At 38.5% G+C, this 71,315-nt stretch overlaps 5 protein-coding genes across 8 annotated transcripts; all 5 read left to right on the top strand.

Moving 5' to 3' along the window:
• Positions 1-23,340: 23,340 nt before the first annotated feature.
• LOC138897948 (uncharacterized) lies at positions 23,341-25,149 on the top strand. The gene is made up of 3 exons (XM_070183975.1): positions 23,341-23,413; positions 23,689-24,002; positions 24,727-25,149. Exons 1-3 carry the CDS (start codon positions 23,341-23,343, stop codon positions 25,147-25,149), a joined length of 810 nt encoding a protein of 269 aa, XP_070040076.1.
• A 12,032-nt stretch (positions 25,150-37,181) lies between these two features.
• Positions 37,182-40,158, top strand: LOC104113360 (uncharacterized). 3 transcript variants are annotated; one of them, XR_690204.4, is made up of 6 exons: positions 37,186-37,348; positions 37,435-37,493; positions 37,645-37,694; positions 38,909-39,051; positions 39,142-39,505; positions 39,833-40,158. XR_690204.4 is itself a non-coding variant. In XM_009623493.3 (5 exons), the coding sequence occupies exons 1-5, from the start codon at positions 37,329-37,331 to the stop codon at positions 39,341-39,343; spliced, it is 471 nt and encodes a 156-aa protein (XP_009621788.1). In that variant the 5' UTR covers positions 37,182-37,328; the 3' UTR covers positions 39,344-39,751. The 3 variants fall into 3 exon arrangements, 2 of the variants coding, with proteins under 2 accessions (XP_009621788.1, XP_009621787.1); XM_009623493.3 differs by lacking the exon at positions 39,833-40,158 and having other exon boundaries at positions 37,182-37,348; positions 38,912-39,051; positions 39,142-39,751; XM_009623492.4 differs by lacking the exon at positions 39,833-40,158 and having other exon boundaries at positions 39,142-39,751.
• Positions 40,159-40,952: 794 nt separating this feature from the next.
• On the top strand, positions 40,953-45,246 carry LOC104113359 (uncharacterized). The gene is made up of 3 exons (XM_009623491.4): positions 40,953-41,812; positions 42,974-43,333; positions 44,208-45,246. Exons 1-3 carry the CDS (start codon positions 41,297-41,299, stop codon positions 45,168-45,170), a joined length of 1,839 nt encoding a protein of 612 aa, XP_009621786.1. The 5' UTR covers positions 40,953-41,296; the 3' UTR covers positions 45,171-45,246.
• Positions 45,247-47,605: 2,359 nt separating this feature from the next.
• LOC104113358 (dicarboxylate transporter 2.1, chloroplastic-like) lies at positions 47,606-52,283 on the top strand. Of its 2 annotated transcripts, none has more exons than XM_009623490.4 (7): positions 47,606-47,795; positions 47,901-48,684; positions 49,671-49,984; positions 50,327-50,775; positions 51,231-51,357; positions 51,595-51,685; positions 51,773-52,283. In XM_009623490.4, the coding sequence occupies exons 2-5, from the start codon at positions 48,055-48,057 to the stop codon at positions 51,350-51,352; spliced, it is 1,515 nt and encodes a 504-aa protein (XP_009621785.1). In that variant the 5' UTR covers positions 47,606-47,795; positions 47,901-48,054; the 3' UTR covers positions 51,353-51,357; positions 51,595-51,685; positions 51,773-52,283. The 2 variants fall into 2 exon arrangements, with proteins under 2 accessions (XP_009621785.1, XP_009621784.1); XM_009623489.4 differs by having other exon boundaries at positions 51,834-52,283.
• Positions 52,284-63,386: 11,103 nt separating this feature from the next.
• On the top strand, positions 63,387-68,521 carry LOC138897949 (uncharacterized). Its single transcript, XM_070183976.1, has 4 exons — positions 63,387-64,876; positions 65,320-66,082; positions 66,491-66,564; positions 67,375-68,521. The coding sequence occupies exons 1-4, from the start codon at positions 63,387-63,389 to the stop codon at positions 68,519-68,521; spliced, it is 3,474 nt and encodes a 1,157-aa protein (XP_070040077.1).
• The last annotated feature ends 2,794 nt before the right edge of the window (positions 68,522-71,315 follow it).

Here is a 71,315-nt window from a genome sequence, read left to right on the forward strand (position 1 = left end):
TGCACAATAGGTGCCATACCCGGCCAACTATAGCGCGGCTCGGTAGAGTAAAATAGATACATATATATGATGCATGCTGGACTCATTGGAATCACATTTTGAACCTTTCGGAGTGACGTAAGGTCGGTATCCTTCGTACACGTTATTAGGATTAACTCTTCATCAAGAATCTTATAAGAATCAGGAACTACCAACAACATTGATAATATAAGAATAAGAGAAGTAACATCAATATCAATCGTTTCATAAGAAGGGCAGCAATGTAAGTACTGCTAGCTTCTAAGAGTAGAGTATCTTTGGGAGCTCGTTCATTACATTATGTACAATTGGAGTCGTGCAAAAGAATGAAGGGGATAGACTCACATACCTTGTATATACTGCCCAACCTCAAGCTATGCAAATGTCACGACTCCTTAGTCTACAATAAGAGAAATGACACTATCATTATCGTTTAAGCGTCGTAACTATTATGTATCGACCGCAACCTATTTTACGATAAAACGGACAGTACCTCCCCTATTTATATGACTTCCCACAAGTCAATACAATCACCAAACAGCCCAAACAACATCATTAATAATCATATTGAGCCTCCAAAACAGTCCACCAACTAACAACATTACTATCAAGCCTTTCGATATATATTTCACAAGTTCTAGCATCAACGACTTAGCCACAACTTGGATAATCTTAAATATATATTGAGAAAGAGGTTCCTTACCTTTAAACATAAAGAAAAACTCCAATTTGACCTTAATTTTCCACGAAATATCCCTTCAATTCTGCCACAAGAACAAGGAAGCGAAACTAGCAATTAATTCGGGTTTTTCGGCACTAAAATTACTTTAGAAGACTTGAAATCACCTAGGGTTGATATTAAAAACTTGAAGGTGTATTTACAGAACATAAAACACTTAAAACAACCTCCCACACGAGCTGGAACAACACAAAAATCAGCAACAACAAGAAGAACAAGAAACTTACTAGCGCCACGGGATTCCCGACATTTGATTTGTGTTGTTTGCCCTTTGTTTGGGTCTTGGATCATGAGAGAACCTTGAGAGACTGTTTTTAGGGTTATAAGGTCTGAATATACTGAAAAATAATGACTTAAAATGGGGTTGAGGTATCTTATATATGTCCATATGTCTTAAACCGCCTTTGTGGGCCCCATAGAGAGCAGCTTGGCGCACTCTCGCGAAAACGCGAATATCTCTCTATTCCAAGATCGTATCGACGAACGGTTTAATGAGTTGGAAACTAGACTCATTGATATTCAATTTGATAGGTAGATCACCCCATAATTCCAAGCACATTAGGAGAAAAATGCAGTAACATTTAACCTAAAGTTTAAGTAAAATTATAAACCTAAGTTGCGACAACTTTTATCGACTTTTGTTTCATAACTCGCTTGACTTCAAGACTTATGATACGGATATTATATTATTCAAATACATTAAAACAAGACCTCTTGGGACAGTTAATCACCTCTAGTGTTACCCGAAAATACGGGTTACAACATCCTTGATTCGTTTAACTTCTAATACTTGTTAACCACTCTTATACACCCTTGTATCGTTTAAGACCAATAGGATTAAATTCTTATCATCTCAAAGATAATCTCTTCTTGGATTTACGTCGACTAACTAACGGCGTGATCTATGGTATGCAAATTTGGGTTGTAACACTGTAGTCCATGTCTTCCTCATCCAGAAACAGCTTCCTCATACCGGCTAAAATCTCATCTTCTTCGGTTCCCCACATCATGTCAGCTTGACGAAATGTCCGGTACAGCGGTGGTACGGGTTGTTCCAGTGGATAATAAGGGGCACGCCATGGCGATATCCAATCCTGATGCTCTTGCACTATGTATTCATATCCGAGTCCAAAGGTTGTGCCATGGTACTGTGGTTGTACAGGTTTAGTGATCCCCTGAAGCTTTTTGCCAAGACCCTTTCCAGGTTCATATCCCATCCACAACAATATGCTTTCTATATTCTTGCTCCACTATCGATCTTTTTCAATTGCATTCACCTGCTCAATGCGGTGATATATTTCTCCACCCAACTTCCTCCTGTTTTCGATGACTGGAACGGTCTGGATGGTGTAGATAGGGTTGCTTCCGTCGCCATGAATGATCACCTCCTGATGATTCCATTCGAACTTCACAGCTTGGTGAAGAGTAGAAGCCACTGCCCCAGTTGTATGTATCCACGGTCGTCCCAACAATAGGTTGTAAGTAACAGATATATCTAACGCTTGGAACTGAACATCAAACCAAGTCGAACTCATCTGTAGATCAAGGTTGATTTCTCCGATAGTGGCTCTTTGAGATCCTTCGAACGCCTTCACATTCATGCTGCCCATTCGTATCTCATACAGGCCATTACCTAATCTCTTTAGAGTGGTCAGTGGACATATGTTCAGACTCGGACCTCCATCTATCAGGACCCTGGCAATGAGCTTGTCCTCGAATTGCACTATGATGTGCAACGCCTTATTATGACTTAGTCCTTCTGGTGGTAACTCATCTTCGTGGAAAGAGATTTTATGGCTCTCTAATACCTTTCCATTCATGTTAGCCATCTCTCCACTAGTGATGCTGGTGGGTACATAAGCTTTACTCAACACTTTTATCAAAGCATTCTTGTGCATGTCTGAGTTTTGCAACAGTGATAAGATGGATATCTGAGCAGGGGTCTTGTTCAGGTGATCAACAATAGAGTATTCTCTTGCTTGTATCTTCCTCCAAAAATCGTCAGTGCCGGTCTCAACAACAAGCGGTTTAGGTGCAGCTTCCTTGCTTGTTCTTCCCAGATTCTCAGGTGTGTAAACTCTGCTAGTTCTAGTCATACCTTGCACGACACCTGTTTCTTCCATTTTGGCTTTTCCCTTTCTTTCTGCTTCCGCAACATAATCCCATGGGACGGTATCAGGCTCGTAAGATGGTGTGGGAGCTACCATTACAGTGAATGATGTAGCTATCTCAACTTCAAATGGCGCCTGGATTTGTACCACAACTCGCGTGAGGGTGACCAGAGATGTTTTAGGAGAGTCTCCCTCTCGAATGAGTCCAATGAACCCTTCCTAGTCCCACTCTTCATCAGTTTCAATCGCATTCACTCCCTCACCTCTGTGATCTGGGAGAGGGTTATTGTAGACGTTCGGTACAACTTCCTTTGCCTATATAACCTTAGTGTCGATCATCGTCTGAATCTTGTCTTTCAACGTGCAGAATTTCTCAATGGTATGACCCTTCATGCCTGAATGATAAGCACGTGTTTTGTTAAGATTGATCCATTGGGAAGGATTTTCCATAACAATAACAGGAATAGGGGTGACGTAACCAACGACCTTCAGTCTTTCATATAGTTGGGCTATGGGTTCAGCAATTGGGGTATATTGTCTAGGAGGTCTGCGGTCGAAATTTGAACGTGGCTTTGGGTAGCTTTGGCGAGCGGGTAGAGGTGAATGGTAATATGCAGGTTGAGTGTTATAGGTATGGTAGGTAGTGGCAGGGTATTGGTATTTTGGGGGCGAGGGTTGAGGTGTTTGGTATGTGAGGGGAGACTTAGGGCACTGGGATACCATCACGGCACCCACTTCTTTCTTCTTTGAAATACCTCCTGATTGTAAGGCTTTATTTATGGCTTGCAGCGCCTCGAAATTAGTCACCATCTCACACTCTTGATTCCTAATTCTATCCTCTCTCCTAGCTAGATGATGTCTGAGAAGTCGTGATTCTCGATGACCATCATCAACAATAACAACAACAACCCAGTAGAATCCCACTAATGGGGTTTAGGGAGGGTAGTGTGTACACAGACCTTACCCCTACCCCAAAGGAGTAGAGAGGTTATTTCTGAAAGACCCTCGGATCAAGAAAACAAAAGGACAAAACGACAAGAGGAGACAACATTAGTATTACCACAACAATCATAGAAAAAAGAGGAACACCATGAAATGCAGAAGAAAGATGCAAAGCAAAGAAATTGTTCATAATACTGTGGATCTTGAGCTCTAATAAAGAACTTGTTCATTTGTTCTTCTTAAAGTGCTGGCCTTACCTTTGCGGCCTCTGATCTCCAATGAGTAGCATACTCGCGGAAGGTTTTTGTCGGTTTTTTCTTGAGGTTTTAAATTTACAAAACATCTGGCGCGTTCTCTGTGTTGAACCTGAATCTATCCATGAAGTCTGATGCCATACTTATCCAATTTTCTCACTTCTTCGGGTTTTGACTAATATACCAAGCCAAAGCGTCTCCTGTAAGGCTTCGCATGAACAATTTTATGTGAATTTGTTCATTCTTACCCACTCCGACAAGCTTGTCGCAATATGTTCTTAGATGCACCTTCGGATCACCAGTACCATCGAACATTTCGAACTTTGGAGGTTTGTAACCCTCTGGCAGTTCCACATCTGCCTGAATACACAGATCTTCGTAATTCAGACCTTCAATGCCTTTACCGCCTTCAACACTTTGTACCCTCCCTTGAGTTTCTTAAGTTCTTCTGCCATATTTCTAATGAGCATGTACTTCTCAGTTGATTCAGGCATGTACGGGGTTTTGTGGGGTATAGGGTAAGGTTTCTACATATATCGGATTGCTTTGATGCACTCCGATATGCACCTTTAGATCACCAGTGCCATCGAACATTTCGAACTTTGGAGGTTTGTAACCCTCTGGCAGTTCCACATCTGGCTAAATACATAGATTTTTGTAATTCAGACCTTCAACACCTTTCCCACCTTCAACACTCGGTACCCTCCCTGTGAGTTTCTTAAGTTCTTTCGCTGTGTTTCTAATGAGCATGTCCTTCTCAGTCGATTCGGGTATGTATGGGGTTTGTTATGGGGTATGGGGTAAGGTTTCTACATATATCATTTTTCTTTGATGAGTCCCTAGAACTTGGGTATATGGGTGATCGTTGGTCAAGTTTTGTGGATCGGGAGTATGTTGTGATGCATTTTGGGGGTGTGATATGTAGTAGTTTGCAAGTATTGAGCTGGATGATGGTGATGTTGTTGAGGGATCTGCATTGGTGATGGGTTAAAGTTCTGGGGAGGGGCAGGATTATGATACTGGTGTGGAGGATTTCGAGCCATGGGTGGTGGGTTCTGATTATGTGTGTTTTGTGGTGGTGTTTGGTTTTGGATAGTCGGTTTTGCTGGTTGATGTCGAGAATATTGAGAGTAAGGGAAAGTTTTGCCAGATTTCGGACCAGCTCAAGCTCACCCTGTAGTTCCAGAATTTTCTGCTCCAAGCGTAAGACCAACTCGTTCTGTCCCGAAGTACTTCTACCATCTGAAGTTTCAACATTTTTCTCCACAACAACATTGTCTTTCCGGATACCACTTAAATCATCCATTTTCCCTTTGCCCTTGCTTTTGCTTTTCGGATCACTGGGTGGAGGAGGAGGTGGCAGACCTCTGGATCTGGTGTGGTATGCTGACGTTGCCAGTATGCACGAACCAACCTTTGGGAATGGGAATAATCAGAAAGAAAGAAAAAACAAAAGGTAACCAAGTCAGTAAGGTGAAATAAAAGAGTGTTTGCAATATTTAAATAAATTTCACAAAGTCATGTAATAGTTCGCGTCCTCATTTGGGGACCTCATTGTGCCTGAGGTAGGCTTAAGCGACACATATACTTGGAGAAAACTGGTACCCACGTTTGCTTCATTTCATTAATGCGAAAGTGAACCAAAACAATCTTTGACTAAATCGACAATAAAATAATAAAGTTACTAATGGCATTTAGCCTTATTACATCGAAACCTAATCTAAGCTAGAAAGCAGTAAAGAACATCATTTTCTAATTTACTTGGTCCCTGAAGGACCTTCTCCATGCTTGGCTCTTTTGACCTCATCAATCATGTTTCCCAGATCGCGCATATCCAGCAAGAAATAAGTTTTTGCCAACTTTCCTCCTTCATCATCGTCCATGCCTTGATAATCCGAAAGTCTCTTTCTCATCTTCCCTTCTAGCTCCATTAGTCCTTGTTCCAGGTATTCCAATCTTTCCGTTGACTTAGTGGCAATCTCCTTCCATTCCCTTATCGCCTCCATGTTCACTTTGTGCTATTCGAGATGTTTAGCTTCGGACTCGAACACCCTTTTGCGTAATCCCTTGTACTTTACATGTGCCTCAGCCACTTTATCTATGATCATATCTTTCATATTGACTCCTGGTTTGACGTCCCCAGCTACGTCGTCTTCTAACCATGGTGGATAGTAGTACATATGCCCGACGTGATACCTGTCTGGCTAAATAGTTTCCCCTTCTACAATGATCTTTTGGTTCCACATATGTTGCACTTCTAACTTGAACGGGATGACATCTCCCTTGAAATATGCCTTGTATTGGACCATGTTGGAAACCCGATGTATGACATATTTTCTTCCAGCTTGCCTCATTACCCTTATAGGAGTTTAAGGATAGATGCCTCACATCCCGATCAGTACCAAATGAGTAATCCCCCTTGACCTGATGATGAACTCACTACTAGGAAACTATTCAAACATCCAATGCACTTGCTCGTCTGTCAGATTACTGAAGAAATATACCCAACTTACAGTATTTCCAAGCTTTGCAAACTTGTTTAGAATAAACCTCATTTTCTTTGGGTGATGGTTGGCTATGTAGTCATTTAGTGTCCTTCGCAGAAGCTATTGACGATACTCACCCCTCTGAAAGTATTCCAACAACTAGACTTGTAGTAATAGATTGCAACCCTCAAAGTGGCCAAACCCACACTTGCACCAATCTAGAGCACGACACATCTCAGCTAAGATCATTGGAATGATAGTATAGGCTTGTCCTTCGATACCATCCATTAAGGTCCTGGCGACCATGGCTAATCGAGTATGAAACCTTCCTCCATTCATTGGAAAGATTAACAACCCCAGAAAGCAGATAATGAAAACATAAAACTGGCGATGCACCCATCCCAAAGAAGTAATAGCTAGTTCATCATGATGAAAACAATATGATTTTATATGCCCATAACGTTCATAAAGAAACTCAAAAGGAATGTACGATTTCTTTAGACAGAGCAATTCATCATTCTTCTTAAAACACAATATTTTCAGAAAATCGCAGGGAGTGCGATTCTCTGGTACTAGCAGTACCGGACTATCCCATGGTAACTTGGCAAACCCCCCCCCCTATTTCTTCTAGAAGAGGAGTCATTTCTATATTGCCAAATCGAAAAACAGCTCGTTTCTCATCCCAAAACATGGTAGAGGCCTCGATCAATTCCCTATTTGGTCGAATGTTCAGCAAAGACGGCAGGTTACCAAGTACCATCCTCACATGATTTCTGTCACAAGGCGCGAGGTCTTTCTATCAGTCAAGTAGCAAAGGCGAGATATTTTGGACCATACCGAACCTTGGGATTTCATGCTTCATTTCTGCAAACAAATAAAGTTAATCCTTCTCTCACTCTAAATTTGGATACTTACGCAATAATGATCAACATATTGTCATATTTTCTCCAAGTAATGCACGTAACATGACCGTGACCTTTGGGATTATGGAAATTCCGTCGGACTTTGGACAAGGTTTATCTAAGCGGGTTGTTACGTCAATAACGCTTCAACCCGTACTAGGTTTAACATGATGCATGTACATTTAAAAAATTGGAGTGGGATTTCTAGAATGGTCTAGACTGGTACTCCCAAGTGGACAATTTGAGAGGGAAAGGCACGGGACCGTCGACTACACCGCTGATCGACTAGTCTACCGCAAATAAGCCTTTCTGATTTAAAAAGGGTAATTTCAGGAAAGCGCGGACACTCATCAAGTGCCGCTATGTTGATAATTGGCACGAGTGGAGTATGATGCGGAGCATGCTTTATGCAGGAATAATAACACATTGCCAAGTATTTGCATGATAAAGGTATGTAAAAGTAGTATCATAGCAAAAATGATCATGAAAAGAAGAGGAAAGAAAGACAAAAGAGAGAAGTCAGTTTAGCTCATGAAAACGTGCGAGAACATAATAAAGCAGATAGGGGAATAGGGATGGGAGAGTCATAATATAGCAGTCTTAGGCAATATGAAAGAGATGGAGAGAGGTCATACATGTCATAGAAAATAAAGGAGAACAAGGGAAGGGATGTGCATGTTATAGCAGTTTAAAACAAATAAAGGTGAATAAAGAAAGGGATGTGCATGTCATAGCAGTTTAAAATAAATAAAGGTGAATAAGAAAAGTGATTTGTATGTCATAGCAGTTTAAAACAAATAAGGAAAGTAATCCTCATAAATCAAGTACGTCATGGTAAGAGCCTAAGCCTCATCCGTAGCAGAGTCGCCATGCTGTCGCGCCCCATTTTCTCGCAAAACGGGAAGAGAAGAGTCGCCACTTAACGATATTTTAAAGTGCGTTAGGGCGCCTATTTGCAGATAATTCTGTTTGGCTAGTCCGCGTCACCAAAGATCGGGTAAGGGCTCAAATTACCTTGAAGAGAAGATGTTAGGCACTCTTTGAGGTTCACAAATGTGGGTCTCAGCCGAACTTTAAACTATGTGGATTATATGATTCGGCTAGGTGATAGAATAAATAAAGGAAAATGTAGAAGTCGAAGAGTCTTATCATAACACCTGAGAGTCGGTACAAATGATTACAAGGTTACAGCTACATTAATCTGTGTTAGATGACTAAGTGAGAATAACAAGTAGATAAATAAAAGGGGGGAGGAGGGGGGGGGGGGGACGGGTCCTAAATCTTTTAGCCTAAAGGATCACCCCGTGCAACATAAATAATACTTCGCAACTCCCTTAAGGTAAGGAGTTACTCATATTATTCAGTAGGCACAGACTATCATCTCATGCTACCCAATTACTATGTTGAAGTCGTTACCTAAAGACGCTCTAATTCAATTCTAAATTGTATCCTATGTGTGTACTACCTGTACCGTACCTGTGGTCCAGGAGGCTTTGGACCTCTATTTGGATGATTCTAGACTTTACCTAGGTTGCTCAAAATGATAAAACTAATCGCGCATTCAAAACAAGTAGGATTGCACGTAATCAACACCACAAGCTCAAATTCACCTCCTCATATAGACACGAATGCACGTTGTCAATTAGGCAGACAATTATAGCTACACTAGTGATGTTCAGATTATTTAAACGGACAGCTATAGATAAGCAGGTTTGGTATGTTAAATTATTCCAGACCTATAGGCATAGTTTCTATGTGATTTGAACTACTCAGCAATCAACGTAAAATTCTTATAGGTAGGATTTCTAGCTGACTGACTTCAGGTGTCACACAGGCAGTGGCGTTGTTCCAAGTTAACTAGCTTGCAGGTTACAGATATTACAAACCTATAGACATGATTTCTAAGTTGTTTACGCAATGGGCGGTGAAGGCTATTAGAAACTAGGAGTTACCAGTGTTTGATTTTATGGGTATGCCTTCCAGACGGATAACAGTAGACGATATTTCTAATAGGGCATTTGAGTTCACTTTTATCATACTTATTCCTATACGCATGCTATCTATGTGGAAGTGTAATAAAATAGTGGGAGCAGTTGATTAAGAAATTAGTGTCCTATAATCACGATATCTAGATGGACAGAACACAGCAATTTGATTAACCATCTGAAGTCATATAGGCATGAGAGCTAGAAAAAACATATACATCCTATAGGCATGTTGTCTAAACACAAGTATGTCGAATAATAGCAGGTTTAAGATAGTGTGCAAGTATTAGGCAAATTAGGTGAGGTGTGTGCAATTCCTAAAGACATGACTTCTATTAGTGCACGAAATAACAAATAAGACATGTTAAATAAAATAACGAATAGAACACACAGACCCTATAGGCATGTTTTCTACCCTTTATGCAAGAACAGAACACATCCATGCCCAATTTCGCTATATCCCCAATTATTCATTATTATAAGTTATTACAGCCCAAATGAAATAATGCAAGCCAAATATGATAGAAATACATGCTGAAACAAGTACGGGCCTCCATCAGACAGTACAGGCCCACTATAAAATAACCCAGCAAATATTTGGGCCTTCAGCAGCCTTACCAACCAACAGACCCAAATCTCAGGCTCATAAGGACAGTAGAATCTTCCTGAATCCAGTACCCATGTCCAATAACACAAATGGCCCAACATCAGGCCCAACGAATAACTTACTTAGCCAAATGGATGCCAAACTTAACCATGCAGATGACAGACCACTCGCGGGATTAATTTAAACAACTTGTCACACTTAACTCCTAAAGTTGTAACTAACAACAGTTCTAGCCAAAGCATATAGACAAGATCACATGAAATACTGACAAGTCTACAAGGCAGGTTCATGCTTGTATTCTCATAAACAAAGCTAAAGGGTCATTATTTCAAAGAGTTTCAAAAGTAAAATGATTCGGAATTAGCCTAAAGAACTTTAGACATATGAAAATCTAATAGAGTGAAATAGAGCATAGCGTTCACATGAAAGTTTTAACATGAAGGTCTAGTGAAAAAAACATAACAGAATAGGTTCATGATCGAGCAATTACTTAGCAAAAGAAAGTTATCATGCTGAACATTAATCACAATACAAGAGACAACATCAAACTTCAACATTAGGAGAAGCAAGCATCAATTCCAATATTATTTGGCCATGTGTAGTGAAAGAAGGTCAGTTGTAAGATTATTCCTAAGGTCTTGACTGGTACTAAGGAATGCAAGATTGAGCAAGTTAGCAAACACACAATAGAATCACAAATGTATAATAACAGGTCATCATAGACAGCAGGACCTGAAGAGTAACAAGTTAAACATGAACTAAATTACTTCCTAAGCATGAGTTTGGTTGACATAACAATCTAGGACAGGGTAGGAAAGCAAACTCTGCATTGACAACAAACATCGGCATAACGTAACAGGCTAAACATGTTTAGTAGAGCCAGAATTCTCAATAGGCAAAGACACATTAAGAACTAGATTGTCACATAAAGGTTGGATATTTCATTTCACCTTATAGACTATAAGTATATTTAAGCAACACAGGATTGAACTAAGCATGGAACACACAGTAAAGCTCATAATTGGCTGACATCACAGTTAAGAATTGGTCACAGTAGAGTATCAGATACATTAAAACACATAAGTTAGTCTATCATAAGGATGCAGAACAAAGTAGGGGATAATCTCAGGGAGAGTAGTAGGTAATAAGCATTCTAACACACACATTAAGGTAAACATGCTTAAGAGAGTCAAAAATCATTCATATTGAACACATGTAATAGACAGATGTCAGAGTTGGGAATTGTAGGCAAGTTCAAATGCGAGAAAAGAGTTCAGAATCACAAAACAGCTTTAGAGCCAATAAGGTTGCAAACATATATGGCATAGGAACATATTGATTTGCAAAAGTCTCAGTAGCATTAATATACTGAATATGAACACAAACGAAAGAGGATGAACTGCTAAGGTCAAAGAACTTACCAACTATCAATTAGCAAATAAATAAACAAGTAGAACAACCTCAGCGGTACTTCAAACGTCAATAGAGAGCATCAGAACCCAAAATAATCTTAGTGCGTCAGAGTTTCTAAGGGTTTCAGATGAACCCCGGGCAGTGCTCGTACTAAGAAAGGTCAACTAATCAAATTCTGGTGGCCTTGGTTTTAAGTCGGCCAAGAGCCAAAGTTCATAACAATATAGAATGAGAGAATAAGAGAATAATAGTGGTAAATTTCAGTGACCAAGTCCTCTCTAAAGGGAATTAGGGAGGGGGTTTATATAGTGTTCAAATTAAGCAGACAAGCATGGAAAATTATCAATCAAACACAAATAAGAAAAGAATATATTGCATGCAATCAAAATCGGCAAAGGAGAAGGAGATTCTCAAACCCTAGTTGGGTCCAGCCATATGAGAACCGAACCAAGAATCAAGGATCCTTCCTTGTATGATGTATACATACGAGACATCGTCCAAATCTCCAAAGCATCAAAGTCGACCAAACCAAATCTTGGAAGATAGTTATTGCCAAAAATTATGGCAAGAACTCTAAGTAACGCCACAAGCGTGTATACACCATCATAGTACCTCAAAATAGGTAAGTAAATCATGGATTGATTCCATGTTTAGGTTGGAATCGGAGAGAATTAGAGGCGGCTGCTAGGGTTTCTTTCAGAGACGAGAGAACATTCGAGAGTAGAGGGGATTTAGGGGCGGCGGAGATGGGGAATGGGTCTTCAGGGTTTGGGTTTGTTTAATTAAAGAGGAGAGGGCATTTGTGGGCCGTTGATCTCTGATATCAACGGGTAAGATAGAAGAAGAAGTGGGGCGGGTTATTTAAAATGGATCGTGACCGGGTTAAATGAAAAGGTTGTTTGGTTTGGGCTGCTGAGGGGTTTATGGGCCAGCTGTTTTGGGCCTGGTTTTGGTCCAAAATTAGCCCTATATTGGGCTATACAATTAAATACATGAAAATTATTTAAAATAATTTATAAAAAATAATTTATTGATAATAAAAATATTAATTATGTGGTAAAATAATAGCTTAACATTATAAAAACATAAAATACTATTTTGGTGAAAATAATGTAGTTATGTATAGAATATAGGCTATTATTGCAAAATTGCGTAAGTAGTTCAAAAATGTAGATGTAATTATATAAAATGAAGTGAAATATTGTAAGGCACATATATAGGTGTAAAAAATAAATTTGGATAATTAAGTCATCGCAAAATAATTTGAAGGAGTAATTAGTAAATATTTGAGTAATTTAAATGCAAGAAAAATCAATTTTAAAAACTCAAAAATTATGAGAAATTGCAGAAAATACTTATATGACTCTTGTAAATTGATGATGATGCAGAAATGATATTTTGAAAGTATATAGAATATTTATAAAAATATGAGGGTAAAATTGAATATCAACATACTTTAGTGAAGGGAATGTTCACATAAAGTTGCTTGGGCATATCCAAGAACTACCCAAAGCACTTGTCAAGTTTTTCCCGATTCATCTTTTGAATGAATGGTAGGGTTGGCATGTGTTTACTTTCTTCATTCTCCTTTTGTGCCCCACTACTCTGGCATTTCTTCTCTTTACTCTTTTTCTCTTACATTGTCTCAATCTACTTGTTTACTGCCTCTAGTCTAGGTTTCACAACAGGGTAAACCAACGTTTTGCCGCTTCTCAGAGATACAACTTTAATTATTTCCTTTGGGTTCTTTTCAGTGTCAGAGGGTAGAGTCCCAGGAGCTCTCTCAGATAACAAATTTGGAATGTATCCCATTTGTTTTTCTAAATTACGGATGGTCATGCCCTGCTCTCGGATGGCTGTGCCCTGAGCCTTAAATTTTTCATCTGATTTGTTGATGAGTGCCTTCAGGAGATCTTCCATACTGGACTAATTTGACTGCTATGGATGGTATTGCTGCCTCTGCTGATTATGAAAACCTAGTGGTCCTTGACCCTGGGTCTAGGATTATTTTGTTGCCATGAGTTCAAACTCCCACTAGGTGAACTCCACAAAAAACCTGGATGTCTTTTCCCCATAGCATTATAGTTGTTCCCACATTGATAGTTTCCTCTATTAAAGTTCCCTACCACATTTACTTTCTCAGCTGAAGCTTGACACTCATATGTAGGGTGTCTCATTCCAAAAAAGTCACATGCTCCTTGCGGTTCACTCTATATCTTGGCCAATGTCCACTTTCTTATCTCTTTGGCCATGGTGTCTAGTTGGGCTTGCACCGATGTGTTAGAGTCCACTTGGTGAACTCCAACAGATATTCTCTTGTCATTATCCCCAACAAGCCACTAGTTAGAGTCCTCAGACAATTCCTCAAGAATTAAGACGACCTCCTCCAGAGTTTTCTTCATTAATGGACCTCCACATGTGGTACTCAAAGTTCATCGTGAGGAGGGTGTCAGTCCATCCCAGAAGTCCTGAAGTTTCATCCACAATTCAATTCTATTATGTTGACACCTTCTCACTATCTCCTTGAATCTTTCCTAAGCTTCGAAAACCGTTTCAGTGTCCTTCTAGCAGAAGTTGTGGATTTCCCTTCTAAATTTCCCTATTTTTGCAGCTGAGAAGCACTTGTCAAGAAACTTTTAGTCATGTATTCCCATGTCCTGATCAACCCGATCGGTAAGCTACAAAGCCAGTGTTCGCGTCATCCTTCAGTGAAAAGGGGAATGCCCTTAAATAGACTGCATCTTTTGATACTCCATTATACTGGAAGGTGTTCATGATTTCATCAAAGTCCATCAAGTGAGTGTTCGAATCTTCATTCATATTCCCTCTGAAGACACTGTTGTTATGGATGGTTTGAAGAAAGCCTTGCTTCAACTCAAAATTGTTTGCTGCTCTGGGTGGAGGTCTGACGCTTGATGGTCCCTGATTGTAGACTAGTCTCGCATAATCATCTAATGATCTCCCAGGCCTGGGGTGCTGCATTCCCAAACTGATCTTCAACCAAGGGTCGGTTTATATTGAATCTTTGATGGTGTCCTTAGTAGCTCTAAGGTCTGCCTCAGCTGCTATCCATGCAACTTCTTGTTGTGCTGCCTCTCTTACAGCTAAGTCTACTCCATCAATCTCTTTGTTTGCCGTGTTATCTTGAATCGAAGTATGAACCAAGAAATTTTCTGTTAATTCTCTTTCTTTTCTTAGTTGTTGCAGGTGTTGCTCCAACTCTGGTTTGTAGGGTATCACTTCCTTTGAAGAAGATCAAGCCATACACCATAGAAATTAAACATGTATCCTGCACATAAGTGAGAGAACGTGAATACAAAAAAGTAAAATTGGTTCCTAAATTAGTACAAAAAACTATTTTAAACACTATTGATTGTCAATCCCTGGCAAAGGCGCCAAAATTTGACGAGCGCAAAATACAACACAAAATTATTGCTCGCTGGTCAAGGATAGTAGAGTTAATTATCGTCTCCACAAGGATTGAATTTAAATAGTGTTCGAATAATCTTCAGTTGATTACTATACAGGAAAATTAATACTTGATTTGATGATTATCAACTACGATTAACTACTAAAAATTAAGCAATTAACAATTAATTACAAAATATAGCAGATGAGCAACAAAGAGATATCAATGAGAGAAATAAGGGTAATTGACTAAATAGGTGCAAGATAATTGATCCGGGATCCAATTCTTGAGTTAGTTCACTCTATAATACTGTTGATTCTCAGGAATTCAACAGATAAGTAGATTACACTTGAAGTTAATGTTCCTCTCTCAATTAAATTTTAATTTCAGTAATTAATCTAATTGAAGTATGGTAAACAATTGCAACGAATAAAATGATGGTTATGGTCTAAAGGGTAACTTCTCACGAATATTTTCCTATTTTCTAGTTTGATTAACAATTCAAGAGGCTCTTTCCATTACCTATTTGAATCATGAATTTAAACTAGAACATAAGATGTAAAGAAGTTCAATATCAAGATCTTCTTTCGATTAAGCAAAATAAGAAATAACTCCACAATACGAATTAAAACTACATCAATTAATTCCAATAATTAGAAAAAATCGAATCCCTAATCAAGTTATCAAAACACTGTATCTGTCAACAACTAATGAAAATTACTCCATAGCAATGGAAAAAGTCATCTCAATAAGGTTTAAAAACATAAAAAACATCAATGTTAATGATTCGATACAAACTCCCGTATTGCACCGATTGTTGGTTGAAATCTTGATTAATTCTTGTGTCTTCTTGCTTTAGTTGCTTCTCAATTCTTTTGTAGGTCAAAAAGTGTCTTCAAAAGCGTAATTTTGGTGTATTTATACCTTGTAGGAACGATCCCGGACCAAACTACCATTTCCTAGTCAAAACAAGAAATAACTCTAAGAAACTTGTACATGCACGCTTGTGAGAATATTCAGAGAGTGAACTTTCTGACAAGCAGCCACTTTTACACAGCCGCGCCGGCGCGACAGTGTTATTTTATCAGAGTAAATCGCTTCTTCAACTTTTTGACATCCGAACTTGGTCCTCTACCCCCGAACGTGATCCCGACTTAATATTTTGGGCTTCTACTCAGACTTCAAAGCTCCAACTTATTCGATTTAACTCCATCAACAACCTATATAATATTTTTAGATTATGTTAATTTTTATTATAGCTAGTAATATTTTCTTTATGCGATTTTATTATCTTTGTTATCAAATATTTTAGTACAATGATATGACTCATCTCATATTATTGTGTTATTTTTTAAAAAAATACATTATATAGTTGCATCCTACTAGAACTAAAGAAATATTTAGAGCACAAGTTACATATTTTGTGCTATGAAGACTTTACCGAAAAAATTCAAAAATTCAAAAAACCTGAGAAAAATCGAGATTGGAAAATCCGACTTTATTGGTTTGGTTTATAAATTTAAAAATCCAACATCATTTGTTTGTTTTGCTAATTGAAAAATGCGAATCAACCTGACATATGTACACCCCTAGTTGGGGTTGAGGAACTACATAAAACATACTATAAACTAGTGATTTCTTTTTTGTTGTGACAAAATTTGAAAAGTGTTTAAGAAAATTGTAGTAAAAACAACTATTATTTGATTATTTAAATAATAATGCCATTTTTTAAAAGAAGCAAAGTACTCCCTCTGTTCACTTTTACTTGTTCACTGTGGACTTTTTACACCTCTTAAAAAATAATAAATGAAGTGCATAATTTATCATGATACTCATATTAATTGATGCATATTTTTAATGGATTTGGAAAGTGATTTGAAATGAGTAATTAATATTGTGGGTATAACAGGAAAATTTTTTATCTTCTATTGATATGCTAAAAGTGATAAATAAAAGTAAAAATCTATTTCTAAAATACTTGACAAGTAAAAGTAAACGGAGGAAGTATATAATTTTTCCTGCATGAAATAATTCCAAGAAGTGAGGACCACAAAAAGTAGTACGTAAATTAAGGCAAATGCACGCACTAAAATAAATGTACACTATTTTCGATTTCAAAAGGAATTCCTAGTGATGCCAAATATAGCTCATTATTCAACATCCACTTTTTTTATTTATTTCTTGGGATTATTATCTAAGTATAAAATAATTAGTTTTCTAGAACTAAGGTATGTGATAAGGTGTGTGATTAAATATTATGTTCGGTTGATAGCATAAATGATAAATTTATATAAATTTATACGTTAATTAAATATAATATAAATTTAATCTCAGCCTTAATACATGATATCTCATCTTATTTTACTTTATTCTATCAAACTTGAGATTATATTATTTCACTCCCAATGTGAAATAAAATAGTCCAAAAATTATAATCTCAGAATAATTTAGTCAGCCTATCGAACGACACGTTAAGACTTATTCTCGTATGTCGTATGACAAAGGCACACTGGTAGTGTGGAAATGATAAATCAAGCGAATCAATTTAATAATGGAGTCCTATGTTGTGTTAAATAATGCCCCCAACTTTGGCATAGACAACAAATTAATAAAAGCTAATCAAGATTAACATCATAGTGACAAGTGCATCCCGTCATTACGATGGGATTAGCATATCGTACTCTTTTTTGTCATAGACCAGCTGTGGAAGTTGAGATTTTTCAAATCTAAAAGATCTCCAATTATGGATAGTTGTAAATTTTTAATCAATATCTGTTATTTTACAGCAACTATGATGTTATAAAAACTTATGCGTGCTATACGAAATCTGTTTTCTGTATTAGAATCATTGTTTTGAGCAATAAACCATAAAAGTAGTGTATTGCATTAATGTTTATGCATAATTATGGAAAGAAAAAAAATAATCAAATTGATAAATGTTACTCCCTCTAGTCCCAAATGTTAGTCTAATTTTATTTCAAAACACTTAACGTTTTAAAACTAAAACATCATTTATTATTATTATTATCTCAAAGCTATCCGTATTTTCCCAATTAGTGCAATATTAATTAAATGACATGTTTTAGGAGGGATAAACCATATTTTAAAAATATTTGTTATTGAAATCATTTTTGTTAGAGAACGTTTTACCCTTTATTGTAGGATTTTTTCGTGCGAATTCGAATTTAATTGGCCCAATAAATTTATGTTAGGCACAAAAAAAAAAGGAAAATTGAGAAAAGCTAAAAGGCAAGAAAGTGATCTAGACTGATAAAATTTGAAACGAAAGAAAGCCACTTTTACGTAATTGACACTCTTCCAAAAGTATGACTTTCTCCAACATAAAATTCATAAACTACCTTAGTTGGTGAAACATTAACTTTTCCATTTAAGTAGTGCGGTTTTCAACATTGGTTGAACTCTCCATATTTTCCAGCTTTTGGGGGCAAACAGAGGATTTCTTGAGTAATTTTAAGTCAAAGGGTGTACATAAATGGAACATAGTACTAATTTTAATTACCAAAAAAATGGAATTTAAAATAAAAAATGGATTATGGCTTGTGTCCCGATACAAGTTGCATAGAATGGGTAAAGAATAGTTGGGTTAAGTAGGAATTGAAGATATTATGTCCCCTTCTTTTATTCAACCAATTAGTTACCATGATTTTTTTATTCAAATACAATGCTTTAAAGATGAGGAAAACTTAGAGTCAAAAAGCAAATTTTACCTTTTGTCAATTATTTTATTTCTATAATATTGAATTGTTTTTTACTTAAAAATAGTAGTAACAAGCAAGGGGTTGAAAGGGGCAAAAGCACAAGTTGGGTTAAATCCAACTAATACCATCCAAAACCAAAGAAATTTATGCCTTGTGAACTGTCATAGACTGAGATTTTGTGATGTGGGCTTTTCCTTTCACAATAACTTGATTAAGTCCCATATGAAGTTGAAATTTTGTAAGTTATCTATTGTTTGGAAGAGAAAACAATTAGCAAGTGTCAAGTAGAAGGTGAAATTTGATAGGAGTAGACAATTCAGTCATTCGCAAAAATTTGGTAAGAGGTCTAATCACATGATCAGAGGTACAATATTCTAAAAAAACATTCCTCCCTTACAAAAGGATATAAAACAAATTCAAATCACTTCATTAGGTTGTTTGGTCAATCTTAATGGATTTTTGCAAGAAAATGCAATATATTTTGAATTTGACTTGATCATTCTTTATATCCATGTTACCGAAAGCTGCCTAACGGCCACAAACTCGTGTATACAATCTAAGGAGGATTCTTGAATGCGGAAAAGGATACATAGTACGTACGTACATACATATATATATATACACTTATATGTACTCGTGCTTATGGACACACATATAATTTGCAAATAGTTACTTGAGTCTATCTGTAAAGTTAAATGAGCTAAGCTTTTTGGGTTTAATTTCTCTGCTCTCTTTCTTTTCGATTTTAGGTTTATAGCCTCTTTGGCCAAGCTTCTAAAATCTGTTTATTTTGGTGAGAATCGATTTGTGTTTGGTTAATTAATTTGAAAAATACTTTTGAGCAGTAACTAATGTTTGGCCAAGCTTTTGAAAAATGCTTCTAAGTGTATTTTTCTCAAAAGTGATTCTCAGAAAAATACATTTTGAAAGAAGCTACATTTTTCTGCTTCTGTTTCTCCTCAAAGGCACTTTTTTTCCTTCTAAAAGCTTGGCCAAACACCTCAATTTTTGGCCAAACACCTCAATCTTGTTCATCTTAATAGCCTGTTTGGCCAAACTTCTAAAATCTGCTTATTTTGAAAAGTGTTTTTCAAAAGTGCTTTTCAAAAAAGTATTTTTGGTGAAAATAAGTTTGTGTTTGGCTAATCAATTTGAAAAACACTTTTGTGCAACAATTCGTGTTTGACCAAACTTTTAAAAAGTACTTCTAAATGTATTTTTCTCAAAAGTGCTTTTCAAAAAAGTGCTTCTGAGGAGAAATTATTTTTATCTGCTTCTCCTTCCACTCAAAAATACCTTTTTTCTTTAAAAAACTTGGCCAAACACGTTAACTTTGAAGAAAAAATAACACTTTTGGCCCAGAAAAAAACATGGCCAAACATGCTATAAGTCTAATGAGAAGGTTCTAGGTTTAACATTTTAAACTTTTTTTTCCCTTGGTCAAACCAAAACTTTCTTACCCTTCTAAACATTAGTCAAAAAGAAAATTCATTTCTTGTAAAATAGTGTTTAGCTTCAGAAAGTTCAATGCAGTGGGTTCTTGGGAAAACTTAATGAAGTTAGCCAGTATCCAATTTGTCAATGGCAGGCCGGCCCAGTTACATAAGTTGGAGCACCTTTCTTAACGGGGTATTATCATTTTTAGCCCGTGCCAAAAACTATTTATATTTGGTAATCGAAAGTTTGTATAATTTTTGTATATAATATACATAATGTATATATATACAAAATATATATAAATTTTATACATTTTTTCGGCTATTATTTTACAATGTCATTTTTCCTTTCTTAACTATCGTAGTCTAGTAACTCTTTTCGGCCCAAATCCAACTGTTGTTCTTCAACACTTTCACAGCTTCAACCTTGAGATATTTTCATTATTTTTCTTTGATGAAAAATCTAAATCCCTTTCGCTCAAAGGTCCTCCCAAGTTTTGGTCCGCGTTCTTGTTCCCTTACTATTTAGTTTGCTATGCAAAATGTTGGTTGAGACATAATATTATCACAAATCTACATGATCTTGTTTAGGGATGGCAATGTGCGCAAGGGTGTATACATAATTTTTTTTTTGTAAACGGTGTCATCGTTTAAAAAGTAAACACTATAACGATATAAATAAATAAAAGTTGTGAAGAGTATCACCAGCAAATCCGGCCACTCAGAAATTGTAAATAATAGAAAAGAGGAGTAAGTTTTTTTAAAAAATTATAGTTCTAAATCCGTTTAAAATAATTGCATGTTATACTTGTATTATTTATTTATCGGTAGTTTCGATCCCCAAACCCTTCTAGTGACAATGTACGCAATGCCAACCAGATCAAGTAAACTTATTTGTCAAATGGTGTTATTTTATTAATATATCAGTTATATTTAAAAATACTTTCTATATGTGCATTTAATAAAAATATTAGACGAAGATAACACCGCTTCAACTAACGTGCATCCGTTCCTGGAAGTGCAGGTGCAAGGTGGTGCAGGTTCCTGGTGTAAGGGGAACACAATTGTGTGTTGGTGCTAGTTGAAGCAATTTTTTTTAAAAATTTAGCGGGGCAGAGCTGGTTGCGGGTTGGTGCCGAGTTGAAGCAATTTTTTAAAAAAAATTAGCGGAGCAGGGCTAGTTGCGGGTAATATTTTTTTATACAAGCTCCATTTCTTTGAAATGCACTAACTTTGAAGTTTCACTCTAACGCCTCCAATCGACTTTGTCTCTCGACTCTCGCTCTCTCAATTTAGCTTTTCTTTAGGCTGGTTTTAGCTATTTCAATTTATAGTTTTCATAGATAATTAATGTTACTAAGTTTCGGTTATTTGTTGCAGGTATATATTTGGCTAATACTTATCCAATATCAGAAAAAAGAAAGAACTTGCATAAGTACTTACACCAACTTGGAGAAGCTGAAGTAATTAATTTGCATAATAGCAATTTGAGTTTCATTGCCAATGTCTAATTTATAGTCATTCTCAACAAGTTCAAGTTACTCCTTAACTGACAGAGTTGATTACTTTTTAAAAGCAAATTCCTTCCTTAGCAAACTATACTTTAGGATTATTTTTAAGGGAGTTAATGTTCAAAAGCTTTAAGTAAAATCGATCACATCTTCAACATATTATACACGACTGGGTTCCTTTAGTGAACACAAAGTACTCTTATCATAGAATAATTTTTATCATTATTATATATGTTTACCCGAAAAATCAGATAACGTTAAATTTATGTATGGTTCTAAGGATACGTGATACCCTTTGATACAAAGATAGCAATACGAGTATTCTTGACTATGAGAATGTGAATAATGAACAGAAAGAATGAGTAAGATGAAGTAAAACAAGCACACGGAGATATCTTTATATATGCATAGGTTACAAGGATCCCCTCTTTTATAATAGAGGGTCTTTACTTTATTTATAACAAAAAATAATAAATAAAGCATATAGTGAAAGACCCATGATGATTTGTCTCTTCCTCGATTCCCGCCAAGATTCTCTCTCTAGGTACGGTTATAACGGCTCTTGTTAGTGAGCTCGATACTAGCTCGAACTCGTTACTGGGTCGAGCCCTTCGGTCTTGGCTTGAGTTCGACCTTCGGGATGGGCGTGGCGCATTTCCGACCTCGAAGCAATGCCTTGCGGATCGATTTGGTCACGTGCTCGATAAGATTATCGAGTCGACTCCTCGAGCAGCCTTCGGACTCGAGGCTCGTTTGTACTGTTTCCGGAGCTCACTCCCAAAATCCCACTTCGGTTTCTTGCCACTCGAACTCGATCGAACGTAGGAAGGCCGAAATCTATTTCGACCGTATACAAATAGTCCCCTCGTTTCTCATGAAGGATGCGGTGAGAATCAATATGATTTTTGACGGTTCGATCGGGTTATAAGCTGACGTTTTAACATGGATCGATTATGACGTATGTGATAGCTGTCCCATCGATTTAGTCTTTCAAGGTATTTAATGCTTGTCAGATGGCGGTCGGCCACCTCAGATATTGAACCGTCATGATGCGAGCCTATAAATAACTCTTCCATATAACATTTACCACTTTTACGCCTTCGCTCTACCAAATTTTCTTATCCTTTCTCTCTATTTCGTCGCTTGCAGAGCCATTTCTACACCAGAGTTTTGGTGTCGTTAATTTTTCACTTTCCTTTGCCTTTCTTCCTCTCATATCAATGGCCAAAACTTCAAAAATTATACCTCAGAAGGAGAAAGCTTCTTCTTCACGGCCGTCCTGCGATACGGCGCCGGTAGAGCCGTCCACCTATGACTATGTTCCCAGCCCGTGTACTCTGAAGATCGATTTTAAGGTTGAAAATCCTTCATCTGTTCCGGGTCGATGCGAGCACGTGTCGATGTACATGTGCTATATTACGGAGGGTCATCTCGAGGCCGTTAGGAAAGACTGCAACTGGGGTTCCGAGGTTGTGTTGCAAATTTCATCCCCCGAAGAGAGCGTCATCACCCATGTGAAGGGGGGTTTAAGTGTTTACACTTATCCCTTCACGTTGGATCCCGTCGACCCGATGATCATTGATTTTTGCAAAAGATATCATATCACCCTCGGTCAAATTCATCCCTCTCTATGGCGTATAGTAATCCTACTTTGCTTCTTCTCCATCAAAGCCGGGGGGCTGGATTTTTCCCTGAATCACCTCATACGATTGTATCGGCCTCAAATCTTTCAAGGACTAATCAGACTTCATCGTCGGTCATTAAAGGCTTTGATGTCGAGCATCGACGAAGACAAGGATCGGGGATGAATGGGCCTTTATATTCGGGTGAGGACCCGTGACCTTGAGAAGATGTCATTCCCCGAGGAATGGAATTTCGACCGTAAGTGCTTCTCATAAGACGTTGCTTTTCGTATCTTTTCCCGATTTTTTCTGATGTCATTCTTCGATATACAGCTGCCCCTTGGATGCCACAAGCGGTACCCGACCTCAAGGATTGGGTTCGAAAGTTAGCCTCGGCTTTCTCTTATGCCGAACGCGCTTGGCGTGATTTGACAAAAGGTAGATGGGAGGGCAAGAATCATGGAAAGGTTTTACTTCTCGTTTCCTTCGAAGTGTTCTTTGTGCTCCATTCGTTATTGATTTCCTTTCATGCAGGTGTAACCAAGGATGTCGTTTTGAGGCCTTCGAGCGGTGACGAAGGAACCAAGTCCTCGGTCCCGAAATCGGGGAAAGATAAGAAACGAAAAGTTATCTCTCAATCATATGACCCCAAGCCCAAAACTCGAAGGGTGAGGAGGAAGGCAATTGCCCTTCCGATTGACTCGATCCAACGACTGAGAGAAGAAGAAGAAGAAGAAGAAGAAGAAGAAGAAGAAGAAGAAGAAGAAGAAGAAGACGATGCCTCGGCTTTGGTGATCCGATATACGAAAGCTATCGAGGTCACCAGAGCTCCTGAGCTGAAGGCGGCTGTATCGGTCGGGGTCGGTCCTGGAATCCCGAGTCTTGATCGGAGCGCCCCGAGTGATTCGCTTGGGGCTCTGACAGTGGGCCATTCGCCATCCCTTCCAACCTTTTCTGAGGAGACATTAAAGGAAGCTCGAGAATTGAAGACCCCCGATATGAGCGGAGGCTCTAGTGTAGGGGACCCTTTCGGGATTGCTTTACTGGAGTCGATGATGCTTCCGATATTGGTGACGCTTCTCTTCTACTAGAAGAGGCCCAACGTTTCATTACTCGGGTAATGATTTTACTATACTTGGTTTCTTTGTTCTTTTCCAAACTTGACTTATGTTCTTTCCCTACTGTGCATGCCATTAGTAGGTTTCGAGTCGACCTTAGCCAGTGTGAGGTCGAGCTTCAGAAGGTCTCGAGGGAGAGAGACGCCATGCAGCTTCTTTGCAGCCAAAAGGACGAGGCTATAAAGGACCTCCAAGCGGATTTGGCTAAGGCTCGTGAAGAAGAGGCCGAACTCGATAAGCAGGTGAGCCTCGTTCTGTTAAAGTATGGGTTTGACTCAACTGTGGAAGTTAACCCTTCATTGTCTCAGCTGCAACAAAAGGTTGAAAAATCGGGTTACTTCGGGAAGAAGTTGATCAAATCAAAGCTGAATGTAATCGGTGGAAGGAGACTATCGACCACCTGGCTGCGGAAAAAGAAACCATTTTGACCAAATTATTATCGGCCGATATTCAGCTTCGAAGCATCAAGCAAAAGGGTTCGACTCAAGCTAAGAGGATCGAGGAGCTTGAAGCACGGCTTGCTGAGGCAAAGGCGGAGGTTGAGTCATCGAAAGTCATGGCAGATAAGTCCATTGTCGTGTATCAGGCTGATGCTGAGGCTGCTCAGATGGAGGCACGAGAGGCGGCAGATACTATCGACACTCGAGCACAATGGGTTGCCGAACTTGCTAAATGTAGGTCTCGGAGGGAGACCCTCGAGGAGATACACGCTAGAGGTTTCGACCTTATTAAAGAGATGAAGAAGGATAAAGAGCTCGAAGTTGAAGCTGAAGCCTTGGCTTCTGATGGCGATGATGACGGTAGCAAGAGCGGATCCAAGGACGGGGAAGAGCCTGATAGAGAAGCAAACGCCCATGAGGATGACCAGGAAGCTTAGTTCTTAATTTTTTACGTTTGTAATCAATCATGTAGACAATTTTGTATATAGACAACTTGGCCGACTTGCTTCTGTTTCGTGAAGACTTTATACGTGCCTTACAAATGTTTTCACAAGGATTTTAACAATTTAATCTAATTTGGACTTCGTAGTCTCTATGATTGATTATTTTTCAGACTCGAAGTGACGAAGCCCTTAGGCTTACTAGTTGAGTCAATGATTGGAACTCGAAGAAATATAGCTTGTAGGCGTAATGTTCGAGTGAGTGCTCGCTCGAACTCGAAATGAAAGTAGCCCGTAGTCTTATTATTCATTGAGTGAATGATTCGAACTCTAAGTAATATAGCCCATAGGCGTAATGGTCGAGTGAGTGCTTGCTCGAACTCGTAATAAAAGTATCCCATAGGCTTAGTCGTCGAGTGAATGATTCGAACTCTAAATGAAGGTAGCCCGTAGGCTTAGTTGTCGAGTGATTGATTCGAACTCGAAGTAATATAGCCCGTAGGCGTAATGGTCGAGTGAGTGCTCGCTTGAACTCGAAATGCAAGTAGCTTGTAGGCTTATTAGTCGTTGAGTGAATAATTCAAACTCGAAGTAATGTAGCACGTAGGCTTAGTCGTCGAGTGAATGATTCGAACTCGAAATGAAGGTAGCTTGTAGGCTTAATAGTAGTTGAGTGAATGATTCGAACTCGAAGTAATATAGCCCGTAGGCGTAATGGTCGAGTGAGTGCTTGCTCGAACTCGTAATAAAAGTAGCCCATAGGCTTAGTCGTCGAGTGAATGATTCGAACTCGAAATGAAGGTAGCCCATTGGCTTAGTTGTCGAGTGATTGATTCGAACTCGAAGTAATGTAGCCCGTAGGCGTAATGGTCGAGTGACTGCTCGCTCGAACTCGAAATGCAAGTAGCCTGTAAGCTTATTAGTCGTTGAGTGAATGATTCGAACTCGAAGTAATATAGCCCGTAGGCGTAATGGTCGAGTGAGTGCTTGCTCGAACTTGTAATAAAAGTAGCCTGTAGGCTTAGTAATCGAGTTTATCTTAATTCTGATTGCATAATAAATCTCCAAATAGAGGAATTTTTCTTGGATATAAGATATCGGTAAAGAGGAGGACTTTCTTTGCAAGTCATTATACATGTGTTCATGTTTCGCGTTTGGGTTCGGGCCAACTATATGGGCATGGTTCGTTTTGACCATTTTGGCTCTTACAACTTTTCCTACTGGAACCCCGTTGTTGTGAAATAACTTTCTTACATCAGAACTTGATATATTTGAGGGCTAATGCCCCCCCAGTATTCGAGGTCGGTTGTACAAAGGCCTTGGATACTATTGTAAGTGCAGCACGATCATTGGTTGCCTTATTTAAAACCTTGCCGAAAAACCCATTTGGGATAAAACCGGTCTAAGGCAAAAAGAGTGCAACGCGTGCTTTCATGCGAAGGATCCATCTTAGCTCTTGTTCGGACTTCTGCAGGGGTCAGTTTTGAAATGTAAATAAATATGGAAGGGCCATACCTTAGCAGTAGTATCGTTTTAGATGTGACACATTTCAACTGCTTGATAGTTGTTTGCCGTTTATAATGCCGAGCATGTACGATCCCTTTCCGACGTTCTCGAGAACCTGATATGGTCCTTCCTAATTTGGTCCTAGTTTTCCTTCGTTTGGATTTCGGGTATTGATGGTGACTTTTCTTAACACTAAGTCCCCAGACTTGAAATGGCGGAGCTTGGTTCTTCGATTATAATATCTTTCGATTCGCTGCTTTTGGGCGGCCAATTGGACGAGAGCAGCTTCTCGTCTTACGTCCGATAATTCGAGGCTGGTATTCATAGCCTCGTTATTTGATTCTTCCATCGTGAATCGAAATCTGGTATTGGGTTCACCGACTTCGACTGGTATCAATGCTTCAGACCCATATACTAAGGAGAATGGGGTCGCCCCCGTACTGGATTTTGATGTTGTCTGATATGCCCAAAGGACTTCAGGAAGGATTTCTCTCCATTTTCCTTTAGCGTCATTCAACCTCTTCTTTAGGTTTTGAATGATAGTTTTGTTCATTTATTCGGCTTGTCCGTTCCTACTGGGGTGGTATGGTGTTGATAGTATTCTTCTTATTTTGTGTTCTTCGAAGAGTTTTGTTACTTTGCTGCCAACGAATTATTTCCCATTGTCACATACTGTCACGACCCAACTGGAAGGTCATGACTAGAACCCGGGCCATACTTGCCGAGCACCAACGTACATTTTATCTAACCTTCCTTATTATCTTTAAGGGCCGACAAGACCAATATAAATGGTAGACATGGATCATGAACATCCAACAATGAAAGATAATGTCATGAACATACGTAACATGGGACGACAAGACTGTCAAGAAACTATATATAAGGTACGAGCTACCATGGTGCCATGAAAGACTATACAACAAAAATCAGCCGATAAGGCATTCCAAACCATACATGAGTCGACACCTGTCTATGAGCCTCTAAAAGAACATAAGTGCTACAACATTGCCGGAACAGGGCCCCGACATACCCATAATGTCTATAACAAAAATGCATACCAAGACCACGGCAAGTCCGGAGAAGGGATCTTGCCAATAACCGCTGAACCGGATAGCCTACTGTGATGGGGGAGCTGCATCTACCCATCTATCAGGACCTGCAGCACGACATGCAGCGTCCACAAATAAAAAGGACGTCAGTACGAATAAAGTACTGAGTATGTAAGGCAGGAAAGCATAAGTAAGAACAATAATGTAAACAGTGATAGGGAATATACAACCTGTGACATCTGGGTACCTCTGAGGGCTACTGACATGAAATACATGATACATACATATATATATACATAAACTTTTAAAACATACGCCTTTGTGGGCATCATCATCATCATATCGTACCCGGCCGTAATAGGCTCGGTAAAACGTACCCGGCCATCATAGGGCTCGGTAGAATCGTACCCGGCCACGTGGAGCTCGGTAAAACCCAACTGATCAGTGGTTGCACAATAGGTGCCATACCCGGCCGACTATAGCGCGGCTCGGTAGAGTAAAATAGATACATATATATGATGCATGCTGGACTCATTGGAATCACATTTTGAACCTTTCGGAGTGACGTAAGGTCGGTATCCTTCGTACACGTTATTAGGATTAACTCTTCATCAAGAATCTTATAAGAATCAGGAACTACCAACAACATTGATAATATAAGAATAAGAGAAGTAACATCAATATCAATTGTTTCATAAGAAGGGCAGCAATGTAAGTACTGCTAGCTTCTAAGAGTAGAGTATCTTTGGGAGCTCGTTCATTACATTATGTACAATCAGAGTCGTGCAAAAGAATGAAGGGGATAGCCTCACATACCTTGTATATACTGCCCAACCTCAAGCTATGCAAATGTCACGACTCCTTAGTCTACAATAAGAGAAATGACACTATCATTATCGTTTAAGCGTCGTAACTATTATGTATCGACCGCAACCTATTTTACGATGAAACGGACAGCACCTCCCCTATTTATATGACTTCCTACAAGTCAATACAATCACCAAACAGCCCAAACAACATCATTAATAATCATATTGAGCCTCCAAAATAGTCCACCAACTAACAACATTACTACCAAGCCTTTCGATATATATTTCACAAGTTCTAGCATCAACGACTTAGCCACAACTTGGATAATCTTAAATATATATAGAGTAAGAGGTTCCTTACCTTTAAACAGAAAGAACAACTCCAATTTGACCTTAATTTTCCACGAAATATCCCTTCAATTCTGCCACAAGAACAAGGAAGCGAAACTAGCAATTAATTCGGGTTTTTCGGCACTAGAATTACTTTAGAAGACTTGAAATCACCTAGGGTTGATATTAAAAACTTGAAGGTGTATTTACAGGACATAAAACACTTAAAACAACCTCCCACACGAGCTGGAACAACACAAAAATCAGCAACAACAAGAAGAACAAGAAACTTACTAGCGCCACGGGATTCCCGACATTTGATTTGTGTTGTTTGCCCTTTGTTTGGGTCTTGGATCATGAGAGAACCTTGAGAGACTGTTTTTAGGGTTATAAGGTCTGAATATACTGAAAAATAATGACTTAAAACGGGTTTGAGGTATCTTATATATGTCCATATGTCTTAAACCGCCTTTGTGGGCCCCATAGAGAGCAGCTTGGCGCACTCTCGCGAAAATGCGAATATCTCTCTATTCCGAGATCGTATCGATAAACGGTTTAATGCGTTGGAAACTAGACTCATAGATCTTCAATTTGATAGGTAGATCACCCCATAATTCCAAGCACATTGGGAGAAAAATGCAGTAAAATTTGACCTAAAGTTTAAGTAAAATTATAAACCTAAGTTGCGACAACTTTTGTCGACTTTTGTTTCATAACTCGCTTGACTTCAAGACTTATGATACGGATATTATATGATTCAAATATATTAAAACAAGACCTCTTGGGATAGTTAATCACCTCTAGTGTTACCCGAAAATACGGGTTACAACATCCTTGATTCGTTTAACTTCTAATACTTGTTAACCACTCTTATACACCCTTGTATCGTTTAAGACCAATAGGATTAACTTCTTATCATCTCAAAGATAATCTCTTCTTGGATTTACGTCGACTAACTTACGGCGTGATCTATGGTATGTGAATTTGGGTTGTAACACATACCATTTCGGCGGGTATCCCAAATTGGCATACAATATAATCCCAAATAAAGTCTATAACTTCTTTATCTCTTATTTTCTCGAACTCATGTGCGTCAACCCATTTAGAAAAATAGTCAGTCATAAATAAAATGAATTTGGCTTTACCTGGTGTTGATGGCAGAGGGTCAGCGATATCCATTCCCCATTTTATGAACGGCCACGGGGATAGGACTGAGTGAAGTTGCTCTCCGAGTTGATGGATCATTGGCACAAACCTTTGACATTTGTCATATTTACGAACAAAATCCATCGCATGTTTGCCCATATCGATCCAATAATACCCTGTTCTGATTATTTTTCGAACTAATGTATCGGCACAGAAGTGATTCCCGCAAGTGCCCTGGTGCACTTCCCATAGGATGTAATCGGTACCTCCCGGACCCAAGCATACTGCCAACGGTCCATCGAATGTCCTTCGATATAGCGTTCCATCCAAAGCCAACGTGAATCGAGCAGCTTTAGTCCGTAGGGCCCTAGAATCTTTAGGGTCCGATGGGAGCTTTCCGCTCTGTAAGTATTCAATATACTTATTTCTCCAATCCCAGGTTAAGCTTGTAGAATTTATCTCGGCGTGACCTTCTTCGATTACCAATCTCGAAAGTTGAACGACAGTCCCCGAGTTCAAGTTATCTTCCTCAACCGACGATCCCAAATTCGCAAGTGCATCGGCCTCATTGTTTTGTTCTCATGGAACATGCCGTAAAGTCCATTGTTTGAAATAGTGCAAAGTCACAAGTAGTTTGTCTAAATACCTTTGCATTCTTCCTTCTCGAACTTCGAAGGTTTTGTTTACTTGACTCACCACCAGCAAATAGTCACATTTGGTTTCAATGACTTCTGCTCCCAAGTTTTTAGCTAGTTCGAGACCTGCAATCATGGCTTCATACTGGGCCTCGTTGTTAGTCAACCTGGTAGTTTTAATAGATTGCTTAATAGTGTTACCCGTGGGTGGTTTCAAAACTATTCCTAGCCCGGACCCCTTCACATTCGAAGCCCCGTCCGTAAAAAGGATCCATACCCCCGATGATGTACCCGATTTTAACAGGAGTTCTTTTTCAACTTCGGATACGAGGGTTGGCGTGAAATTGGCCACGAAGTCTACTAAACTTTGAGACTTGATGGTCGTACATGGTTGATATTCGATATCATACCCACTGAGTTCGACAGCCCATTTGGCCAATCGGCCTGATAGTTCGGGCTTATGCAAAAATATTACGAAGCGGGTAAGTGTTTAATACACATATGGGATGACATTGAAAGTACAGTCTTAACTTTCTAGAGGCGCTTATCAGTGCAAGTGACAATTTTTTTAGGTGCGGATATCTAGTTTCCGCTTCTCCTAAGGTACGACTTATTTAATAAACGAAAAATTACGTACCTTGCTCTTCTCGAACTAAGACACCACTTACGGCGATTTACGATACTTCCAAGTACAAGCAAAGTTTTTCGTCTGTTTTTGGAGTGTGAAGTAGTGGTGGACTCGATAGATATCGTTTTAGTTCCTCTAATGCTTGTTGGCATTCCGGGGTCCAAGCGAAATCGTTCTTCTTTTTGAGTAGAGAGAAAAATTTGTGACTTCGATCTGATGATCTCGAAATGAATCGGCCTAAGGCTGCAATCCGTCCCGTTAGCCTTTGTACAGCTTTCACGCTATCCACGATGGTGATGTCTTCGATGGCCTTGATTTTATCGGGGTTAATCTTAATTCCCCGATTTGACACCATGAAGCCGAGGAACTTGCCCGACCCGACCCCGAAAGCATATTTTTCGGGGTTGAGCTTCATGTTATATTTCCTCAAAATCTCGAACGTTTTCTGCAAATGGGTCGAATGGTCCTCTGCGCGCAGGGACTTAACTAGTATGTCATCAATATAAACTTCCATTGATTTACCTATTTGTTCTTTGAATATTTTATTTACTAGGCGTTGGTAGGTAGCCCCCGCATTTGTTAGCCCGAAAGGCATCACATTATAACAATATGTTCCATATTTGGTGACAAATGAAGTCTTTTCCTGGTCCTCCAGTTCATCTGGATTTGATTATACCCGGAATAGGCATCGAGAAAAGTAAGGATCTCGTGGTCGGCTGTGGCATCGATCATGCGATCGATATTGGCCAGTGAAAAGGAATCTTTAGGGCATGCTTTTTTCAAATACTTATAGTCCACACACATTCTAAGTTTGTTCCCATTTTTAGGCACTACAACTACATTGGCTAACCATTCGAGATATTTCACATCCCGAATGGACCCTATCTTGAGAAGTTTGGTTACCTCGTCCTTTATGAATGCATGCTTTTCCTCGGACCGAGGTATTCTCTTTTGCTTTACCGGTCTGAACCTAGGGTCCAAGCTTAGCCGATGCATCGTTATGTCCTGTGAGATCCATGTTATATCTAAATGGGACCAGGCAAAACAATCAATGTTATCGATAAGAAATTGAACAAGTTTCTTCCTGAGTTCGGAGCTCAACCCCGTTCCCAAGTATACCTTTCGCTGGGGACAATGCTCGATTAGCATGACTTGATCTAGTTACTCAATTGTTGATTTGGTAGCGTCGGAGTCATCAGGAATCATGAAAGATCGAGGGACCATTTGATCATCATCTTCTTCGATCTTCTGGTTATCTGGCTGGGTCGAAGCCGACATCTGTGATTGCTATTTGGTGTCCCATTCTCCTTCTGAGCCTGATCCCTTTTTTGATGAAGGCGAGGATATTGATTTCGCTTCCTCGACTACGAACATTTATTTTGCAGTTGGTTGTTCTCCATACACTGTTTTGACACCTCTCGATGTTGGGAATTTGAGGACCTAGTATAGGGTCGAAGGTACAACTCTCATGTTGTGGATCCATGGCCTTTCGAAAAGGGCGTTGTATCTCATATCGCCTTCGATCACGTGAAACTTTGTTTCCTGGATGGTTCCGGCCACGTTTATTGGTAGGATTATCTCGCCTTTGGTGGTTTCACATGCCATATTGAATTCGTTTAGAACCAGAGTTGCGGGTACGATCTGATCCTGCAGGTCGAGCTGTTCTACGACCTTCAATCTGATGATGTTGGTTGAGCTACCTGGATCGATTAACACATGCTTAATTTTAGTCTTATTCATAAGTACGGATATTACCAGTAATCTTGAGTTTGAGATCGCTTTTTTCTCACAATCGGTGTTTTAGTGCGTTTAAGCACTGGTCCCTGAGGGGTATCGGTGCCGCCGATGATCATGTGAATGACGTGCTGCGGTTCTTCTTGTTCATTTTGCTTGCCGAAATCCCCGTTTTTAAAATGGTTCTTCGCCCGATCACTCGAAAACTCCCGAAGGTGCCCTTTGTTAAATAAGCGGGCTACTTCCTCTCTTAGTTACCTGCAATCTTCCGTTATGTGGCCATGGGTGCCATGATATTCGCACATTTGATTGGGACTCCTTTGGGCAGGATCGGTCTGCATGAGTCGAGGCCACTTAGTGTCTTTGATGCGTCCGATAACCGACACGATGGCGGATGCACCAATGCTGAAGTTATACTCTGATAACCGAAGTGCTTCTATAGGAATGTCATAATTATCAAAGCCCCTCTTGCTCATAAGTCCCCGAGAATTTTGCCCTCGATCAATCCTTTGATTGTTCTGAACTGTATTGCGTGTTGAACCGTTGTTCATCCGATCTACGACGTACGGTTGATATCGGTCTCTATTCGACCTTTTTTCTCTGTCGATCTCCCTTTGGTTTTTAGTAGATGTCCTGTTCTGATGCATGGGTTCATACGGAGCTCCCAACTAGTCATCTTCGACCCTAATTTTTGATTGATATCGGTTGTGTATAGCTGCCCAAGTTATTGCCGGATACTCGATCAAATTTTGCTTCAGCCGACATGATGTTGTCAAACTTAGCTCGTTAAACCCTTGGGTGAAAGCGTGTACGACCCAATCATCTGTGACCGGTGGCAATTCTATGCGTTCCATTTGAAATCGGGATATGAATTCCATCAGCATTTCATTACCCCTTTGCTTTACTTTGAAGGGGTCTAATTTCCTTGTTGCAACCTTTATGGCACCAGCATGTGCCTTTACAAACAAATCTGCTAACATGGCAAAAGAATCGATGGAATATGGTGGTAAATTATGATACCAGATCATTGCTCCCTTCGAGAGGGTCTCCCAAAACTTTTTCAACAACGCGGATTCGATCTCATCGTCCTCCAAATCGTTACCTTTGATGGCACATGTGTAAGAGGTGACATGTTCGTTAGAATTGGTCGTACCGTTATATTTGAGAATTTCAGGCATACGAAAGTTTTTGGGGATTGGTTTTGGGGATGCACTCGAGGGAAAAGGCTTTTGTATGAATTGTTTGGAATCAAGCCCTTTTATCATTGGTGGAGCCCCCGGGATTTGATTGACCCTGACATTGTATGTTTCCACTCTCTTATCGTTGGCTTCGACTCGTTTTGTGAGTTCTTCGAACAATTTAGTAATTTCGGGAGTGGTCCCCGATTCTTGCTTGTTTTATTTCACTATGGCGGACTCCGTTCTAGGGGTGATTTCTCGAAGCGGATTGGGATCCAGCCTACTTTGTATATGAGTTTGGCTCTGTAACTGGGCTATCACTACTTGTTGGGCTTGTAGCATCTCGAAGATCATACGTAAGCTGGCTCCGATTTCCCCCGCGTTATGGGTGTCTCGGGCTACAGATCGAGTACAGCCCTGAATGGAACGTTGATTCGCCTCCAGAGTTATTTGTGAATTGACATCCATTGGTACTTCGGCTCGAATTCGGGTACTTCGATTTGAGACTCAGTGCCATCGTCAAGTGGCCTTCTGCCCCCGGGGTGCCAAGTTGTTGGTTTCCTATTGAAGGTCGGCTTCGTGATTGATAGGTAAAGCCATTGCTGATTTGAAATTGTAAACTGGTGTGCACCGCAGTTTTATATCAAACAATCACTGTTATCCTTAGCCCCACGGTGGACGCCAAACTATTTCCCCGAAAAAGCAGATAACGTTAAATTTATATATGGTTCTAAGGATACGTGATACCCTTTGATACAAAGATAGCAATACGAGTATTCTTGACTATGAGAATGGGAATAATGAACAGAAAGAATAAGTAAGATGAAGTAAAACAAGCACAAGGAGATATTTTTATATATGAGAAAAGATCTTTTGTTCCAGTGTATTCAGTATATGCATAGTTTATAAGGATCCCCTCTTTTATAATAGAGGGTCTTTACTTTATTTATAACAAAAAATAATAAAATAAAGCATATAGTGAAGGACCCATGATGATTTGTCTTTTCCTCGATTCCCGCCAAGATTCTCTCTCTTGGTGCGGTTATAACGACTCTTGTGAGTGAGCTCGATACTGGCTCGAACTCGTTACTGGGTCGAGCCCTTCGGTCTTGGCTTGAGTTTGACCTTCGGGATGGGTGTGGCGCATTTTCGACCTCAAAGCAATGCCTTACGGATCGATTTGGTCACGGGCTCGATAAGATTATCGAGTCGACTCCTCGAGCAGCCTTCGGACTCGAGGCTCATTTGTACTGTCTTAGGAGCTCACTCCCAAAATCTCACTCTGGTTTCTTGCTACTCGAACTCGATCGAACGTAGGTAGGCCGAAATCTATTTCGACCGTATACAATATATATGAAAATTTGAAGACAATTCAAACAAATTAAAACAAGGACTTGTTCTTAAAATCAAACTCGTAAAAAAAAAAGGAAAAACTACTCCTTAAAAATACAAAAGAAAGAAAAGTCTTCTTTTTTTTCAAAAATTAAACGGAGTTGGGGTGGAGCGGGTTTATGCAGTATAGGACGGTGCGGGGTCGAGAACGGGAAACTTTGCTATGCGGTGCAAGTTGAAATCTTAGCTATACAAGGTTGAACCTGCATCGTAACCGCCCCACCGGCCCCACTGCCCTTTGTCTTATTTGTTTTGACAGAGCAGTGACTTGCTCATAGGTCAGCCGTTTATTTGACATGGATTTTGGGGGAGAAAAGGTTAGTTTTTAGGATTTGGATCAAAATTGTTAAATTTCATCATACAGTAAGGACTAATTCTGTAAGTTGTTATATATTAAGGACCAAAATAAACAAACCTCATACATTTAAGACCATTTTGATAATTTTCTCAACCAAAGTATTTATGTGATACACAAATGACTCTCAAAGTGGATGGTGAATGTACAAAAAAAAGACTCTATTTACTAATAACTAGCCATTCTAGTTATACTACAAAAAATAGTGAAAACAATTATCAATGATATACAATATTCAAAAATCATAGGCAAAAAAAATTATTTTTCAATGGGTATTGCCGTGATTCGTTACAAAAACACATAGACGAGGCAATATACAAAATTTGACAAAGTTTGAAGGCGAGTTAGACTAGTTTGGAGTCAAAATTCATTATCAATAATATAAAATTATTTAAAAAATTAGGCAGAAAAAGACTTTTTTCAATGGGTATGGTTAAAATTCGTTGAAAACATATAGATGAGAAAATATACAAAATTTGAGTAAGATTGGATGTGATTTGGACCGGTTTGGTATCAAAATTTGTAGATAAAATCGATATTATAATTTTTCTGCAACACATGTATCAAACATATGTCACACATGCATCTCACACACAGATATACATGTGATACACATTTGATATATATGTGTGATACACAAATGATACACAGTGTGATCCATAGATCATCTTTTTCCATGTTCATCTTATACTTCAAATTTTTAATTCAAACCACCTCAAAACTCTACTAAATCATCCCAAAATTGAGATTCAAACTCCTTAAGATGTACCAAATTTATTCCAACAACATTCACTAAAAATAAAGCAAAAAAGTTGATCTCCCCCCTTTAATTTTTTACTACAAATAGCTAATTGGCTAATATTGATAGTATTTGGTTAATATTGATAATATCTTATGAATTGGCCAACTTTTGTAATAACTTACTTATGGGCGGATATAACTGGTAATTTTTTAATTTTTCTCACCACTTGTTCCATGAGCAAAATTTCAAGTTTAACAAATGCTTTATGGGCAACACTTTTGGTTTTTGACCTTGAAGTTCTACCCATGAGCACAAATGAGTGTCAAGAATTAAAGACCATCCCAAAAAGTATGGTATTTCTGCAATTTTTTGCGGGAAAATTCCACTATATAGCCTCATTTTTTGCGCCTCAAAAGAGGACAGCCCAATAATGTAATCTCACAATAGACTGCAGCATATAGTAGAGGCCCACAACGGCACAACCCAACAATCAAAATTCAAAAATCATAAATCCAAAACTAACTAATCTCAATGAATAGGCATTAATTAGGTGTTCCCAATCTTTATCGTCTTCAGCTTCGTCTTGCAAATCGCTATCCTCATTAAATTTTCCCTGTATTCTTGCCCCAGCTTTTCAACAGCAAAGGCGGCTGCTCTTACTACCCGTTAAGCATGGGGAAGACAACCTCACGGTGAGGGAAATCTTAACTATTAAGCCTTGTATTTTGTCTATTACCTTTGTTTTTCACACTCACTTTTTTCCGTTTATGTATATCAGCGGAGATGCAGCCGCTCGAGCTGAACGTAAATTCGAAAAGAAACTCGACTTCTATGCTAGTAATTTACTTTACCCTATACTCGGTTTTGTTCTAATAGATGTCTCCTTTTTCCTTTTTCCTTTTTCTATGTTATGGCATACTATCTATTTTGAGTTGGCATATCTAATGAGTGTTCTTCTAATGCCTATTTCGCATGGTTTTTTCTACAGAGGTTAGACAGACAGTTACTTCATTAGCTGCCCAGAAGTCTATTACTAAGGTTTGTGTTCTCAGAAACTTTGTTATTTGTTCTAGGCTTTCAATCATTGGTGACTTTAGCTTGAGACTATAAGGAATACTCCACTCAGGGGTTTCTAGCTCTGCTGCTAGATACAACTGTACAACTGAATGATGCATCTAAAATGTTTCGTCTCTACCTCTATAGCCAAAAATAGATGAAGAAAATTAGTTAGAATAAAGCCTTATTTTGCTTTCCTTTTATACTGACTTGCGCACTTTCTTTCACGCGCTCTAGTTTAATATATGTGGTAACATGCTAATCCTGGATGAATGCATGTCCTGGCATGTTTACAGCAGAAATTGGGAGTGTACAATCTCTGTGGGTGCTCCTTTTATTTGACTTAACTATGGAAAATAAAAAAATTGAAGAAGGTTATTCCGGTTGAAGAGACCAGATAGTGAAGGTTGGCATTGGTATCAAGTGTGAATTCCTCTAAGATGGACAGTGTGAACATAATGGTCTAATAAGTCTCGTCTTGATCAGTTGCCTCTTTGCGCTCTTTTTCTGCTTTTGGCACTCTAAATGGGATGACATTCCCAGGAGATGCTATAAGATTGGATGGATGTTGTGATTTTCTTAAGTTGAATGATGTTTTTACCTCAGCTAATATGTCTATTGGGATATAGAATGATTCCTTGAAGTTGATTATTTATGTGTCTCGCTGTATCTTTTGCAATTTTGAATCTCGATATCTATAGGTCCTGCACTATTTTGTCCGTGAGTTTGTCATTAACTCTAAGATACAAAGAAGTGTTGAGATAAGTTCTACTAGTTGCCAACTTGCTATCCAACACGCCTTCACCAGCCCCAAAATTAACTTCCTATTTTCTTTTTTGCCCCTTCCATTTTCATGCACTCTAACAAGTCAGTTCCATTTTGTCCCAAATTCTTTCATGTGGTTTCAGTCACTTAACTCTTGATTATTAAGTCCCAAAATTTGCATCTAGCTTCATGGTTTGTTAAGTGTTTTTTGAGGAAGATCCCACAGTGGTTCTACAGTATGATGGCTGGAGGATACACTTCACTTTTAATGTTGGACATAGGAGTTGGTTGCATGATACAATATAACATAGTGCAACAGTTCTCTATTAATGAATTGAATAATCAAAATTTAGAGGGTACCCTGTTGATGCTTCTCTTGAAACTATACCCTGTGTTTATTCTGCTGAATTGGTGATTTGTTTTTCTGCCAGAAGAAAAAAGTAAGAAGCAGGCAAAAGAAGTTGAAGGCTTATGATCTTTCTGAACTTACAGAGTTTCTCCCGGAGTTAAAAGCCTCTCAGCAACCAAAACCTGCAGAGTTCAAGTTGAAAAGTAAAAATAGGAAAAATTTAGTGTGAGTGCTTAAAACTTTGTTTGTCTTTCAAAAGCCCCTGTCCTTTGTATGATAGAGCAATTTGTTCCTAAGAATGTGTACTTCCAACAGGTTGAAGGAAGGCCATCAGTTTCAAGCAGTTATTAATCATCCTGCTTTCCAGGCAGATCCACTAGGTGCCATTCATCAACATCTGCAAAGCACGCAGCCGACTCTGGATGAAAAGCCAAAAAGAAGGGAAAATAAAAATGGAAATAGAAAAGGAAAAAAGAAATCTAAAGCCTCGGCTGCGCCACAGTCAATGGAGATATAATGTGCTCTTCAACTTCACTTTCTTTTCTGCTTCTTCTAGTAAAGATCCCCATTTGCCAAATTTTGGCGTGTTGGTCTGTGTTCATAGTAGTTCACAGTGCTACTAAACTAGCAGCTATTTACCGCTATGATCTTGCCTAGGCGTGCAAGAAAAGCGATTAAGGTAAATCTTATCATTCTCTTGCCTTGTCATGTATCTGTTTGATACGATCGTTCATCTGTTGAGTTAGTTGCAACTTGCAAGGAGGACGCAAAGATCTTTATTTTAAGTATTTTGCAAAGAGCCTCACTATGATTCAACAGAGTTTGGAAAATTGATTTTGGTTTAATTAAAACTTCCTATTTTCAAACTTTATTTCAGCTCTTCTTTTTCTTTTAATGATGTAATATAAGCACTTCATTTTTCATATTTCTTTAGGCTGTTAATCACCCTTCGATGTTGTATGATGCTAAGCTTGTTCATTTCTTTCATCATATTTCATTTTTTCAGTTGAATGTTGAATTTGCGTAAACTTAAGTAAAGTTGAACAGCATATGAAAGCCCAATTGAGTGCAGTGGCAGAGTCACGTTTATTGAAGTGCAGTGGCAGAGTCACGTTTATTGAAGGGGGTTCAACTAAATCCCTTCGCCAAAATTGTATTGTGTATATAGGTGAAATTTTATTTTGTGTGTACTATTGGATCCGCTAAATACGAGAGAACATTTCGTTGAATCCCTTCATAAATTTTTGTCTGCGCAGACTGATCGAGTTAGTCATTGTTTGTAAATTTTAAATCTGAACTAGTGATAATGTTAACCTTACGTCTTAAACTTGAGGTCTCTTATATACCCTTCTGTTGTAATGATCATTATTAGGAGATAGGAAATTCCGATATATACCACGCTAAGATGACTTGTGCTTTAAACTGAAAAAGCGATTTCCAAGCGTCTTCCCTTTGAGCCTTAGACTATTGCAATGATTGTTACATGGGTTCAAAATTTTAGTACTTTTAAGTTACTAAATTTTAAATTAATATTGTATACATAGCTTATATGGAATTTGCCAACACAAACAGCTTCTAACATTTATCTAGTTAAGGTGTTTGATCATCTTTTGGTTAGATCAATTAAAAAAGAGTTTAAATGAAATTCATTTTTTTTTTGGTCAAAGTATAAATGGACATTATTGAATGAAATAATTCAAGGAAAGGCGTTCTACGATACCAGTTACAAGTCAAATAAAAGACTTACAATTTCTAGAATAAATTTTCGTATATCGAATAAGATAGAATAGCTCCAAAATGTTATATCCCGTGTTAAAAATATTTTTTCTGTTTCAAATTAGATGAGATACTTTTTTTTTTAGTATATTTTAAAATATATGACATATTTCTAAATTTGAAAGTAATTCAACTTTAAATTCTTCGTTTTACCCATTTATCCTTAATGAGAAGTTTTGATAACTACACAAATGTTATGGCTCCATAAAATTTTTATCTCTTAAGCTTTTAAGATTATAAATTTCAAAAAAATTCTTTTTTTCTTAAATTCTGTATCGAGTCAAAGTAGTTTATTTATATTGAAACGGATGAAGTATTATATTTGTATAGTTTGAAGTTTGAACTTTTAACTTCAAAAGGGGAACAATTAGAAACAAATTTAACACGTTGGGGGAACAAAAAGTACACTTCGTTCTCATGTTTTACACGAATGTATCCGTCATAAGATTTGGTTCCTCTAAACACACGCGTACCCCCCACGTGTTGAAATTCCTTTCCCGCGTTTACGTGTCCCTTCTTCATTTGTCCTATGACAACTCCCTTTTACCTCTTCTTTTCTTGAATTTGTATATATTTTCTCATCTCCTTCCTCTGATTCATTGCTTGCTAAGGAAACTATCTTTCTTCTCATTATCATTATATATATACATAGCAATATATATTTCTGTCTTCAACAAAGTCTTATAGTATTTGAATGGTGGTGAAGATGGTGAAAATTAAAAAATTTCAGGTGAAAATTAGGACGTTGAAGCTAGAATTAGGAGTTGATGATAATATTGAAGCATTTGATGGGGTCAATCAAGAACCTAAAAAGGTGAAGATGATGGCAATTAAGATGAAATGGAAAGGTGAACCCAAGTTTGGATTAGTCCCATTTCATTATAAGCAGAAGAAAGGTATTACAAGTCGGAGAATTGTGAAGAAATTAGGACAAGCAGCTAATTCCATTGAATGGGATAATGATGGAGATGAGTTTGAGAATATTTGTTGTTTTACAGAGGTTTCTGGTTGTTATCAAAGTCTAAAGTATTCACCTTGGGATGTCTCGTTTAATGTCTTATACTCGAGTAATTTGGAAGCAAAAATGGTGGTGATTGGAAAAATGGTGGTTAATGTAGCAGAAATGGCTTCAAAAATGGTGTCTGAAGTTGAAGAGAAACTTCCCATTACTTTGAATATTGGTAGAGTTTCTGTATCAGCCACGCTCCATGTAAGTTCCATTCTTTTCTTCTTCATCTAGCTCAATTAGGCAGGGAGAAAAATGTTTATCTCAATTAAGAAGACAAGAATTAACTACGAAATTAGACGTTGATCTATCGCTAAATAATCTTTAGCTAACTGAATTTTGTATAATTAGTCGTTAAACTGGTTTTGCGACAGAATATGTTGTTTAGCGATGGAGTCTATCCAACGCTAATTCCTGTTTTTTTTATGTAGTTTATATTTTTCTTCTCTTTATTTTTTGAACTTCGTTTGATGTGTTTTTAAGTAAATTTTGTGTTAGCTTAGAAGTACCTTACTATTTCGATAAATCTTCGAATTGTTCCATTTGTTTGATTATTTCTTGGGATAATAAAAACTTGATGAAATGTGTAATCAAACTTGCTTTGACACGATTTCACAGATTAATGCCCTATTTTGTCAAACTTCTACACTATTTGCTTGTCTTTTTTTTTTTTGGGGGGGGGGGGGGGGTTCTTTTTGACAAGTCAAATATGTGAGCCTAGTAATGAATATATCTTGCCGAGAATTTAGTAGAATATGTTGTCTGACTTGTTAATAAACTAAGCAAAAGTGACAGCTTTTAGCTGACTAATTCCTTGATGTTCCAGCAGTTTACAGGACAATGCTTGATAACGATTACTTAGAAATATTTTTGAAATTTATGGTCCAAAATAATTTATAAATATACAAATTTAGAAAGAAATTATATTCTTTCCAAATCTAAAAAGTAATCATTTTTTAAAAAAGTGATAAAAAAGAAAATATATTTAGTCTTTTTGAAACGAAAAGAGTATTTGTTAATTTATGTTGCTCTAGTGGTGAACATACTTCACTTCCAACCAAGAGGTTGTGAGTTCGAGTCACCCCAAGAGCAAGGTGAAGAGTTCTTGGAGGTAGGGAGCCGAGGGTCTATCGGAAACAACCTCTCTACCCCATGGTAGGGGTAAGGTCTGCGTACATACTACCCTGTTGTTGTTGTAGTAGTAGTATGTTCCAAGCCTATTTTTCTAGAAAAATAATAATGTGAAAGTCCCTCTTTTTCTGAAAATTATTAAATAAAATGACTCAATAAAGCCATTTAGTATTTTTAATTACCCACTATAGAGTATATGATTATTCTGACTTGATCAATTTCAATGAATTTTAGGTCAAAGTAAAATTTGCTGAGATAAGAGATGTTCAAGACTCGGCGGGTAGTGCCCGTGAGTCAAATCAGCTGCAAAGTTTAGCTAAGAGTAAAAGTCTATGTGACAGAAAAGCACAGAAGGCAAACCAGCTGAGTCAAGAAGATGATTCGGACGAGTCATCCACATTTGAAGCAGTGGAACCGAAGGCAATTGAGTCGGGATCGTTACCGAGTTTAGAAACTCAGCCTGACTCAGTCAACAAAGTTGGGTGGTTCTCTTGGAAGAGAAGGAGATTGAGTCTTAGACCAACGAGGAGTAAAGCAGAACCGTTAATTAAAAAGAGTCGTAGCTTTAGTGTTGTGTCACGACTAAGCCAACAGGTACATTTGCAACAATCTCCCGTCCATATTATATGTCTTTAAAAGGTTTCTGCATGTACATTTAATAGTAGTAGATTTGTTTTTACAACAAAATTTGTCCAAACTACAATTATTTATCTTTCTTTAAACATCTCACTTAATTAAAAATCTTCTAATTAGAACAGGGTAGATTTGAAAAAAATGTAACAAATGATTTCTCGTTTTTCTGAAACAATAAATATCTTTGAAACAAATTCGTTTTGCCCTATTGTATTACCCTCGTCCCATTTTAAATGTTGTTTTAGCTCTCTTCACGTTCATTAAGAAAACAATAAATACAAGGTATAATTTACTAAGTTAACCCTATTAAATGCTTTTTAAGAATTGGACAGTATTAAAAAGAAATACTACTTCTTTAGCATTAAGGGTATAGTTTAGAATAATTAACTAATTCTAGTCTCGAATTCTAAAGTGATAATTATTTTAAGCTAAAATGAATGTTAATTTGGGACTTAGGGAGTAGAATAACGGAAAAAATGGAAAAGCTGAGAAGTTAATGTCTTCCAGATAAATATTGTCATTGTCATCTTTTATAAACATTTGGAGCAAGTCAAGACCAAATTCACAATCTAACAGGTGTATATTATGGTAAAATTTATATATGAGCTGTATATTCATCTGAAATTTTTAACTATTTGCTATAGCATCTTATTGTTAACTATCCTAGAAACCATCTACCTTGTTAACAAGTAAAACAAACAATATGAGTCAATTCTGTTATGTTTAAGCTGGAAATTTGTTTAATATAATTATATATGAAATCTCTTATCCTAGACTAAATGTAGGTATAAGGTGAAACTTTGTCCTCTGATACTTGTGCAATTTTCACTTACAGAATGTAGGGAAGCCTGAACCTTCTACTAAATCAAAGGACAAAAATGAAGGCAGCAGCAAAAATTCTGCTTGGGAAATGAAGGAATTACACAGTAGGGATGGGCAAACATGGCTCAAAACCAATGTCTTCTTTGCATCTTTCGACCAGTGTAGTGACAAGGCTGCTGGTGAGAGCGCCTGCACAGCACTAGTCGCTGTTATCTCCCATTGGCTGCAGTCGAATAGAGATGCAATGCCCACGAGGTCAGAATTCGATAATCTCATACTACATGGTTCCTCAGAATGGAGAAAGTTATGCCAAAATGATACTTACATCAGTGATTTTCCAAACAAGCACTTTGATTTAGAGACTATCTTGCGTGCTGGTATTCGACCTATAGCCATATCGCATGATCAATCCTTCGTTGGATTCTTCAGTCCCGACAAGTTTGAATCATTGCAAGGGGTAATGTCATTTGATCAAATATGGGACATGATTAGTAGTTTTGCAGATGACATTACGTTTGAACCTAGAGTTTATATTATAAGTTGGAACGATCATTTCTTCGTATTGAAGGTGGAAGCAAATGCTTATTACATTATTGATACATTGGGAGAAAGGTTATTTGAGGGTTGCAACAAAGCATATATTTTAAAGTTCGACGATAACGCTATGATGTATAAGAAGGTTTACGCGGAGGAGAAGTCATTGAAAAATGATACTAAGGCTAAGGAAAATGGCGAGCAAGAGATGATATGCAAAGGGAAAGAATGCTGCAGAGAATTCATCAAGAGATTTCTCGCGGCTATCCCTCTAAAGGAACTCGAGGAGCAAGAGAAAAAAGAGACTACAGTTTCTTATTTCTCTCTACATCATAGGTTGCAGATAGAGTTCAATTCTAGCTACTTGCTGTCTTCTTCTTCTTCGTCTTTAACATCATCCCCTTTCTCTTCTTTTGCTACTTCTACACCTTCTTATTTGTAAGATGTATACTATTTAATTTGCCTGGTGTGTATCAGAGTATTGCTGATGTGAATGCATTATCATATATCGAGCACAATTAGATTGCCAGTTTTCACACTCAAAATATGCAATATGTACCTCCACAAATAGGAATGTGTTAATATAAACTCCAGAAGACGGACAACCAATATGAGGCCGTCGTCCAGAGACGGATCCAGAATTTGAATTTTATGGGTTTAATTTCAGAATTTTACCACATCGTGTCTAATTTACTGGGTTCAAAATCTATTTTTGCACTTATGTAGCTGGATTTTTAATATATATATATACACGGTCTAAGCGGAAGTTACTGGGTAATTTCTCATTGGCTCCGCCCCTGGCCGCATCGTTTTTGGACCCTTAAATCCAGACAATATTTAAGTGACAACAACTACACCTCAATCACAAAGCTAGTTTAACTTGGCTATATGAATCCTCCATATCCATTTTTCTCCATTTGGGCTTGTTCTGATCCATTATTCTGTTGGAAAAATATTGGATTAAGGAGAATATATAGGAGTTAGCTTGAGGCGTGTCGAGGACACTGTCCTTAAGGACATTTCGCCCACACCGGGATGAATAAAATTAGGCGCATCCCCGGGATTCAACAAGCTCTTTTAGTATAACTAGGAACAGAAACAACAAAAATTAATTAATAGAAAATCCAGAAAAAAGAAGGGATGAAAAGTTTTTACTTTTTCACCCACTCCAAATGGAACACAAACATATACTTATATATAGATATATTTATATATAGTCCAAAAGGGAGATGGACATCTGATAGGTAATGAAAACGTTAAAACTCCATTAAGGAGTCAAATGCCAAAACGTCAAATTCATTTAAGACCAAAGAAACATTAGCTATCAAAGTTAAGGAAATGTTATTAAAATTAACGTTAAGGAAACGGTCATCCAAGACCAATTTTGGTCAGATTCAAAGTTATAAAAAAATAACTGATTTTGATAGCCATTCAATGTTAATAAAATATTATATTCAAAGTTATTATAATTTACTATTCAAATTGATTGTATAATAAATATCCATTAACATAATATCAAGGAATGAACCTAGACATCAATTTGAATATGTCTTTTTGAGTTATCAAATTAGTTTTCTAACATATTCAACTCGTCTTTTAGGGTAATTAATAGTTCTCTAAAATTAGAATTCTCTAAATCTCAAACTTATGCCAAGACGGCATACAATCTCTAACAAAACTAGAAAGACCTATCAAATACCAAACCTAATGTAAGTGTACCAAAAAAGGCTAAACCAGCCAACTAGCCGATATAGATACTTTGTTTCCGTAGTGTTGTGTTCTTCGGTAAGACATCATAGATTCTAAAAAATTGTAGGTCTTTTTAAGACAACTTTCCGTCTTATAAATTTAAGTCTACCCCATCTCAACACCTTCAAACATTATGCATGGTGTCACACCTACGAACGGGCACATTTGAAGCTCTAAACAACTTCTCTTTTTGTTATTAGTATTATATTATATTATATTATTCGTATTATTATTAATTAGCACAAGTAGACTTAAGACATAAAGTAGTAGTAGTGTCGTTTTCAAAGTGGAAATGCTCTTGACCTTATCTTTAATTGAAAATGACATGAAAATTGTTGCTTCTTTGAAAAGAAATTTCAAATCATTACCAATTGCAGGTTCAAAAAGGTAGGGAAAAAAAGGATAGAGATAACGTTATTGACTGCAATTTGAAAAGGCAATGATTTAGTGTGAAAGCTTGTCCAACTATTTATCTTTTCTCTTTTTTATTTTTTTAATTAATCATTCGACGTAAAACTTATTGGTCTAATTAATCTGAATCCAGATCGCATAAATCTGCTTCTAGAGTAAAGCACCTTTTGTACGAGATCGATCCTTTTATATATCATATGGAGTCTCGTTTGGCCTGCCAATAAAACGATACTGATAACATATGCATCACTTAAAATTAGTGAATTTGTAATATTAGGATTACAAGAATCGGTGAACGAAAAACTACGAGGAATACTCATATTATGGGGATTGTTAAACTCACTATCGATTTTCTGGTACTAGCCAAACATTACAGTTAAATTTTCTTAGACATAAAGAGTATGCATTATCATGTGACCATTATTTCCTAATTTACGAATCGAAGAGTATGGTTCCGTTTAGGATCAAATTCAAAGCAAAAGAGACTAAATAAAATATATAAAAAATTATAAGAGAGAAACAGCGACCCAAAAAGGACAAGACACCTAAAAAGGTAGGGAATAAAATGTCCGTCACGGGTATGTTAATACCAACATATCACATATGTCCATATGTCAGTTTTTATTATCCTTTGCAGTCAACTAAAATCCAATATAATTCAAAAAGCTATTGTCCCCACCTCCCATTCCCTCCTCTTTTCAGTTTCCACTTAATTTCTTCGTCCCACCACTTGCCACTCCACCCATATCAATAGCCATAACCATTAACCATACATAAATTAACCACCATTTTGCTTTGATTCACATTGCATTTTATGTATTGTTCAGAGAACTTGAAAGTGAATTATTCAATAGTGAAACTGAAACAGAAGGCCTCGCTCAACGAGTTGATAGATTTGCAAATTAAGGTAACAAACTTTGTGTCACGACATGTATTAATGCATAATTCAACTTTTTTCCTTTTCATACATGCTAAATTCTTTACTTTTCTTCCATTTTGGTGTCAAATGCAGATCGCAGGATCATAGCCGGAGCAAGTATTTTCATCTCGAAATATATATATTTAACCTGAATATTCTTTAAATCACACGTACGTAAGGTATCATTCCCTCTGCAACATCAACATTTCGTGTAAAGTTTTGAATTAAGTCTCTTGATAGGTAGTTAATGTCAACTCCAAGTTCTCCCCTCCCTTCCAATACTTCCCCTACCTCCAACACCAGCCGCCATCGTCGCCGCATCTCCCTTCCAACATGGAAAGGTGCAAAACCAATACCACTAGCCATATCCATATTAATAGGCATACTCTTTCGCTTCGCCGTACCAAAACCCCACCAACTCTCCACTAAAGCATGGCAACTCTTAGCCATTTTCCTTACAACTATCTCTGGTCTAATCCTCGGCCCATTGCCAGTGGGCGCGTGGGCTTTCCTTTGCCTCACCCTCACCGTTGTAACGAAAACCTTAACCTTCGCTGCAGCATTTGCTGCATTCACTAATGAAGTCATTTGGTTAATTGTTGCATCATTCTTTTTCTCAAGAGGGTTTATTAAAACTGGACTTGGTGATAGAGTTGCTTTGTGTTTTGTGTGTTGGCTTGGAAAAAATACTTTGGGTTTGTCTTATGGTTTGGCTTTGAGTGAGGCGGCAATATCTCCGGCTATTCCAAGTACAACTGCAAGGGCAGGTGGGATTTTCTTGCCCATTATTAAGTCATTGGCTGTCACTGCTGATAGTCACCCAAAGGATGATTCTGCTAAGAAGCTTGGTGCTTATCTTGTTCAATCTCAGTTGCAGGTTGCCATTTATTCTTTAATTTATTCACTTCCTAGTATGTTTAATTTATGGACTAACAGTACTATAAATTTGATTTACACTTTTAGTGCAATTTAACTAGCTATAATAGGTTATTACTCCATATTTTAGGTTAGCATATGAAGAAAAGGGCAGCCCCGTATACTAAGCTCCCGCTATGCGCGGGTCCGAAAAAGGATCGGACCACAAGGGTCTGTTGTACGCAACCTTACCTTGCATATTTGCAAGAGACTATTTTCACGGCTCGAACATGTGATTTCCTGGTTACATGGCAGCAACTTTACCAGTTACGCCAAAGTTACCGAGACTTGCTATTAATTAAGATTGAATTTTAGTTCTGTGTACTGACCATAGTTGATCTATAAAAACAGGTAAATCTTCGTAGCATCCTTTGATATGGTGAACTTGAAAATTGGATAACAACCTTCAATATTGAGTTAAATTTCACTAATAGTAGAAGAAACTGTATACTGTTAGTGTGCTAAATAAAACTTATGAACTCTATATAAGAATTTAAGTAATATTTTCAGATAAATTGAGAAACCATTAATTAGGGTATTACATCTGTCCTATTTTCTGCTTCCTCCGTCTCAATTTATATGATATTTTTCGCTTCTTGAGAGTCAATTTGATTATTTTTCGAAGCTAAATAAATTAGATCAACTCAAGGTTTTAAAGTTAAAATTTAAATATTCAAAAGGTATACGAAAAAGCGTTGCATAAATTGAGATTTATTTGATTGGGAGAGATTTTAAGTGCAAAACTTTCACAATTCATCTCTATTATTAAGGTATTGCATTTTCAGTTGCATCTCCTGGCCAACAATTTCAGGAAATGCTTTTAGTTTACTGTTATTGAAGTATCTGTATATTACATGTTTGTATGTTATTTGAGATTAATATATATATGAGATGTTGGATATTCTGTCTTTAATGCTGAGTATTTATTTTGTGGGGTTACTGTTGCAGTGTTCTAGTAGCTCAAGTGCCCTGTTCCTAACAGCAGCTGCACAAAACCTGTTGTGTGTGAAATTAGCAGAGGGATTAGGAGTAAAAATATCAAGTAAATGGCTCACTTGGTTCAAGGTTTCATGTATACCAGCACTTGTATCTCTTCTAGCAACTCCAGTTATTCTATACAAGATTTTCCCTCCAGAAATGAAGGACACACCAGATGCTCCATTAATGGCTAGAAGGAGGCTGGATCAGATGGGTCCCATCAAAAGTGATCAGTGGGTGATGATGATAGTCATGCTTGTAACCGTAGCATTATGGATTTCTGGGTATAGTTATTTTTTCTTCCAATCTTCCTTAGGTTGATTGAAAGGGAGCGTTGACTTAACTGGTAAAGTTGCTGCTATATGACCAGTAGGTCACGGGTTCGAGCCGTGGAAACAGCCTCTTGCAGAAATATAGGGTAAAGCTGCGTACAAAATAGACCCTTATGGTCCGGTCCTTCCCTGGACCTTGTGCATAGCGGAAGCTTAGTGCACCGGGCTTCCTTTGGTTGTCTAGTGTTTCTTATGAGCTAACTTTTGGGTTGAGTTAAGCGCGATATCCATTTTCTTTACATGATATTAGAGCCAGACTCATCTCATTTCATCTGACTGTTATATTTAATACAGGGAGGCTCTTGGACTAGCAAGTGTTATCACGGCAATGCTGGGATTATCACTACTTTTGGCATTTGGAATACTTGATTGGGATGATTGCTTAAGTGAAAAATCAGCATGGGATACCTTAGCTTGGTTTGGTGTATTAATAGGAATGGCAACCCAATTAACTACTCTGGGAGTTGTTGCCTGGATGTCAAATGCTGTGGCTAACTTCCTCAAATCTCTTTCACTACATTGGTTTGGGGCATTTTGTGTCCTTCAATCTGCATATTTCTTTATTCACTACTTGTTTGCTAGTCAAACTGCTCATGTTGCAGCTTTGTACTCTGCATTTCTTGGAATGTGCTTGGCATCAAAAGTTCCTGCTCTCTTTGCTGCTTTGGCTTTGGGATACAACACAAACCTTTTTGGTGCATTGACACATTACAGTAGTGGTCAAGCTGCAGTATACTATGGAGGTAATTTTGTTAAGTTCATGTGTATTATAGAGGGGAAAGGCAGAAAGTTAGAAAAGTTTTATCTAGTCATAAAAATTTAGACATGAGCAAAAGGGACAATGCAGTTAAAAATGGTATTCTCTCTGTTTCAAAAAGATTGGTACTATCATTATTAGTCTGTATAAAAAAGATTGGCACATTTCAGTATTTCTTTAATAAGAAGCATTTATAGTCACAAATACTACGACAGTTTCACACCCACACAAATGATATGTCTTATTTAAGACTACATAATTTAAAAAATTTCCCTTCTTTATTAAAGTTTTTGTCAAGTCAAACTAAGGCAATCTTTTTAAGAAGGAGGGTCTATCAGAATTTCATTTTCTTTCTAGTTTGTCTGTATTTTGATTACTAATCCCTTTTCATTTATTTTGAGGAAGTTGAACTAATCTCATTTCATTTCTCTTCTTTAACAGCTGGTTATGTGGAACTACGTGATGTCTTCAGATTGGGCATTATCATAGCTCTTATTAATATTGTCATTTGGGGATTAGTAGGAGCCGGTTGGTGGAAGATTCTTGGCCTTTACTTACACTGAAATATGTAAGTGAAGTGAATGTTCAGTTTTCCGTTTCTTATCTAATATTCTTCTAAGTAGGCATTCTTGGATTATGTAAATACATCAAAAGAATGCAGGTGCAAAGTTCCCTGTCACTAATGACCAACTTAAACTATTGTAAGAATGTTCAAACTCACCTAAGTTTTGTGTAAGATTTCTGTGGATTTTGATTCTTTAATTGCTACATAAGAATCTATTATTGAGCTTGCAATATGTAACAGGCATTTTCTGGTGTAAGAACTTCAGGATCGGCTGTATTTCTAATTGAAGTCAGTTTGATTGGCACAAGAGGGCTCATAATATTTTTTGAAGGTACTACCATCTGAGCTTTTATTTTTGGCGGACTTAATTCATGCAAAAGCTTTGTTGCATCATTAGATTACGGATCTTCTGATGCAGTTTACTGTCGAATTTGGCCTCTAACTGAATCTAAAAGAAGAAAGGTTTTTGCTTGAACCAGTTTCTGAAGTCCCATCATTTGGAAATACGTAATAACTGCCCGGTGCACAGAGGCGGACCTACATGGAGATGAGAGGGATCATCGGAACCCGCTAGCCTCGGCAAAAACCTGTATATATATTTGTATATACATCAAGGACCCCTCAAATAATTTTGATGTGCCCTCTCAAGTAGAAAAAGTGAACTATTCTGTTGGTTTAATAAGTTACATTATATCCTCCCTCACCAGAAGACCTGGGTTCGAGGCCCAATACCAATTCTCTTTTTTCATTTTATTTGTTTTTCTCTTTGAATTCAACATAGTATAGTATCATGTATTTAGTGGTCAACTTGTTTTATTTTTCTTTATCTTTTCTAAGTTAAATGAACAATAATTTAGTACTAGTACCTAGAAGGAGATAAAATATTCTATTAGCAAAAAGCCAATCACCTTCTTTATCCTTATATTTAAGTTTACAAGCATTATCACTTTCTTGACTGGCATGTATAAAATTAAGTAATTCACCAAAAATTTCCCCAAAAGAGTAATTAAAAACTCCCAAAACCCTTCTGCTTTCAAGGATCACTTCGGCAAAGTAGCAAACATCTATTGATTCAACAACAATGACTAAGACTGTGCTTGGATTGTTTAATAGACCTTTAATTTTGATCTTATTTGACTAAGTTTTTTTTATATTTTTGAACATCTTTTCGGTCACTGACTTATATTCATCAAGTTTTCAAGGAGTTAGTGCGCCAAATTTTGTCGTTATTAGCTGACATATCTATGTCAAAGACTTCTTTATCATGCTTGCTTGAAGGATAATAGTACATCCTTGAAGTTGTTCTCATTCCAGCATCCAACACCTCTACGTACTTATCCATCTCTCTATATCAACTTTGATTTTTTACAAACTTTACGTTGAGGGAAAAGATAGGAAAAGAAAAAAGAATGAAAAAGAAGATGAAAGATGAAACAAAACTAAATGTGCTAAAAAATGTCAGGCTACAAAAATGGAGAGCAAGAGTTGAGGGAAATGGAAAAATCCATTCTTGCCTTTATATAGTTCTCGGTTGGCATTCTTTGGGCTTCCTCTCATGCGTGTATAGTCTTTAGTACATTTAATTTTATTCAATACATGGGGAGGAAGAGGGAAATGAAAATCCCTTCTTGCCTTTATATGATTTTATCCTAGTTGGCATTGTTTGGTCTTCCCTTCCATACGTTCATACTCTTTGCTCTTTAGTCTACATTAAATTTTATTGAATACAACTTTTCATCAAAATTTTTAAATTTTTATGAAGAGGTCGGCTAACACGAATTTTATTATTGTTTGAAGGGTATTTTAGTCTCTTAGTATTATAAGGTTAGTTTGGTTTTTTAACTTTTATTTTGGGGCTTCACACTTATAATATAATATGATTAATCAGAGGCAGAGGCTTGAATCATGGGAATGAGTTAAACTTCCCTCCCTGTAATGGATCAAAGAGAGCAGGTAATAAAATTTGATGATCAAAAACAAAAGTACACCAAAGATAACTGTATAATTGACTTCTGTGATCATCTAAATGCTTGTTACTTAGGGTATCCCGGAGCACAAGGCATCCTGCGTTCGCGAAGTGTGCGTGAAAGAGCTGCACCCCAAGGGGTGTGATGTAGACATCCTATTTTAATCCAAGCGTTAGTGGCTGTTTCCACAGTTCGAATGCGTGACCTATATGGTATATGAAGACAACTTTACCGTTGCTCCAGGACTCCCCTTCAAATTATTTGGCTAAAAGATTTGTGGAAACATATGGTTCATTCTTTGGCTCTTGATTGAGTTATATGCAGAATCTGATGTTTTAGCTTTCCAATTGCCCATAGAGAACCAAACTTGCAATAAATAGCTGTCCTCGTATCCTAATATGAAGGCAAAAACATCATAAAATTTTCTCTCATATGAAGCAGCAACGTATCACATTATTTTAGACAAACAAATTACATTTGCGCCAGACGGCTTATTAAATACCACCACTTAGCTCTAAGTTACGGGTTCAATCCATGAAATCAGCCTTGGAGCAACAGTAAAGTTGTCACGTGTGACTACTATCTCCACCTGCTCGGTATTGTGTCGTATTTGTTTCGCTATAGCGTCGACTGTGAGGGATTTGTTTTTTCATGTGAGCCTTACATTTAGATTTTTTAAAATATTTTTCACGAAATAGCTACACGCGCTTTAGCCCACTTATATTATCGCGTGGCTTGAAGTAATTTCCTTACTAGCAACATAAATCCCACCTTATGGCGCCGCGTGCACATCAACCCCTATCCTTATAACGCCGCATGCGCATCAACATTTCAACACAATAACATCTTGCACCACACGTGCCCATATGCCACAACTTTTCAGAATCACAATACCAATATTATCACAACATATAGCCCACGGCTCAACCACAATGTGTACAAGAACCTCAATAATAACAAAATGAATGAGAATTACTCAACAAGGTAATATATCTCAATAAGCAACAACTTCAACCTCAATGTGATAATAACTTTCATAACTTCAACTTCAATAGTTCAAAATGAAGGTGTTCCCACAAAAAGACAACTTCCAATTCAATTGTAAAACATAAGCTTAATAACGAAAAAGATAGTATGAAATAGCAACTACATCTAAATGCATGAGAATAATTCTAACACGAAGATACATCATGAAATAATAACTTTAAATGAGAATAACTCAACAATTAAAAAGGCACATGACAATAAGAGAGATAACAACATCAATTAAGGCATATAAAAGTATGTTTGACAATAAAAGATAGAGCATGTAATTACGAAATCAAGTAAGCATTTAAGAGCAATTTAACAATGGAAGATATACATGATGTGAGCATGTGATTTTTTCCCGACGGAAAATACTCCTACAACTTTAAAATAGGTTTTTCTAATTATTTTAATTTTTATATAATTTTTAGGAATTTCTTGTTAATTGTTGCTTGCATTTAGTTGCATATTTAACATTTTAAAATCATGAGAAAAATACCAAAAATGTCTAAAATATTTCATGCATAGCATTTTAGGTCTTAATTGCATTTAAAATTTAATTACATAAGTTAATTGCGTTATTAAACAAAAAATCAAAAAATGTTGTTCATTTTTACATTTTAGCTTTTAGTTTTAAAATTAGTAATTTTATTTCTTTAGTTTTAAGTTAATTAATTATTTAAGCGGTAGACATAGATAATTAAGTTTAATTCTACAAATTAGACTAAGTTAGGACTTAATTAGGATTTTTAATTAATTTTGAAGATTTTTTTAAAAAAGAAAGAAAGCAAAGCAAAGAAAAGAGGCCCTTTTTAGCCTTAAAACCGGACTGGTCCAAAAGCTCTCAATGGCCTAAATACCCCACAAATCGCCCAGCCCAATTCTTTAAACATACCTGACTCGCCGACCAAACCCATGAACCCGCCCTAATTTCCCCTTTAATCTTAGCCACTCATCCCACTCAGATCCAACGGCCCCTGTTAAGTCCCTTACCCCAAATATAAACCAAGTCTTAACCTAATTCCTAACAACCCTAATCCCCCCTCCCCCCAAACCAGCCGCACCACCCACCCTTTCCTCGCCTCTGCCGCCATACTCCACCCCAAACCCACCGGAAAATTTTTCTCTAACCATCACGTGCTCCCTCCTCTCTCCTCTTGCCACGTAGCCTAACGACCTCTGATAACCAGATTATTTTTTCCGGATTTCACGCATATAGATTCTCTTTGGGGGCGATTTTTAGATTAAGGGTCGTGGTTAATTTGCTTGATCTTTAATATTCCAATGAATAATTGTCACTTAGATCTGTTTGGATTTAAGTCAAAAGGATTAGAGTTTGGTCGATTTCATACTTGATAGTTAAGCTTAAGTGACTGATTCTTTGCTTGCAATTCCTGGAGTTTTGTTCGTTTTCCTGAAATTGAGCATCTGCTCGTTTACTTTCAACTAAGTTTGATAGATTAGGTGGTCTTATTGATATCATTAAACTACTGAAACTATTTTGAGATATGAAAATTAGAATATTGATATGTTAGAATGCTCTCAAAATTCATCAAGCTGAAGCATGGGTGCTTGTGGCATTTTCTAGCAAATTGTCTTATTTTTCCTTATTTGCCTTTTTTTTGGGTTCAAATGAGAAAGTTTGGAGTTTCTTTTGAAAATATTGATCTTTGTCTATTGTGCATGAAGTAAGCTTGTAGAGTCTTTCCAGTATACTAGTCGGATCATTATTAGTTTAAGTCTGCTCAGTCTATGTTTCTTGCGTCGACTGAAAAGGAAAGGTCTAGCTAGCAATTGTGTGCAATTTCAGCCGCCTTCTTATGCATGCTAAGTTCTTAGTTGCTTATAACATGTCATCATTCATGATTAAAACCAACAAACTAGTTTTTCTGTGATGTGAAGACCGTTGGGAATGTTTAAGTAGCTTAGGAGTTATGCGTGGAGTTTGAACTCACCATATCTACATTTATGGTTAATTTGTTATTCCTCGATGCAAATTTGTTGTTGTGTAGTAGGTTGAGTTGAAAGCATGGCATCTCGTTTCTGATCTTCATGTTGGAACTCCTGAGAGTTTGTTTTTTAGTTTTGTTGTTTGGTTGTTTCCTCCTAATCATCATGTTTGGAATTGTTTCTTCATGGAAAAGGTTTTCTGAATACTTCTTTGATATGATACAATTTTCGTTCCCATAGGAATATTGGCGTGAGACATTAGATTTTTGAGCATGCAAGGCTGCTTTGTTAGTTGAGTAGGTGCAAATGTGTCATTGATTTATGGGATTGTGGTCTTATTTATTGGATGATTAGCGGGAAGTCACGGCTCTTATCATATTTGGATCCACCATTTGTCTCTTTTATTATTATTATTATTATTATTATTATTATTATTATTATTATTATTATTATTATTATTATTATTATTATTATTATTATTATTATTTGTGTTCTTCTTTAGTTTATATGTTCTAGATGCCTATTTTGATTTGGCTTGATAGTATTTGTTTGGATGATTGCTGAACTGTGGGAGTGGGGAATGCCCAAAGCCCATTAGTAATTAATAGTTCTCATGTTTTATGATTGGGTTTGGTCAAATGCATGAAATAAGAAGTTTAAAAGGGAATGAGAATGAAACATCTTTTAGTAAAAGTACTCCATACTCAGGGGCCTTTTCACACACAGTCACCGAATTTATACAACTAATAAATAATCGTAGCAATGCTTTAGGCGCGAATTTAATCGACTATCGTAATTGTGTACATGTTCGCGTGACATGATTATGATTTTTCAAAAATAAATCAAAGTATGTGTTCGCGCGACATTGGCCAACAATCTTAATATTAATAAAGCGGGACTAATTGTGTACACGTACGCGTGACATGATTTTAGCGCACCGAATAAAACGGATTCACACACATGTGATCCGTTTCAAAGATAAATCCATAAGCGCCATATCTAAAAGTGGTAAAAGGTAAAATGCACATAGGTTCTAAAACACGTAATTAAATAATTTAATTAAGCTATGTATGATTAAAGCGACCGTGCTAAAACTATGAAATCCGGGAGTGCCTAACACCTTCTCCCAGGTTAACAGAATTCCTTACCCGGTCTTCTAGTTTCGCAGACTTTAAACAGAGTCAAAATTCCTCGATTTGGGATTTAAATAAATCGGTGATTTGGGATACCATAAATTATCCCAAGTGGTGACTCTAATTAAACAAATAATCTCATTTCGATTTATGTTACTTTAATTAGAAAAACTCCCCTATCCCCTCGGAAAAAAAGAGGTGTGACAGCTCTGGCGACTCTGCTGGGGACCGAACCTAGAATCTCTGGTTCAGAGTTCAAGAATTCGAGCTTGTTGTTGTGATTTTTACTTGGCTTTATCGATGGTTATTTATGTATTTGTGGGCCTAATGTGCTAAATGCCGCTCATTTACCGCTTGATATTATTGGAACTGTATTAAATTATCTTCTTACGCCTCCCTTCTGAGTCTTCTAAAAATATGGTGCACACGTACGCGTGGCCCACTATTCTGTTAGAGGTCATGCCAAATAAGACGAGGATGGATCAGCCGCTAGGCCGGGTAGACTTTCGTGCTCCCGGTACGTCGCTCTCACCTCGGCTCAAGTTGTCCGCTTGGGTAAGCCATGTCTAGAACACACCCCCAGGTTTAAACCTAGAATAACATAGCCTTATGTCGGATTCCTAGTAGGAACGTTTGCTTGCATCATGTGCATCTGACTTAGGGAACTCAACACATGGATTGGGTCCTTCTAGGACAGGTATACCCGAAATAAAGGCCATCCTGATGCATCTTACCTGCTATGTGTGCATTTATTTCGGCTTATTTGTTGACCGGTTAAGAAAATAAAAGAAAACCAAGAGTGAGGTAGGATAGAAAATTTACCCGATTCTGAAAACCCCGGTATTTGAAAATGCCTCGAAACTCTGCCAAAATTTTTGAAAAAAAGAGAGAAAATGCATTTCAAAAAATGAAAGTAAATCAATATCATGCTCTTCCAATAATGTCAAAACTGACAGAACTACGCGGGTCTGATTCTCACCGGATGTGAGATACGCAGGCAAACCTCATCGGTATCGACCCCAATTTTTCCAACCAAATAAATAAAGTATGTCCATTTGTCAGAAAATAAAACCGACCCAGCTTCGGTTAAGTCCTATGCCGTTTTTGCCAGAATAGCCGTAGAATACCTTTAAATTATCAAAGGGCTAGTCTCGTCAAGAACGGACATGTCTATCAATAAGGCATCACTTTTCCCATAAAGTGCCTTATCCCAACCTCAAAATTTTATTTAAAAGTGGGAAGGGGCCATTATTGCAAAGATGACCATTTTGGCCAACACTGCACAAATAGTGGCCTTCAGGTGATTTCCCTTTGAAAAAAAATTGAAAACTGGTTTTTGCAAAAACGTTCGCTGGTCTGTCTTCCGAACTAGAGTCAACTCTAACCCTAACCATTCACTGGTACCAAATGAGCACTGTCCAGAACCCGCCATAAAATATTGTAGAGCAGGCTCCACTGCAGCTTCAAATGTGGTGGTATGACTTGAGTAAAGATGGTCAAGACTGGGTAGTAGAACATTTGGGTGCTCTCACGGATATTATGAAGGTCAAGCCCCGGAATGATCTGATCAAGGCTTTAGTGCCCTTCTGGGATCCCGTTCATAATGTCTTCCGCTTCTCGGACTTTGAGCTCACTCCCACCCTGGAGGAAATATCCGGATATACTGGTTTCGGCTGGGACTTGAGAAAACAACAACTTATATTCCCAAGGCTTCCCTCTGTGCGCCGATTCTTTGATATTTTGAACATGAGTAAACAAATAAGGAAGAACAATGTAAACGATGGATGTTGCTCTTTCTACTTCCTATACTCCAGGTATGGACATCCAAATGGGTTTGAAACGCATGAAAAGGGGTTGAACAACAAGCAAAGCAAAGATACTTGGAAAATTCATCGCCGCTTTGCTTTCATAGTGTCATTCCTAGGCATCATGGTCTTCCCAAATGAAAAAGGGACGATTGATATCCGTATGGATAGAATTGCACAAGTCCTAACTGCCAAAGAAGATCACACACTTGCTCCACTTATATTGTCGGATATCTATCGGGCATTAACACGGTGTAAGTCTGGGGCGACGTTCTTTGAAGGTTGCAATATCCTTCTACAAATGTGGTTAATTGAACATCTTCGCCATCATTCGAAATTTATAAGCTACGGCCCAAGCAAGAGCAATTTCATTGAGAGTTATGAGGAGAGGGTAAAAGATTACAACTCTCCAGAAGGGGTTGATGCTTGGATCGCCCACTTGAGAACTTTAAAGGCAAATCAGCTTGAGTGGACTTTAGGATCTCCCAGTGAGGGAAGTCATACACATGACAACCACAAAGAACTATTTGCTATTGATGGGCTTGAGAAGTGTCCAACCATATATAACGCAAAGGGTTCTAAGACAATTGGGAAGATATCAAGTGGTGCCTGAGGATAAAGATTTGAGTGTCCAAGTTATTGAGCTACACCCCGAAGCCCCACTTCCCGAGGCTTTAATCCAACAAATCTGGAATGGTTGTCGATACTTAAAAGAGGACACCCAAGTGCCCGATCTTGCAAGAGGAGAAGTAGATCCAAGCTATGCCACATGGTTCTAAAGAAGAAACTGTATTAATGACAAACCAGAGCCCGAGCCTGAGAGGCCCGCCAAAAGGCCTCATATTTAGGCTTTTGATGACAAAGTCCGAGAGCGTTTGGCCTGGGGAGAAAAAGGAAAAGAAATATCAAGCCACCATCCATGCCTTAGAGGAAAAGTTGAGGAACCTCACATTTGAGAATAACGTACAGGCACAGGTAACCGAAGGTGAAAAGAGAAAATTGACCCGAGAGAACGAGGCGCTCCGAGCCCAACTCCGGGACATGAGGATAGCCGCCGAAACGCCTGTAAGGAGCGAAAGAGATGAAAAACTCATCGGCAACCTAAGGATAAAGGTGCATGACTATGCGGATGACTTGACAAAGGCCGAAAGAGACTTGTTAAATGCTCAAGCAAAGTTGGTCAAAGGTGCGGAAGAACAAGCTAGATTAGCCCACCAGTTGAAGCAGAAATATGACAAAGAAGTAGCAATTTTACACAAAAAGTTGGTTGCCCTTGAGAATGAAATGGTTAAGCAAACAAAGGATTTCAAGGCAGAAAGAGAGAATTGCTACACATTGATTTATCAACTACGAGAAAGCATGCAGCAGTTACAAAACCAAAACAACACAGATACACAAGTGTTGGAGGCTCGAGCCCAGCAGATTGGATGTTTGCTTCAAGAAAAGGGCGTCATCAGAATGAGGATTAAAGAGATAGCTGATTATGTTGTAATGAAATGCCATGAATGTGAAGACATGATCAGGTCTATGTTTTTTGCTTCTGTGATGACATTCGTTCGCCAGGTGATGGTTGACCTAGACCACCTTCAAGAAGATATTGCCCGTAGGCCCGTGCGGAGACCGGCTGATATCTCGTAGGCTCCCAGAGTACCAGTTGAGGCTCTCATGTACTTTTGACTTTCCAGTTTTTTGAGTCTGTACTTTATTACTTTCTAGAGTTTTGTTCAAAGCTGTTATTTCGAGTCTATATGTTTTCTTTTGTAGTCGTCAGTATTTTTAAGTCCTTGTAGTAGAAAACAAAAAAAAATGATGATGAAGTATTGAAAACCCAAAAGATTTTCTTTCATTTCGTATTTATATCCTTGAACTACGTAATGATCTGATTCATGCGGCGTCATGATACATAGGCTATCCCCATAGGATTCGATCATAGTCTTAAAATAAAAGAAAAGACAAGAAAAAAAGAGAAAAAGAGAGAGGAAGAGAAAAAGGGAGGAAAGAAAGAAAAAAGGGTCCAAACAAAAGGAAGAAAAGAGGATGAGAATTAACAGAGCGAAACACAGCAAAAAGAGGGGGGAAATCAGGATTTGAAATTTGGGAAAAATGCCGAGATGAAACACATAAGCCGTCGCAAAGCATTTAAAAACGTTTAACTGCTCAGGTGCATTGCATCCCCAATATGCGATTCCCTATCTGTTAAATGCTTCAAAACTGACCAAGTTATCGTGTGTGAATAACTAGTTAGGTTATGTTCAGGTGGTTAGTTTGTTGGCATCCTGGCAAGTCACCCCTATAACACCAGATCAAAACGCAAGGCAGTCATGACTAGCAAAGAGTCGGACACGGGTGTTGTTGACCCGCCGAGGGAGATTATAGAATCGGAGTCTGAATTGAAAGAGGGGGTCCACAGGTTGAAGCATCAAATGACAGAAATGTATCAAGCCTGGATCAGGGGGCATCCTCCACCTTCATTCCCCGCTAACTACAAAGAAAATCCCGCTTTCATCCCACCACTGGCACAAGCCCAGAATCCCACTACCGTTGATCTTTCCCCTCAGCATGCACCGGGTTTTACCCCTTTCCACCACTACCCCGGCACCTCGTCCCAAACTTTCCATGCTCTACCAGCCAAAACAACTGCATACCCTGCTCCGACATCTGCTCCTGTTTTCGTAGCCCCTCCGCGAGCTACCCTCCATCGATCTTCTAGTGAACCTGCATTTCAAGCTCCAGATACCCAATATTATGCTCTAGAACCAACTTTCAAAATCACAGATCCCTATTCCTACACCCCACATTTTGAACCTTCTGCTGAAACTGAGAAACCATCCCGGATCGTGGAGCAAGATGAGATATTCAGGAAAGTGAAGAGTTTAGAGCAATCTTTAAAGAACATGCAACAGATAGGAAGCCAAGTAAGTGTGGCTTACAAGGATTTATGCTTATTCCCTGATGTCCAACTGCCCGTTGGGTTCAAGTTGCCCAAGTTTGACCTGTACGATGGACATGGAGATCCCGTGGCCCATTTGAGAGGCTTTTGCAGCAAGATAAGAGGTGCCGATGGGAAAGACGAATTGTTAATGGCGTATTTCAGTTAGAGTCTGAGTGGGGCGGCTTTGGAATGGTACACCCGCCAAGACGCTAGCCGGTGGTACACATGGGACGACTTGGCTCAAGCCTTTGCTCGGCACTTTCAGTACAATATAGACATTGTCCCAGATCGCCTATCTTTGACCAAGGTAGAGAAGAAGCCCAGTGAGAGCTTTAGGGAATATGGTTTCAGATGGAGAGAACAAGCTGGACGGGTCAATCCTCCAATGGAAGAAGATGAGATGGTTGAGTACTTTCTTCAAGCCCTAGAGCCTACTTACTTTGGCCATTTGATCTCAGCCATAGGTAAGTCCTTCAATGATGTGGTAAAGATGGGAGGAATGGTGGAAGAGGGACTCAAGTCGAGCAAGATCATGAGCTACTCCGCCATAAAAGCAACCACACATGCAATTCAAAGTGGCACCGGAAGCTTGTTAGGCAAAAAGAAGAAAGATAATATCGCTATGTTTGTCTCTGGATCATGGCGTGGCCCAAGGGGTTCGCCTCACCAGTACACCCAACCTCAAGCCTACACCCAAGCTCCATATAATCCATCTCAACATCATTTCCCACCACAAGACCCTCAATATTCAGTCAGACTACCCCAATACCATGTTCACCACGCACAGTCATATGCTCAACCCCCTCCTTACCCGCAATGGCATGCTCCAACTCCACAAAATCCTTATCCACCCCCACAACCATACCGAAACCCTACTGGTCCAAGCTTTCGACCAAGGCCAGATTATAGAAAAGAGAGGCAGCAGCGGAAAGAAACCTTCACCCCTCTTGGAGAGTCGTATACCAGTTTGTTTCAAAGGTTGAGGCAGTTGGACGTTTTGAGGCCGATTGAGCCAAAGATACCAAATCCACCTCCAAGGAACCTTGATTATTCCCTCAGATGCGCATATTGTTCTGATGCCCCAGGGCACGACACGGAGAAGTGTTGGCATTTGAAGAGGGCGATCCAAGAGCTTACTGATACAAATCAAATTGTGGTCCAGAGCCCGGAGGCGCCAAACATCAACCAAAATCCTTTGCCAGCCCATGCAGAGACACTTATGATCGAGATAGTTCATAAGGATGGGGAGCCTAAGAATTCTTCCAAGTCTGTCATGATGATTTGGGCTAGCGAAAGTAACCCAGTTAAAGCTCCAGATTCTGCAGAAGTAATGCCCTTGACAGTTGAAAGAGTGTTGAAGAAGCTAAGCGCGCTCAACGTGAAGCCATCTGTATTAGTTATGAAAGGGCCTCCGATTGATGTTGAAGCGAACCAGGAAAAGAAAAAAGTGGTCATGCCAGGGGTCCCGGGCAAGCCTATCATAATCGTGGAAGGGGCTCGTATTACCCCCGTTATTATTAAGCTAGTGACCCAATTACCAATGGTTGACACAAAAGCCATCCCGTGGAATTACAAACAGGTGATAGTAACATATAAAGGGAAAAAAGTAGAGGAAGAAGTCAATGAAACCGGAGGACTGACTCGTTCTGGGAGATGTTTTACCCCAGAGGAACTGAGGAAAGCCAAGCCATTAAAGGATGGCCACATCCCAGTAAAGAAGACGGTCACCGAAGAAGAGGCTGAAGAGTTCCTGAAAAAGATGAAAATGCAAGACTATTCCATTGTGGAGCAGTTAAGGAAAACGCCAGCTCAGATCTCTCTTTTGTCTTTGTTGATACATTCAGATGAACACCGCAAAGCCTTGATGAAGATTTTGAATGAGGCCTATGTTCCTGATAAGATCGCGGTAAACCACTTGGAAAAGAATACTAATAAGATTTTCGAGGCGAATAAGATCACTTTCTCAGATGATGAACTTCCTATGGAGGGTATAGAACACAACCGAGCTCTTTATATCACAGTGAAGTGCAAGGATTCTGCTGTCTCGAGGGTACTGGTTGATAAAGGTTCTAGTGCAAATATTTGCCCTCTGTCCACTTTGCAAAAGTTGAAGATCGGCACTGAAAGGATCCACATGAACAATGTATGTGTTCGACGCTTTGATGGGGGAGGGAAAGATTCTGTCGGTGATATAATGCTCGAATTGTCAATAGGGCCAATTGAGTTCACTATGGAGTTTCAAGTGCTAGATGTAGCTGTCTCCTATAACTTGTTGTTGGGCAGGCCCTGGATACATGCTGCCAAGGCAATCCCGTCTTCGCTGCATCAAATGGTAAAGTTCGAATGGGAAAGGCAGGAAATAGTTGTGCACGGTGATGAGAACTTATCTGCTTACAATGACACAACTGTTCCATTTATTGAAGTTGAAGATGACAAAGGGCCTTGGGTTTACCAAACGTTCAAAACAGTGTCTGTCGAGAAGATTCCTGAAGGAGAATGCATTCCAGGTCCGAAGCTACCATCTGTGTCTGTCATGGTAGCAAATGAAATGTTGAAGAATGGTTTTATGCCGGGCAAAGGCCTGGGTTCGTCTCTGCAGGGTATTGCACATCCGGTGTGTCCACGTGAAAGTTTCGGTACATTTGGTTTAGGATTCACACTCACAGGGAAGGACATGAAAAAGGCTAAAAATTTGAAAAGAAAGGCATGGTCACTTCCTAAGCCTATACCACATATCTCCAAGTCTTTTGTCAAGCCAGGGGTCGCAAAACGCCCAATATCAGCGGTCCCAAAACCTGTGGTCGACTTTGATGAAGTGCTGATCAAGAGGTTCCAGAGTCTATTTGATGAGGTTAATATGGTGGAAATCGGGGAAGGTTCCAGTAATGCCGATGTGCAACTTGTTGGGCCAAATTTGAAGCTTAGCAATTGGAAAGCTACTCCTCTCCCCACCCGGAAGGAGTTTTGGTAGTTTTCTTTATTTTCCTTTCCGTTATCTGGGTTATTCCAAGGTTGTAATCTAGATTTTTTATTTTTTGCTTGTTTTAATGTACAAACCCTTCTATCCTTTTATTTTCAATGAAATACAATTTCCCGTTTTCCATTATTCCTGATAGCGTTTCATTTTTGTTTTGTTTCTTTTTTCTGTACAGTTATTTTTATGCTGGTTTCAATGACATGACATGCATGAGGAATTTTCAGCCAAATCTTAAAAGCCAATCTAATTCCGAAATAACAATCCAAGAAGTAGACTGTGATGATGAAACAGAATATGATGAAGAAGCAGCATTTCAGGAAATCAATAGAGAACTAAATCACTTTGAAGAAAAACCCAGGCCTAATCTGAATGAAACTGAAGCAATCAATTTAGGAGATCAAGATAATATCGGGGAAACTAAGATAAGTGTGCATCTGGAACCACAAATCAAGGAAGAAATAATCAAAGCACTGTTTGAATATAGAGATGTTTTTGCACGATCGTATGATGACATGCCGGGTTTGAGCACTGATTTGGTAGTTCATAAATTCCCAACTGATCCGGCATTCCCTCCAGTCAAGCAAAAGTTAAGGAAGTTCAAGACTGACATAAGTGTGAAGATCAAAGAAGAAATCACAAAGCAGCTAGACGCAAAGGTCATTCGGGTCACTCGATATCCCACTTGGTTAGCTAATGTCGTGCCAGTACCACAGAATGATGGTAAGACCAGGGTCTGTGTTGATTATCGTGATCTCAATAAGGCAAGTCCAAAAGATAACTTTCCATTACCGAACATCCATATTCTGATCGACAATTGTGCCAAGCATAATATTGGGTCTTTTATGGATTGCTACGCGGGATATCACCAGATCCTGATGGATAAGGAAGATGCAGAAAAGACAGTATTCATCACACCATGGGGGACATACTGCTACCGGGTAATGCTAATTGGTTTGAAGAATGCTGGGGCAACTTACGTGAGGGCAATGACTACCATATTTCATGACATGATACACAAGAAAATTGAGGTTTATGTAGATGATGTGATCATAAAGTCAAAGAAGCAGTCCGACCATGTTGGGGACTTGAGAAAGTTTTTCCAAAGGCTTCGCAGGTACAACCTCAAGCTCAATCCGGCAAAATATGCATTTGGTGTCCCGTCCGGGAAACTGTTGGGATTCATAGTCAGTCGACGCGGTATTAAGTTGGACCCATCAAAGATCAAATCCATCTAAGAATTACTACCGCCAAAGAACAAAACCGAGGTGATGAGCCTTCTCGGAAGGTTAAACTACATCAGCAGGTTTATTGCTCAACTCATGACAACTTGTGAGCCCATCTTTAAGTTGCTGAAGAAGAATGCTGCGGTTAAGTGGACTAATGAGTGTCAGGAAGCATTTGATAATATTAAGAGTTACCTGTAAAACCCACCTGTGTTGGTCCCGCCAGAACCTGGGAGACCTTTAATTCTCTATTTGACGGTATTGGATAATTCTTTCGGCTGTGTGTTGGGTCAACATGACATGACGGGCAAGAAAGTGCAAGCCATTTATTATCTCAGCAAGAAGTTCACTCCTTATGAGGTTAAGTATACTCTTCTTGAAAGGACATGTTGCGCCCTGACTTGGGTGGCACAAAAGTTGAAGCATTATCTGTCATCCTACACTACTTACCTCATTTCTCGCATGGATCCTCTAAAGTATAACTTTCAGAAGCCTTTGCCCACAGGAAGATTGGCAAAGTGGCAGATTTTACTCATAGAGTTTGACATCATCTACGTGACTCGGACCGCGATGAAAGCCCAAGTCTTGGCCGATCACTTGGCCGAGAATCCGGTGGATGAAGAATATGAGCCACTGAAGACTTATTTTCCTGATGAAGAAGTGATGTATATTGACGAGGCTGATCATGATGAAAAACCAGGTTGGAAAATCTTCTTTGATGGAGCTGCTAATATGAAAGGTGTCAGAATAGGGGCTGTACTCATTTCTGAAACAAGGCATCACTACCCCGTAACAGCTCAGCTTCGATTTTATTGCACTAACAACATGGCTGAATACGAGGCATGCATTCTGGGTTTGAGATTAGCTATAGACATGGGAGTTCAGGAAATATTGGTTTTGGGAGATTCAGATTTGTTGGTTCACCAGATTCAGGGAGAATGGGAGACTCGGGATTTGAAGCTCATACCGTATCGATAGTGTCTGCATGATCTTTGTCAATGATTCAGATCGGTAGAATTCAGGCATATCCCCAGGATTCATAATGAGATTGTCGACGCCTTAGCTACTCTAGCGTCAATGTTACACCATCCAGATAAGACTTATGTCGACCCTCTGCATATCCAAGTCCATGATCAACGCCCTTATTGTAATGTGGTTAAAGAGGAAATTGATGGTGAACCTTGGTTCCATGATGTCAAAGAATACATCGAGTCGGGGATATATCCGGCACATGCCACAGGTGATCAAAAGAGAACCATTCGACGTCTGGCTAGTGGATTTTTCTTTAGCAGAGGAATCTTGTACAAGAGGACTCCAGATCTGGGACTACTAAGGTGCATAGATGCTAAACAAGCTTCGACTATCATGGCTGAAGTACATGCTGGAGTTTGCGAGCCACATATGAGTGGTTATGTCTTGGCAAAGAATATTCTTCGAGCATGTTATTATTGGCTCACCATGGAACGTGATTGCATCAGCTTTGTTCGTAAGTGTCATCAATTCCAGGTGCACGGTGATTTGATTCATTCCTCGCCATCTGAGTTACACACGATGTCTGCACCTTGGCCCTTTGTTGCTTGGGGCATGGATGTCATTGGACCAATTGAGCCTGCAGCATCGAACGGGCATAGGTTTATTCTGGTGGCCATTGATTACTTTACCAAGTGGGTCGAAGCTGTAACTTTCAAGTCCGTGACCAAGAAGGAAGTGGTAGATTTTGTTTATTCAAATATCATTTGCCGATTCGGAATTCCCAAGGTAATCATCACAGACAATGCGGCTAACCTCAAGAGTCATTTGATGAAAGAGGTATGCCAACAGTTCAAGATTATGCATCGAAACTCCACTCCGTATCGTCTTAAGGCAAACGGAGCCGTTGAGGCTGCTAACAAGAACATAAAGAAGATACTTCGCAAGATGGTGCAAGGTTCTAGGCAATGGCATGAAAAGTTGCCCTTTGCTTTACTGGGTTATCACACTACTATTCGCACTTCAGTAGGTGCAACTCCTTATTTGCTAGTGTATGGAACTGAGGCAGTCATACCTGCGGAAGTGGAGATTCCATCCCTTCGGATCGTTGCAGAAGCTGAAATTGATGATGATGAGTGGGTCAAAAGCCGGCTAGAGCAGTTGAGTTTGATTGATGAAAAATAATTGGCAACAGTATGTCATGGTCAATTGTATCAGAAAAGAATGGCAAGAGCATACAACAAGAAGGTGCGTCCCCGAAAATTTGAAGTGGGCCAGCTAGTATTGAAATGCATCCTTCCACATCAGGCTGAAGCTAAAGGCAAGTTTGCCCCAAACTGGCAGGGGCCGTTCATTGTGACAAAGGTGTTGCCCAATGGTGCCCTGTATTTAACAGACATAGAAGGCGAATGAGTAGATATGGCTATCAATTCTGATGCAGTCAAGAGGTACTATGTATGATTTCTTTGCTTACCTTCAATCACATTTTGTACTTAGCGTGTTCAAAGTTGGAATGACGAAGGCATTTTATTCTGCTATCCCAAACACTTTTAGCATTTGTTACCCCTTTTTTAGCCTTATTTATTTTCTTTCATACCCCTCTTTTGCAAAGTAACAAAAACAAAACAACTTTTACTAGTTTGAACTACGTTCGACCTGATTCTTTTTAAGGATATGTAGGCAGCCTTACACGGTTCGGTCCCATCAAAATAAAAATCCAAAATTTCCCAGCAGAAGTTTTAGTTTTGTAAAAAGATCTAATTCCAAAAGTTGTAATTTTGAACCCCTTTATCTTAAATTATTTTGAGCCTGCATGCCACCCTTTCTTTCTAACCATGTCCGAAACCTACACTACAGTCCAAAGAAAGACCTTCTGATCAACTTTGCGGATGCCAAGTCAAGTGAGATGGAGGTATGATTTACATCATGGGTAGCACCTTTATTCATGGGCACAAGGAAAAGTGAATAAATGAGAGAGTCTAATTAGTGAAAACCCTCACGGGCACCATAGGGCGATGGTGAGTCAAGAGAAAATTCAAATGAGAGAGTCTTATTGGTGAAAACCCTCACGAGCATTGTAAGGCAACAGTGAGTTGAGAGAGGAGCAAATGAGAAAGGCTTGCTAGTGAAAACCCCTCGGGGCATTACAAGCCGAATGAGGTTCATGACTTTACAGAGAAATTGAATTATGGAAACCCCGATTTTGAAGTATGAAGACATGGCATGAATTGAAATATGATTAGTTGGATGGATTGGGCTGATCAATCCGAAATGCATGTCATGATCATTGGAGCCAGTTGCTTTATTCAGATAAGTCTATTTTCCATTTTTCTTCAAATAGTCATCTCTGTTTTTTCCTTTTTATTCCTAATTCTCGAAGTCACTTCACTTCGTTTCTTTTGGATCTATTTTTCTAAGTCTCTGTCAAATTAGTCTTTGTTAAGCAAGTAAGAAAGGACTTCAAATCTCATTACTAGCTTTTTATTTGCACCAAGCAAAATTCGGCCAGGCACATCACAAGTGACATGATTTAGAATGAGCAATGCGGTGGTAACTGAAGTTCAGGTGGTCAAGTGATTCATGAATTTTTAGGAAATGCAAAGGTTCAACAGTTGTCAGAATGAAAGTGCCATACGACGAGTTGAGTGTAAGGGATTCAATTCATTCAGAGGTTTTGTGGTCAAGGTCCGATCAAAAGGTCAAACAATTCTTTGTAGCCCGAAGCAGCTAATCAAAATGAAGCGGGGTATTAGCAGAAGCAGACACTTTCAGCAAGGATGCCACAAACTAACCGCCACATTTTCAAATTGACAAAATTTTCTTTGTTTTAAGCAGGGGCAAGAAATCTTGTTTGCTTTGCCAGGAATCCCCCATGAGGAAAGCATGTTCTAGATAAGTTCAGTTTTAAGTTTTAAGGACCCTCCTGTATAATGGGAGTTAATTTCAACTGTTCAGGACCCTCCTGGATAATGGGATTTAATTTTAGATTTTTAGGACCCTCATCGATAATGGGATCTAGTTTTAAATTTTCAGGACCCTCCTGGATAATAGGATTCAACTAACAATCAATGAATGTTCCTGGTACAAACTGGGGCAGAAAAGTTTCTCTGTTTTGTCTGTGTTGTTGTGATAGCAGGCGCCCACCTGGAGAATGAGGGAATTTATTTCAAGTTTTAAGCATTAGGCACCCACCTGGAAAATGAGGAAATTCATTTCAAGTTTTAATTTAACATCAGGCACCCACCTGGAAAACTAGGGAATTCATTTCAAGTTTTAAGTCAGCAGGCGCCCACCTGGAGAATGAGGGAATTTATTTCAAGTTTTAAGTGAGTAGGCAACCACCTGGAGAACGAGAGAATTTATTTCATGTTTTAAGTCAGCAGGCGCCACCTGGAGAATGAGGGAATTCATTTCAAGTTTTAAGTCAGCATCAGGCACCCACCTGAAAAACTAGGGAATTCATTTCAAGTTTTAAGTGAGCAGGCGCCCACCTGGAGAAGAGAGAATTCATTTTAAGTTTTAAGTTATTGGCAGGCGCTCGCCTGGAGAATGGGGAAATTATTTTGAGTACAAGTCATTATCAAGCGCCCACCTGGAGAAGGAGGGAAGTTATTTCAAGTTTTAAGGCAGTATCAGGCGCCCACCTGGAGAACGGGGGAATTTATTTCAAGTTTAAGTCATTGGCAGGCGCCCACCTGGAGAATGATGGAATTTATTGCAAGCTCAAGTTAGAAGTAGCAGAAGCTCGCCCAAGAATGCGGGTCGACAGTTCGAGATGCACAACAGAATTTTAGAAGATTCAAAATCAAGTTTTGAAGACCTACGGATAGGGATCTTGTAATTCATAGCTGATAGATTTGCATAGTTTTATTTTCATTTTGATTTTGATGTAATAACAGGACCACGGACTGGAGCCTCGAACGGTACCTCACTCGGCTCTCCAACTTGTCCTTTCATCATTCTCCAGAACTACACTGAC

This window comes from Nicotiana tomentosiformis, chromosome 8, assembly GCF_000390325.3.
Source record: "Nicotiana tomentosiformis chromosome 8, ASM39032v3, whole genome shotgun sequence".
In the NCBI taxonomy this organism is placed as follows: Eukaryota; Viridiplantae; Streptophyta; class Magnoliopsida; order Solanales; family Solanaceae; genus Nicotiana; species Nicotiana tomentosiformis.

Coding starts and splice junctions, on each gene's coding strand:
- LOC138897948 (XM_070183975.1), top strand. CDS start 23,341: ATGGGCCTTTATATTCGGGTGAGGACCCGTGACCTTGAGAAGATGTCA. Junction 23,414..23,688: donor CGAGGAATGGAATTTCGACC/GTAAGTGCTTCT, acceptor CCTTTCATGCAG/GTGTAACCAAGGATGTCGTT. Junction 24,003..24,726: donor CTCCTGAGCTGAAGGCGGCT/GTATCGGTCGGG, acceptor GCCGATATTCAG/CTTCGAAGCATCAAGCAAAA.
- LOC104113360 (XM_009623492.4), top strand. CDS start 37,329: ATGGGGAAGACAACCTCACG. Junction 37,494..37,644: donor GAAACTCGACTTCTATGCTA/GTAATTTACTTT, acceptor TTTTTTCTACAG/AGGTTAGACAGACAGTTACT. Junction 39,052..39,141: donor AAAAATAGGAAAAATTTAGT/GTGAGTGCTTAA, acceptor TACTTCCAACAG/GTTGAAGGAAGGCCATCAGT.
- LOC104113359 (XM_009623491.4), top strand. CDS start 41,297: ATGGTGGTGAAGATGGTGAAAATTAAAAAATTTCAGGTGAAAATTAGG. Junction 41,813..42,973: donor CTGTATCAGCCACGCTCCAT/GTAAGTTCCATT, acceptor AATGAATTTTAG/GTCAAAGTAAAATTTGCTGA. Junction 43,334..44,207: donor TGTCACGACTAAGCCAACAG/GTACATTTGCAA, acceptor TTTCACTTACAG/AATGTAGGGAAGCCTGAACC.
- LOC104113358 (XM_009623490.4), top strand. CDS start 48,055: ATGTCAACTCCAAGTTCTCCCCTCCCTTCCAATACTTCCCCTACCTCC. Junction 48,685..49,670: donor TTGTTCAATCTCAGTTGCAG/GTTGCCATTTAT, acceptor TTACTGTTGCAG/TGTTCTAGTAGCTCAAGTGC. Junction 49,985..50,326: donor GTAGCATTATGGATTTCTGG/GTATAGTTATTT, acceptor TATTTAATACAG/GGAGGCTCTTGGACTAGCAA.
- LOC138897949 (XM_070183976.1), top strand. CDS start 63,387: ATGATCGAGATAGTTCATAAGGATGGGGAGCCTAAGAATTCTTCCAAG. Junction 64,877..65,319: donor AATTTGAAAAGAAAGGCATG/GTCACTTCCTAA, acceptor TTTTCTGTACAG/TTATTTTTATGCTGGTTTCA. Junction 66,083..66,490: donor GGGGGACATACTGCTACCGG/GTAATGCTAATT, acceptor CCCATCTTTAAG/TTGCTGAAGAAGAATGCTGC.